This window comes from Pelodiscus sinensis, chromosome 17, assembly GCF_052426305.1.
Source record: "Pelodiscus sinensis isolate ZL-2025 chromosome 17, ASM5242630v1, whole genome shotgun sequence".
Taxonomy (NCBI): domain Eukaryota; kingdom Metazoa; phylum Chordata; order Testudines; family Trionychidae; genus Pelodiscus; species Pelodiscus sinensis.
This window is the reverse complement of record NC_143068.1, coordinates 28080202-28152290: the sequence shown is the minus strand read 5'-3', so window position 1 is coordinate 28152290 and position 72089 is coordinate 28080202. Positions and strand designations below refer to the sequence as shown.

Below are 72089 nucleotides of genomic sequence, written 5' to 3'. Positions count from 1 at the left end.
GTATTTTTGAAATGCTTAAATACTTTTACAAATCCAGGCCTAAGACCAAACCAATTGTGGCATCTAATGTGTAAAGGTGAAATGGTCTTTTTCCTCTCCTTCATCTTTTCTCTTAGGCTGTGTCTACACTGGGCCACTTATTCCGGAAAATCAGCCGCTTTTCCGGAATAAGCTGCGAGCTGTCTACACTGGCCCTTGAATTTCGGGAAAAGCAACGATGCTCTACTGTACAAAATCAGCCGCTATTCCGGAAAAACTATTCTGCTCCCGCTCGGGCATAAGTCCTTATTCCGGAACACTGTTCTGGAAAAGGGCCAGTGTAGACAGCCCAGTAGTCTTTTCCGGAAAAAAGCCCCGATAGCGAAAATGGCGATCGGGGCTCTTTTCCAGAAAAGCGCATCTACATTGGCCACAGACGCTTTTCCGGAAAAAGGGCTTTTCCGGAAAAGCAGCCTGCCAATGTAGATGCTCCTTTTCTGGAAAAACTGAAAACGGAATAGTATTCCGTTTTAAGCATTTCTGGAAATTCATGCCAGTGTAGACACAGCCTTAGTGTGAAACTGAATGGAATCAGGTTTCCCTCTCTTCCTGACCTCCACCCTCAATTCTCAGGAATATAAAATGGTGAGAAGCACCTACTCCTGCAAAGGCTCATGCTTGTGCTGAACTTCCTGCTATGGCAATAGTTTTGACCACATGCCTAGAAATCTGGGGAGAATCAAGGCCCAACCATGGAATAGTTCAGCCTGTTCTGAAAATGTATGCTGGATTGTAACTAGGGGGTCTGTATAAAAATCCCTTTCAATCTTAATAGAGTGTTGGCAGCCTGGTATGCCACACTTGGATACTAATGCAATAGACGAGAGAGATCAACTTCAGAGAGAGGCAGGAATTGGAATGTCATTGTCTGGGTTGTTTTAAATCAACCGGAGCTATTGCCCATAGTGTGTCAGCTCTGCTGCCTTATGAAGGCTTACAGAAAGTTTTACTTGACTTGACAGCTTGCAAAACAGGTTTTGGGGTTTAATTGTTCAGCTGGCAGATGTGAATCTGAAACAGCTGTAACCTGCCTTCAGAAGAGGGTGGAGACTTCTCCAAAATTCCCCAACCATAGAGGGCATCTCCTCCCCCTACACTCTACCAACAGAGAGCCTTTCTTTAAGAAAAAAATTTATTGCAAAACTACACAGCTGTGTCCTGTCTGCACATAGCAGTTTGTTGATATGCCAGGATCCAAAATTGCATTGTTGGGGCAGGTGGAGTGATGCTGTGAAAAAAGTCCTGGGTCCCAATCAATTAAGTCAGTGGCTGTTTTCCTCCTGATTTAAAAAGGAGGCAGGAGCGAATCCATCATTCTTTATGAAAAGTGTCACATTTCTTGAATGTAAAGTTTTGCAAAGGGCGATACTGCTGCAATTTTCCATCAGTGTCTTTGCAGATTACACAGATGTCATTGCAACATTGCTTTGTGTCTGTTTTCATAAAAGCTGGTGAAAATTTCCTTTGATTTGCGTTTGTACAAAATTGTACTGACAGCGTGTGTGTGTGTCTGCATGCTTGGGTGAAAAGGGCAGCAGTGTCATCTTTTTGCAAACCTCTAGGAAAAGCCAAACTTTCCCGGGGTTGCTGCTGGTGCAAAGTTATCACAGTTTCAACTCTGATACTTTGCCTGCTTCTGCCAGCTGTATAATTAGCTCCTATCACTTTCCAAAATGCAGCTTCTTCATGAGAGACACTGACTTACTTCTTCTGTCTGAGCTTAAGAGAGCAAGAAAGCGGTCTCATCAGGTTAGCCCTTTTAACGCCAATCTTAAAAGGAGACAGGTGGTCCTTCCCTACCCCTCCTTCTTTATCATACAATCTTTCCCAGACCTAGACAAAGTAGAACAGTTACAGGAGATTCATTGGTTGGTCTAAAGACAACCAAAATAAAAACAATCTTGATTATTTTTATATACTTCAGGTCCTCTCCTTCAGTGTCTGAACTGCATACACCACCCCATTCCTGGAACCTCTTCCTATAGCAGTGCCCATCTTGATCCACAATCAAACAGTTATCAGTTTCAGAGGGAGACTTAGGATATAGTGACACTCCTCCCATGAGTCTAAGGCTGCCAGAATTGTGTACACTGGCACCACTACAACAGAAACTAAGCTTTAGCCTAAAGCACTGTAACACCCAGATAAACAAGTCTGCCAGAAAGGGGCCTGGCTGAGGCTCTGAATTCAGAACACTCTGGGATTGGTTGATACAATTACTCGCAAGCAATAGATAGCTTGAAGCAAGGGTGTATCCAGGAAATTCAGATTTCTTCATGATATTACAGCCTGCATGGCAGCTATCCAGTCCATCCTCGTCCATTTACCCCACCCGCCACCCAAAGAGGTTTTCCAAAATAATTCAAAGCAAAGACATTGATGCTCATATCCATATAGATGCAGGGAGGTTGGCACCCCCAAAATAAAAGTTTGCCTCTTTGTCTATATTGATTTAATGTATTTAGCTGGAAGAAAAAACAATCTCACAAACAACATAGGGAAACACTGGCTTGTTCAAGAGACTCAGGTTAACATTAAGGTCGATCAGGCAAATTGGTTGCCAGTGAAACACCTAAACTCAACACATTCAGTCTCTAATGAGCATTAAAATGGGCATAGAGGAGCCCAGCAGACTAATCGTTTTGCTCTCTTTGCTGGCTCTGGTTTCCAGTAGAGGTGCCGGACTGTTGTAACAGAATCTTTTCATACAGTACTTCTGGACTGAGAAGTGACAAAATACTTCTGAAAAAAATCAAGTCAAGCAGCTTGTCCTCACTCCTGTTGGAGCCTTAAGAGTTTGGATACTCTTCTGAGGGAAAACTAACTGCATTGGTGGGTTGTCTCCTAAATTTGAACAAGCAGCCATCTGTGTGTGATTTGGAGAGGCCCTGATCCTTTTCTCCTGATTTATCTAGCTGTAAAACAAACAGGTTTGCTAAACTTGCCTGGGCACTCCTTAATGGATTTATAGTGGCCATTCTCTAGCAGAGTAATTTCAGGAATCAATTAGAGAGAGAAGAGAGAGAGACTGCGGAATTGATCTTCATATGCAAATTTGACACATTTACCTCGGGACCGAACAAAGATATTTCCTTCATGGGCCATTATGTTCAACACCCAAATGACATACTCTATTAGCTTCATTTAACACAGATGCTTGAATTGACAGGATTTATTCTCCCCCCCCCCCTTTAGCCCTCTTTTTCTGCTTTAAATTTGGGGGAGATGGAATGTGGTTGCTGGGGAGAGTTCTGACTGAGCCTGGGCCTGCCCTAATGGAAGACTAGGGGGAGGCAGGATTGTTACTGGCACAAATTTCTGTATCCCTTCCACACTGTAGGGACATCCACCCTTCTTACCCAATTCCTAGGGCCCAGGGCCGAATTTCCTGTGGGTTTTGCAGGATCTTTAGCCCCTGAAAGAGCCTTACACAGTAATATCCTTATTTCTATGTATTGACAATTCCCAAGCAAGCAGAATACACATGCTAAACACACAGCATCATGCTCACCAATTCTGATATAGGCAGATTTCCCCTGTTGGCCAGGTCTCTCTGAATCCTAGCTGCTGCATGTCATGATTCTGCAGGAGAATCCTGTCAGCTCTGGTCTTAGGCTGTGTCTTGTAGGTGAGTAGTTCTTCCAGGTCTTCCCCCTTCTTCTTGGTGTTCCTTTCTGTTCTTGTTTCCCTTTGGTCTTCTTTCTGACTGGTCTCCTTCTTGGACTCCAGTTTGTATAGTGAAACCTGAGTCCTGCTTAGCTATACCTTAACCAATTATTTTAGTATAATTTTACTAACCAATCATAACAAGATTACCTAACCAATCAGACCCCACCACCTTAATTGATTTACACCTAGCAAAATTAAGTATACAGTAGACAGAAACTATTACAAACCAGACAGAGATCACGCAAACAATAGGAAAGCGTAGTGACAATGATCATAGGATGAGGATTCCATAACATTCTCTATTGATAAGCAGTTTCTTGCCAGACAGAATGGTGTTGCTTAAGTTTTCTTTACCCATCTTGAGATCTGTTTCTTTATCTGGTGACAATGGGGGGAGGGGAGCCTATAAGGACAAAATCCCCTTCTCACAGCCTGGTGTGACACTATTTTAATTCAGTTTAGATGGAATGTGAGTATGTGACTCTAGGCCTTACATCTAATGGCTGCTACTCTTCAGTCTGGCTGCAGAAGAAGGCTTTGGCTACAGGCCTTCCAACATGGTTACAGAAAAACCATATTGTTACAGGATCAGATTGTGACACCTCCCTCTCAGGCAGACTGCTTGAGGTGAACATGCTGGGAGTCTCCTCCTCTTCTCCCCACCCCAACCTCTCCAGCCTGTGTGCTGCCTACTCAAGGACCTGTACATAGGGATTGCTTCCTCAGTGTGCCCACACAGGGACACAAGCAACCCAAAGGTAACAGGGAAGGGGCTGAATATGTCCCCACCACTTCCTCTACCCTGGCTTGTGGAGCAAGGAGGCCAGGCTGTGGGAAGCCGGCAGCACCGTCGTAAAGGTAGCATAGGTGGAAGCTTATGCCAGCCTGGTGCGCAACCCTTCTTTGAGCTGCTCATGGGGTTGTGCATGCGGAGCTGCCCTTGACTCAAGCCCGGGAGTGAATTGCACACACTAAACATTGCCTGCTACAGTTTAAGTGACTGCACGAGGTGTAACACAACGCAGAATCGGACACCCACGGTCTGATTCCTCACATCTCCAGCTAGAGCAGGGCTGGGCAAGATGCAGCCCGGGAGCCAGATCTGGCCCACCAAACACTTTGATCCAGCCCATGGACTGCATCTGGCCACTTTCTATTTATATTCTGCTGCCTGAGCCACTGAATTTCCAGGTGATGTAAATACCTATTTAAATACCACATGGCTGCTGGTCGTGGCACTACCCTGGCAGGGGTGGGAGCTGCGAGTCATTTAAATAGCTGCAGCAACCCTGGTCAGCTGCCAGGTAATCTGTTTTTAATTCAAAGCCTCCAGCCCCAGTCAGCTCTGGGAGGGAGAGGTTAGTCCCTAGCCCTGCCCCTTCCGCCACAGGCCCCACTTTTTCCAGGGGTGGAGCCAACCCAGAACCATGTACCAAATTTCATTAAGTGAAAAGTATTGCCCACCCCTGAACTAGATCTATATGGCTGAAATTGGCCCCCAATTTACTATGCTGTAGGGTAGGGATGAAAATAATCTTAAATTATCGACAAGATAAAAAATCTGGTTTAGATCTGGAAAAAGATCATTTGCACAGAAAGTGGCTCTTTAATAACCATTTACCTGAACAATTCAGGAGTCAGGCTACTTATGCTTGGCGGAGCCTATCCTGACTTAAAAGCATCAGCAAATAATTCTGATCAATGGAGCATTTAAAAGGATACCTTCAGACTTGCTCTGGAGGGGCAGGAGCAAGAGTCCCAGCCTACAATTCACAATAAGTGAGAGTGATGAATTCTATTATGTGTAGGATTACTCTTTATTGTATCATGGTAGCACCTTAGAGTCCCCAGTGTGTACACACACACACACACACACACACTGAACAGTTTGCAATCTGGATGGTTTGGGCAGCACAGTTTGCAATCTGGATGGTTTGGACAGGAAAGCTGGCGAGCTCACTGCTGACCAAAAGCTACCAGCAGTGCCAGAAGCCTATGGTCTGATGATAGTGCACTTTAGAAATGGACTAGACAACTCAAGTGATTACTCATTTCTTTTCAAACAGTTTGAAGTTTCCATTGCCAGGGATTTTCTGTCAGTTAGTCAGGAAGGGAAGAGAAATGCTGGATTGAGATTGGCGTAGGGCCAGACTGTCCCTATGTCTCCTCTGCGTGTTTTGAAGTCAATCCTATTAACTTTCCTATCCGTAGCTCTGTCTGAGGGGCGGGGAGAACATTGCGCGTTAGCTCAGAGACCTCCTCAAAGAGCTGGCAAGAGCAGTATCTGTGTCTCATGGTCTCAGTCACTGAGCCACTTCCTTTGCCTCTGAGATACAGCTGGTAAAATGAGGTGAGAGAAGGGGGGAGGGACAGGCAAAGACCTCCACCCGGCACCTTGCTAAGCACCCCTTGGGTTCAGTTCACAGCACCTCCCAGGACTGGGCCTGATCATTTCCCTCCTTTTGGCGTTGAACTGTTCTTGGCAAAAGATTAGTTAATTGACTGGCTTTCAACAAGTTTTATGAAGCAAAACAAGAGCATGCCAGCACAGACAGCACATTAAATGCATTCAGCAAGGAAGCCTGTTATACTTGTTGTGTGCACGCGTGCATGCGCACACATGGGCATGTGCATTGAGGGCTCGAAGGGAGCTGTTGGCTCAAATTGGTAAGCAGGAGGGAAAAGTTGCAATAAAAGCAACATGTGGCTTTTCGCTTACTGCTTTACCTCAACTGAACCTTCACTAAAGTTGCCCTAAGCCTGTTGATTCCACTTTAAAGATGATTGTTGTGCTTACCCATAGAAACATATGATTTAAAGATTAGAGAATTTAAGGAATCGTTCATATGTCTGTGGTTATTTTGCTCGAGGGTGTGTGTCTTTCCTGACCATATCTTCAGCGTTTGGGCACGCACACTCACCTAGTCACCTGTTCTGCCAAGCAGCTGACGTATCCACATGGACATATGGAATGCAACAAGAACAACAGAGTTTTTGTGATTTACAAGGGAATAATTCGACCAGGAGTGTTAGTGACATTAGAAACCACAAGAGCAGAGCGGGAGACTTGCTGAAGCAGAGTTCATTCTGTGTAACATGCTTTTGGTTGTGGTTTTAAAAACTACATAGATCCAGTGTTGGTGTAGATCTTTTGCATGAATTAACTATTTATTAAAAAGACAGTTATGTTAGCAGGGAATGAAACTACTGCAGTGTTACAGATTTCTTTGCATGCAGGTATAATGGAATTTCCCAGAATCCCCAAGCAACAGATCTTGGAACATTCTAAAAATGGACAGTCACAGTACATACTATAGCATGTCATAGTAGAGCCCTGATTCTCTAAAATGCAAAGCATCTCCCAGCTGGTCTCAAGTGCTCCTGATTGCCATAGACTCTACTGGAAACCGAAGGTGCTCAGTATCTCAGAGGACTGAGCTGACTGTCAGATGAAACCAGAAGGATTTACTGTCCAGTTACTGCCACTGTGTATAAATGCACCCTGATTAACTTCTGGCCCCAAGAATCTTGGTGTGAATCAATCACAGTAGCTCCACAGAATATAACAGAGAAGATTCTGTACTGTCTCTCAGAAGTGGATCGCTGATCTCGTAACCTAGGGGAGCTGGGCTAAGGTGCTTTAAGACACTTGTGCACCTACCCAATCCACATCTGCTTAGTGTCCCTATTATAATAGAGGGCCCCAGGAATATCTGTCTAATTATAGCAGCCTTCCATGGTTGCCTATGGGCTGCCAAGCTACCCAGGATCTTCACAATGCTGTAGAGTGTAGCCCCAAACTCTCCTGCACCGAGCCCCACCCAAACACACCCTTTACACCATGGTTTTTGATGACATACTTGAAAGGAAGACTCGTGGTTGCTTTCCTCAATTGCTGCACTTAAGGAATCCTCCCTCGGGTTGGATATAGGACTTTTAGGTCTGGATCCATAAAGGGGCTTAGCGGTTGCAACACTAAGCTTCACAACACCTAACTTTAGGCACCAAGAAAGCCAAAGGAACAACACTGGAATTCACAAAACCTGAGGTAGGCATCTAGGCACTCAATGCAATGATTGGGGAGAGGCACCATAAAATGGGATCTGCAAAAACCAGCATGCTAGGTGGGAAGCCACATAAGTTGCCAATGGGAGATACTGAAAGGCAGAGGTGTGTGTCCATGGAATTCAGCACCTTAGTCCAGGCAGCAGTGATGTGCCTAGCTTTCACCACCAGGAACCATCTCCTGGAGGCAGGCATCTAAGCCATTTCTTGCAAGAATGAGCTAGGGACCTGCCTAATGCCACACACAGAGACAGGGAAAGGGGGCAAAAGAGGTGGCAGAAACTGCCTTTATGATGGTAAGCCCCCCTCAGTGGAGCAGCCATGTGAGAGGTGGACCCCAATTCAGTTCCGCCCACTGACTGATTAGAAGGGATATGAACAGGGAGTTGCCACATGTCAGGTGCAGGGACTAGCCGCTGAAATGTAGAGTGAGTCTATTTTTGGTCCAATATTGAATTATTAAACTATTTAATTAAATTGAATGGTTTCAAAAGAGAGAGCAAGTGCATGAGTGGGTGCACATGAATTATATCAGAACATGCCATAGCCCCGTGGCTAGAGCACTCACCTGAGAGGTGAGACAAAACCCCAAATAAAAATCCATTCACTTAATCTGCTAGAACAGTGATTCTCATACTTTTTGGCCCGTGGCCCACCCCGCTCAATGCAAACCTTTCCACGGACCACCAGCCACCCACCCAGGCTGGCAAAATGGGAGCAGGTGAGGGTGAAGGGTCTGGATAGGCAGTAGGGTGCTGGAGCAGAGTGGGGGGGTCTGGGAGGGAGGGTGAAGCACCCGTCTTTCCCCAGCCAGAGGATTGTGCTGGGCCTTTGGCATAAGAAGCATTTGGACACCTACAGCAGTGGTCACTAGCCAGTAGATTGGGATCTACTAGTAAACCCTGGAAACTGTGATGGGTGATCCTGGAGGTTTGGCTGCCCCTCCCTCCACCCTGTACCCCATCTCCACAGAGCAGAGAGGGGAAGGGATGGAGAGATTTTGCTGGCAGTTTGGGAGTGGTGCAGGGCCAGAATAGGGGTGAGCCTACCTGAGCCTCCTGCATCACCTCCCAGAAGCCATCTGTGGTAAGCGGTGCCCAGCTGGAGCTTGCATTCTGAACCCTGGTCCCAGTCCTGAACCTCTCCTGCACTCCAATCCAGTCCTGATAAAAGCAAGTGAGAATGGAGGATGGAGTGAGCAGGAACAGGAAGAGGCGGGAAGGAGACGGGGCAAGGGTGTTTGGGTTTGAGGTAGATCCTGGATTGCACTTAAATTCAAAAAGTGATCTCATGCTGAAAAAGGTTGGAGACCTCTGACCTACAGGGAGAGAGCTGTGTGAATGCTCCTAGGCTGAAACAAGCACTGCCTCTAAGGGGCTGAGGACTTTTACTGCAAAACATGTAGGTGCTGAGGATAGGTACCTACAGGATTAAGCAGCAATCATGCACACGTTTTCTGCATTGCAGTGGTGCCTAAGACTGGAATTTAGCTGAACTCTGGGCACATAAGTCCATTTGTGGACCGGGCCCTTCGTGACCCTTTACACAGTTCCAGGCCTGTCATCCAGCATAAACAAGCTAGAGCAGGGGTGAGGATATAACCCGATGTGCTGATATTAGTGGCTGGTAGACTGTCAGTACAGGTATTAGTATGCATGTGTATTTCAGAACAGAGTTAAAATAAGATTATACCAGCGTTCCTGCTAGAAGCAAATATGCTCAGAAGGTTGGGGTTTGGGATTTTTTTTTAAGTTGACAAAATTTTCCTTGCCAGAACTTTGAAGGCTGAGCATTGTGTAGTAATAACCAGGGCTCGACAAATAATGCAATCTGCTCGCCCGTGGCGAGTAGATTGTAACCCGGAAGAGCTGGGTTCGGGCGATCTGCGCATGTGCAGATCACCGGACAGCGTGGCTGGCGAGCGGGGCTTGCTGCTGTGCGGAGAGCCCTGATAATAACAATGAACGAATGGTCACTATGAGATTGGTTTAGCCCAATAGGGACCTCCAGTCATGTCTGACATCTCCCCGGTGGCCAAATGGACAGTAAGGAATTAAGTCAGTAGTGTCACTCCAGGGATTGGTGGAGGTATGTCCTTGTCAATCAGCAGGCATTTTGGATGCTCATTGGCAGTGTCAGCAGACAGACCAGGATTTAAATGGGAATGGAAACTAAAAGGCTCTTTCTTCTAAAGTCGGTTGCACTAGAACAAGGTTCAGGAATATTAGTAGAGTGTCATGGAGCCCTGATGGGCAGGAGAGGGGCAACTGCATAGGGGACTGGTGTTTTTACAGAGGCCCGGAGCTCCTGGCAGCAGCGGCCAGAGCCCCGGCCCCTTTGAACTGCTGCAGGAGTGCCGTTCTGTGCAGCTTTGAGAGCTGGGGAGGGGGGCAGTCCAGGTGACACTAAGGGCTGACTGCTCTCGGTCCTACCCCTTCTGGGCATGCAGAGTTGAGCTCCCCTCCCACCTTGCCCCAGGGCCTGCAGTGGCTGTTGGCCCCACTGGCCCACTGAACTGTAAGGCCAGCACTAAGATTCCTCAGTGTGGCACCATGATCAGCATGTTTTAAGTGGAAGGGAGTCACCGATCCACACCTTGAACCACCCACACACATTCATCACCACACACACAGTAGCTAGAACATCTTTCTCCTCGCTGGAGTTCTGGGAGAACAGATGATCCATCTGCAAGATGTGTCTTGCTGGCTGAGACCCTGAACCTAGGCCTTTGTGGTACGTGGGGCAGAATGAATTAAGAGGAAAGCTTAATCAGACTCAGCCGTTGTATCAAACAAGGTACAGCTGGAAAAGACCTCTGCAGGTGCGCATTAAATGAGCAATGACTTTTGTATGTGCCCCACTTGGGTAGGTGCACAAACCCCTGGAGCTGGGCATGGACACCCTTACCTGAAAATTTGGACTTGGTGTTGCCTTTGCTTGAGCTTTAGGCTCTCGGTAGCCTCCATCCTCAGAAATGGAGGACACTTCCATGCACAAAGAGATGTTTGGGTCACTTGAATCCTGCTGGAAAGGTATAACAAGTGGGGTTCCACAGGGGTCTGTTTTGGGACCGGTTCTGTTCAATATCTTCATCAACGATTTACATATCAGCATAGAGAGTACGCTTATTATGATACCAAGCTGGGAGGGGTTGCAACTGCTTTGGAGGACAGGGTCATCATTCAAAATGATCTGGACAAATTGGAGAAATGGTCTGAGGTAAACAGGATGAAGTTTATTAAGGACAAATGCAGAATGCTCCATTTAGGACGGATTGATCCGTTTCACATATACAGAATGGGAAGTGACTGTCGAGGAAGGAGTACGGCAGAAAGGGATCTAGGGATTATAGTGGACCACAAGCTAAATATGAATCAACAGTGTGACGCTGTTGCAAAAAAAGCAAACATGATTCTAGGATGCATTAACAGGTGTGTTGTGAGCAAGACACGAGAGGTCATTCTTCCGCTCTACTCTGCGCTGATTAGGCCACAGTTGGAGTATTGTGTCCAGTTTTGGGCACCACATTTCAAGAAAGATGTGGAGAAATTGGAGAAGGTCCAGAGAAGAGCAACAAGAATGATTAAAGGTATAGAAAACATGACCTATAAAAGACGACTGAAAGATTTGGGCTTGTTTAGTTTGGAAAAGAGAAGATTGAGAGGGGACATGATAGCGGTTTTCAGTATCTTAAGGGGTACCACAAGGAGAAGGAAGAAAAATTGTTCTTTCTGGCATCCGAGGATAGAACAAGAAGCAATGGGCTTAAACTGCAGCAAGGGAGGTTTAGGTTGGACATTAGGAAAAAGTTCCTAACTGTCAGGGTGGTTAAACACTGGAATAAATTGCCCAGGGAGGTTGTGGAATCTCCATCTATGGAGATACTTAAGAGTAGATTAAATAAATGTCTATCAGGGACGGTCTAGACAGTATTTGGTCCTGCCATGAGGGCAGGTGACTGGACTCGATGACCTCTCGAGGTCCCTTCCAGTCCTACTATTCTATGATTTACACGGTGTGCCCCCTTGTGGCTAAATTTATGTAGAAACCTCTTTAGCTCCCCTGTTAACAGCCAACCAAGCCTGGCATGGCTTGCCTCTTCCCACAACTCAGACCTCCAACCAGTCACTTAGTCCCACCACTTCTGAAGTAATAATGTGTCCAATAAAGCAGATTCCAATGACTGTATCCCTGGCCTTCCATTCTCACTGGCATTGATAGTCCTTGCCCCATCACATCAGGGGCTTTTACATTCCCCTTCTTGGGGCCAAGGACCACTAAGGAAACCTCTACTGTAGGTTCCAGCCCAAAGATCCCTGTATTTAGCTGCTCAGATCTGCTTCTCAGACTTGATGCTCTTTCCCTGGGCTTCTTCCCGCCTTCATCTGCCTCTAGGAGTATGTCTAGACTGCATCCCTCTGTCAGAAGAGGGATGCAGATTAGGCAGGTTAACATTGCAAATCAGGCAGGGATTTAAATATCCCGTGCCTAATTTGCATAAAAATGGCCGCCGCATTTTGCCGACTCAGCACTTTGTCAGGAAAAAGCAGCAGTCTAGAGGGGGTCTGTCGACAAAGAAAGCCTTTTTTGACAGATCCTTTATGCCTCCTGCAAGGAGGTTTACAGGATCTGTCGAAAAAGGCTTTCTTTGTCAACAGATCCCCCTCTAGACTGCTGCTTTTTGCCAACAAAGTGTTAAGTCAGCAAAACGTGGTGGCCATTTTTATGCAAATTAGGCACGGGATATTTAAATCCCTGCCTCATTTGCAATGTCGACCTGCCTAATCTGCATCCCTTTGCCGACAGAGGGATGCAGTCTAGACATACTCTAGGATATTTCATGGAACAACTTTTTCAGGAGCATAGCTAAAATGGGCAGAAGAAGACTCTGGGAGCCCAATTAGCCAAGGCTGTTCTACCTTAGGTACCACAGGCTATGTATAGGTAGACAGGGATCTGAGGAGCAGGATTCAACCACAGGGTTGCTGGGGGAATCGTTCCCATCCCCTCCCCAGCTACTTCCTGCCTTCAGTGAGGACTGCTCTTGGCAGTGTCCAGTCTGCACCTGCTGTTCAAGTTTTGGCCCTTACAGCTCAGGCAAAACCTGAGCTACCACCATCACCACTCCCAGACTTGTGCTGTAGTTGTCAATTCAATAGGGAGGAGCTGACCCAGAAGAGTGTGGAGGGCTGTGGTGGGCTAGAAGTGCGGAGGGTACAGAATGTGAGGGCATGCTAAAGTCCAGTTTTATTGGTGCCAAGTGAGCCTGAGAGTAGGCTTGTGGGGGCAGAAATCAAAAGTCCAGGGGAGAGTTGCAAGAGGCAGATGGGAAGCAGGTCCTAGACCATAGGGAAGTAGAGGAAGCAGCCAAGGGAGAGTTGTCTAGAACAAACAGGAAGTGTCTCCTGATTATAATTAATCTTTTTACTCTAAGAAAGAGTTTCCTAACGGTGCTAGATTTTCAGTTGCTTCCTAGCTCCTTGTGACGGGGCAGGTGGACCACCCGCTCTACCCCGCACTGGGGCGGCCCCCGAGGAAGGGGGCATAAGCCCGGAGGGGGAATTAGGCGGCCGAGGGCGCGCCACCGAGAGCCGAACGGCGGTGCCGAATGACGGCGCGGCCGATAGTCTGCAGCCCGGTCCGGAGTCCCGGGGTGACGTTAGTGGGAGCGCCGGCTGGGACTCCAAGGAGGGCGGGGGCCCGGGCGCAGGGGTGACGTCAGCCCATAGCGCCGAGGGGCGGGAGGTTCAAAAGGACCGCCGCCGCGGCCAGAGGGAGGGGGGGTGTCCGGCCCGGAGAGGAACCCCTGGACCTGTCAAGGAGCCGAGACCCAGCGGAGGACAGATGGCCAGAAAGCCCCCGAGATAGAGGACGGAGGGTAAGCTTATCCCCACGCTGGGGGAACCAGTATAAGGGACCGACTGCGAAGAAGGGACCCAGGGCGGGGCCGCGAACCCAGCGAGTGGAGGGTTTGGGGGATCTTGACCCCCTCCACTGATAGGGGATGCACGTCCCCTTCTTAGGGCCCTGGGTCGGGGCTCGGAGAGAGGGAGGGCCCGAGCCCCCTTCCCGGTCCCCCTGGGATCCGCATAGGTTCGCATTGCTCCGGTGGTGCGGGCGCTACAATAAGGCCAGGAGGCCAGCTGTGGAGCGAAGCTCCCACATAAGACAGTGTTCCACCCGAACTCGGGGTGGCCTTTAAGGGGTCGGTTACACTCCTATACAACATTTTGGCAATCATAGAATCATAGAATAATAGGACTGGAAGGGACCTTAAGAGGTCATCGAGTCCAGCCCCCCCGCCCTCAAGGCAGGACCAAGCTCCGTCTACACCATCCCTGACAGATGTCTATCTAACCTGTTCTTAAATATCTCCAGAGAGGGAGATTCCACCACCTCCTTTGGCAATTTATTCCAATATTTGACCACCCTGACAGTTAGGAATTTTTTCCTAATGTCCAATCTAAACCTCCCCTGCTGCACTTTAAGCCCATTACTCCTTGTCCTGTCCTCAGTAACCAAGAGGAACACATTTTCTCCTTCCTCCTTGTGACACCCTTTTAGATATTTGAAAACCGCTATCATGTCCCCCCTTAATCTTCTTTTTTCCAAACTAAACAAGCCCAGTTCATGAAGCCTGGCTTCATAGGTCAAGTTCTCTAAACCTTTAATCATTCTTGTCGCTCTTCTCTGTACCCTTTCCAATTTCTCCACATCTTTCTTGAAATGTGGCGCCCAGAACTGGACACAGTACTCCAGCTGAGGCCTAACTAGTGCAGAGTAGACAATGGAAGACCATTGTCAGCCTGGTGTGATCAGCCACTTAAGTTAGGTTTATGGAGAGCACAGAAGTAACTGGAGCCTATCAGTGAATCTTGAGTTAGGATCAAACTATCCATATAGCATCTGTATCTTAGAACAGGTACTTAGAAGAGGTTATAGATTTGTGGTGATGGCTGGCTTGTTATCTAGGCCAGGTGCCCATTAGCCAATTAGCTACCATCTAAGCAGTTAATTACTGCCAGGGAGGAAGAGAAGGGCACATTCTTTTTGACAAAACATATCACAGGTTGTCTGGGATCTGACTCCCCTTTAAAGGCGCTAGCCACCCCATGTCAGTTTATGTTTGTTATTAATTTCTTTCATTCATAAAAGCTGCTTCCCAGGTGACATCTTCTGATCCACCCCACCTGGGAAAGCCTTTGACATTTATTGACAGCACCAAAAGACATTTTACAGGGGGGCTTGAGGTCCCCAGGAGAAATAAAAAGCATGCATAACTGTGTCTGCCTTTTCAGGCAAAAAAAACCAACAACATTTCTGGTAGCACTTTATAGACTAATAAAACATGTAGATGGTATCATGAGCTTTCGTGGGCACAGCCCACTTCTTCAGATGATCGGAGTTATGAGTTTAGGATATGCAGACCCAAAATAAATAGGAGAGGGCAGGGGGAGGAGAAAAAAGGGCGGATGGGAGACAGGGAGCTAGAGGGAATCAGTAAGAATCTGAAGATTGGGTAGTTAAAACAAAGCAGGTAAGAATCAAAGTCAGTTGATTTCAGGCAAAATTACCACAATGGGGTGATTGGACATACAGTGAACATTTGAGCCCAACTGTAAATAGCAGTTTGCAGTCACAATCAACCCACTAGGCCCAAGCAGTCTCAGTAACTGCAAGTGTAAATGCAGATACAGTTGCATGTGTCTGTTTGAGAATGCAGTCCCAGAAGCAACTGGTGTAGAGTAGCAGAAGAGAACAGCACTCTATGGCAGCTGTACAGCTAAGAGTCTACCTACAGATAGGCATTAAGAATGCATAGAAGGTGTCACTGCGGACTAAGCATAGTTGATATTTGTAAACTAGAGGCCCTGGGAATGAGATATAATCTTCCTGTTTACACACACACACACACATAAACACACCCCTTGGATGTGTCAGTGTTTCAGGGCACGTGATACCGTGACTGCATTCTCACCCTGGAAAGCAAAGTAAACATGTGCGAATTACAGATTTACATAAGCATTAACAGTTAAACTGACAGATTAAGTACAATTTACATAAACTGCATAATGTGATTCTAAATCTGTAGGTCACACCCATCTACCTGGGGTTTACCAACTAATAATATATTAAATCCAGGCAGTTTATATATATATATATATATATATATATATAATCTAGGTCAGTTTCATTTTTCTGTGTTGTGTGGCTGGTGTATCATATGGTACTTCCTATGCCTATTGAATCTTAGCCCAAAGAACTCAGAGCATCTTCCTGCACACCAATCTTGTAACACAGGGGTTCTCAAAGGGACTTGGAAATTCTCAAACCAGAGGACCATCTTGTCCAATATCTGGTCTCTAAAGAGTGTAAGACCCTTGAAACTTTCCTTACTTCCTGCTTCTCAATTACTTTCAGCAAGAGATTGGTTTATGCTCTCAATGGAAAAGCATAAATAAAGGGTGATCTGTTTTTCTAATATGTTGCTTACTAAGGGAAATATAGTTGTACTTTGGAATTCTACATATTTCCTGATAGGAGGAAATTCATTCCCTGCCCAAAGCCAAAGTAAATGGACTTTGTATGCGAACTATCTTGAGATAAGGGGGTAGGAATCAAAGCCTTAGAGCAAGGATAGGGTATGAAGCAATTTTCTGGGGTTGCGTGTCTACACAGCAGCCCTATTTTGGAATAACGTCATCTATTCTGAAATAATGTAGTACACGTGTACACAGCAAGCCTGTTATTTTGAAATACATTCAAAATAACAGTCTTCTGACTCCAACTTCTGTAAACCTCATTTCATGAGGAATAAGTGAAGTCGGGGGTAAAGCGCTCATTTTCAAAATAACTGCTGTGTAGACTGCGCCAAATGTCAACATAAGCTATTTCGACTTAAGTTACGCAATTACCATAGCCCAAGTTGCGGAGCTTATTTCGAGTTTAGCCTTGCTGTGTAGATGTGCCTTGGGTGTCCTATTCTATCCTTTGGATTGGGGGTATAGGGAACCAGTGGATCTTTGTGATCAGACACAAAACTAATTGTGGACCTAAGACAATTGACAGGGTTCTTTTAAAACACAAAGGGTGTGTCTACACTACAATGTTAGTTCGAACTAACGGACGTTAGTTCGAACTAACATTCATAGCCGCTACACTAGCGCTCCGCTAGTTCGAATTTGAATCGAACTAGCGGAGCGCTTAGTTCGAACTAGGAAAACCTCATTTTACGAGGATTAAGCCTAGTTCGAACTAGCTAGTTCGAATTAAGGGGTGTGTAGCCCCTTAATTCGAACTAGTGGGAGGCTAGCCCTCCCCAGGTTTCCCTGGTGGCCACTCTGGCCAACACCAGGGAAACTCTATGCCCCCCTCCCGGCCCCGGACCCCTTAAAGGGGCACGGGCTGGCTACGGTGCCCGTGCCAGGTGCAAGCCTGCCAGCACCCAGCCAGCAGACGCTGCACCTGGCACGGCACAGAGCCACCCACCCGATGTCCCCCAGCCCACCCCCTCTTCCCGGCACCAGGCTGGCGGCTCCCGGGAGCTTGCCCTGGACCGCAAGAGGTGGGCACCTTCCTGGGCTAGTGCGGACATCGTGGACCTCGTCCACGATCTCCGCACTAGGCACAGGAAAGTGGCCGTCTAGGGCAGGAGAGCTGCCAGCCTGGCCACCCAGGAGCAGGTGTGCATGAAAATCAAGAGGGTCCACTGAGACCCCCGACCCTGAGCCCTGAGCTTACAATGGCCATCCTGGGTCAGACCAAAGGTCCATCTACTCCAGTAGCCTGTCTGCCGACAGCGGCCAACCCTAGGGACCCTGGAGGGGATGGACCAAAGACAGTGACTCTTGGGCCATTTGTCTCGTGCCATCCCTCTCCAGCCTTCCACAAACTTTGGGCAGGGACACCACTCCTACCCCCTGGCTAAGACTACTCCATGGACCCAACCTCCATGGCTTGATCTCACTTCTCTTTAAACTCTGTTCTAGTTGTAGCCTTCACAGCCTCCTGCAGCAAGGAGTTCCACAGGTTAACTCTTTGCTTTGTCAAGAACAACAACTTTCTCTTACTAGTTTCAAGCCTGCTACCCATTCCTTTCCTTTGGTGTCCTCTAGTCCTTCTTTAGGGGAACTCAGGAAGAACTTTTCTGTGTGCACCCTCTCCACCCAACCCCTGCTTTTAGAGACCTCTATCCTGTCCCCGCTCCATCTCCTCTTTTCTAAGCTGAACAGTCCCAGTCTCTGTAGCCTCTCTTCATCTGGGACCTGTTCCCAACCCCTGATCATGTTAGTTGCCCTCCCCTCTCCCAGCCTTTCTCTTCCCCTCTCCCACCTCCTTTTCCCAGTCTCCCCCAGTTTTGTTCAATAAAGACAGATTCCATTTTTGAACACAATTGTCCTTTATTTTGTACATCAAGAAAAGGGGCTAGGGAAGGGTAAGTGGAAGGAGGTGAGGGAGGAATGGGGTACGAGCCCCCGATGGGGAGGACGGGGCTGTCTCTGCGGGCTTCTGGGGGTGGAAGCTCTCCTGCAGCCCCCCCGATTGCCCCCTCTCCCCAGATGGCAGCCTGCGGCAAGTGCAGCCAGGCTGATGGCCGAGTGGTGTGATGTGCCCAGTGTTGGTACTCCGGGCAATCCAAGCCAGGACTGCTTTGCAAGCGGGGCACCCCTTAGAACTATCTGTCCGGGGTGGGTGTCGGGTCCCTTTAAGCGCAGCCCTCGGCTAGCCTGAGACAGCATCTCCACGCTCTAAGTCCTCCTCTGATGCCCTGCCGGCACTGCTTCCGGCCATCCTTAAGCCCTGTTCAGAGTCCACTCAATGTGGACTTGCTAGTTCGAATTAGCAAAACGCTAATTCGAACTAGTTTTTAGTTCTAGACGCGTTAGTTCGAATTAGCTTAGTTCGAATCTAAGTTATTTCGAACTAGCACTGTAGTGTAGACATACCCAAAGAAAGGAAGAGAAGTTGCCTGCAGGCACACACTCCCCACAACCTGTCCCCTCCCCCAACATAGCATTCCTGCTCCTCCTTTCTCCCTGAATTGAGCTTATTTACTTCTTGACAGTGAATCAGAGCAGTGACTGTTTTCCCATTCTGCTGCCACACACTTTCATCTGAATTCTTTTGCCCTCTCACTTCAGTGCCACTGTGTGGCCCTGATTCCCCAATCTAGCTGGGCTGTAAAGAAAAGCTGACACTGAAGGTGTGTGGGTGTGTTTGTGCTGCAGGAGGAGAAGCAAAGTGGAGTAGGGACCGCAGGGCTGGCCACAGGGTTTGACGCACTCTGTGTAACATATCATCTGGGACCTTAGATAGCGCCCTCCTTATGACCAGTCATTTATTTTCTACAGAGACATGCACTAAGACTCTGCTGTTCAAACCTCATCATGCCAGATCTCATCATTAAATTTAAAATGGGATCAGACTGCTACATTGGACTGTAACAAACCGCTATGAATCTGCGCAGGAGCTCCTGAGGTTGACAGGAATGGCTAGCATGAATGGTTAGGTAGCAGCAGGCCTGCCAATGGTGGAGACAAAGAGGATACTTCAGAAGTGGCAGCACCCAGACCCCCGAGGTCTTTAAATCAGTACCAGAGCACTGGTTGACTCTAGGGTCTGGAAGGGGGGTGCCGTGCTCTGGGCTGCACTGAGGGCTGGGGAGGGGCTGGCCCTGGCCCTGCCCCTTCTCTTAAGGCCTCGCCCCTTTTGGGAGTGGGAAGCCAGGCCCCCTGCCCAGGGGCCCAGCTTGGCTGTCAGCTCCCCTGAGTAGCAGTGGCCCACAGGAGAGCAAGGTTATTCAGACACTTACTTGTATGGAGAAGGGTCCTCCAAAGTTACATACTGGAAGCCTTTTGAATTCTGGACCAATGATAGTCACTTTGGGTATGTCTACACTAGCTCGTTAATTTGAGCTAGGTAGGCAAATCAGGGAACCGGGATTGCAAATGAAGCCCGGGATTTAAATATCCCGGGCTTTATTTGTGTGTTCTCATCCGGCCGCCATTTTTAAATCCCCCTTAGTCCGAACGAACTGCCCGCAGCTACACACGGCAGTTTAAAGTTAATCCGAACTAAGGATTTAGTTCGGATTAACTTTAAACTGCCGCGTGTAGCTGTTACTCCTCATGGTCCCTTCTGTAATAATTACCTACATTTCTAATTGCGAGGAAGACATTGAAATGAAAGGGGCACCCTGTGGAGTTGTTATCATAACACTTGATCTTCATCTTCCTTGTTTGTTCCTATAGCTAGGAGGGCTACATTATATTTTCCAAGAAGAGAAATTCCTCCTGTACTCTAACAGCAATAAGAGCTCTGGAGTTTTGGAGGCTCAATGATATGGAATCTCTGTTCCTGCCAATGCTACAGGACACCAGTTGAGCTGCATTTTTGGCTCAACACCATGCTGTCTAGGAATCACTTAACATCAACAAAAAATAATCAGGAGTGTTATTGAAGAAGGCAAAATTATTATAGTGAAATACCATCTCCCATCCTGTGAAGCTGGCTCTCATTAAGCAGTACATAATATATATTTTCAAGGATGCCTTCAAAGACTGCAGCATGCACAAGTGTTGAATTTTGTACCTTCACATCTCACTGGGGCCATCTTCAATTGTGAAATATTTTTCCCCTTTGTTTCACTTCTGGTCTTTATCTTCTCCATGCAACTCAGTAGAGTCCAAATCTAAGCCCTGATGTTCATAGTGTGCACTCTTCTGATGGTGCCATCTTAGGGTGCATCCTAAACTTGAAATAAGCACCCGAAACTCAAAATAAGATACACAATTTGCACTAGGTAAATTGCATATCTTATTCCGATTCTATTTCAAAATAGCTTATTTTGAAATTTGGCGTGTCTACACAGCACCAAATTTTGAAATATGACATTATTTCGAGCCATCCCTTAACCCTCATGGAATGAGGGCTACAGGGATGCCAACACAGTGCACCTGTTATTTCGAAAAATATTTCACAATAACAAGCGACTTGTTAAGATATCCCGAAATAGCCGCGCAGTGTACAATAGTGAACAATAATGATCCAAACATCTATTTATATAAAACCATTATCAGTTTCCATGTAGCCACTCTTAAAACTTGGAGATCTATCAATAGCAGTAGTTCTTTATTGGTACCCATTTTGCTCTAACAGCCTGAATGCCTTTCTTTTAGGTTGACTCTTCCCGCTGCTCTTTCCCATCATCCAGTTTCTTTGTCATTTGGGGAAACGTATGTGTCACATACATGTACTTAGGACTCTAAACTTAAAAATAAATATACTCCCAACTTTGCATGAATTGGGATAAGAGCAGGTCTCATGGGTTCAAGAATTTAAAGCCTTCTTAGACAGGATTCCTCTCTCCAGCTCCTTCAGATTTATTCAGTTAGTTTGTTTACATGGAGACGCTCCAGAAACATAATCCAAATGACTAGAAGTGTGAATCTGAAGAGGATTCAACTTCTGTGTGGACACCCTCCTTTGGGAAAAAAAAGTGGCTTTAATTCATTTTGGCTTAATCCGCTTTCATGATGTCAGAAGTCATGGTTATTATGTCACCAGTTCTAAGGATTTATGAGTAGCCATGAGGGTCTGTGGATTGCTCCCCTGCAAGCCTCAGTGCTAAGCAGAAAAATCTGATGTTAGAAAAGTGGGACTAAGACATTTAAAACCAGCACTGGCAACATGCTAAGGGTATGTCTACACTACCCCGCTAGTTCGAACTAGGAGGGTAATGTAGGCATACCGCACTTGCAAATGAAGCCCGGGATTTGAATTTCCCGGGCTTCATTTGCATAAGCGGGGAGCCGCCATTTTTAAAACCCCGCTGGTTCGAACCCCGTGCCGCGCGGCTACACGGGGCACGAACTAGGTAGTTCGAACTAGGCTTCCTAATTCGAACTACCGTTACTCCTCGTGAGATGAGGAGCCTGCCATGGCAGCGGCGGCAGGGGTTACTCCCCCCTCACCACATGGGCTGTGTGAGCCGGTGTGGTCTAGAACCCTGCTACACCCCACCACATCGTCCTCTCCCAGCCCACTCCTCGGCGGTGGCCAGGAACAGAGTGCCCTGCCCTAGGATGTGCCAGTTCCTGCTGCCCATGGAGAAATGAGGCAGGGCAGAGCAGCCTGCTGGGCTGCTCCGGCTCCTGCTATGTAGGTGGCGAGTGGGGCTGGGAAACCCCTGCTGCCATGCCAGGCCTTCATAATTCCATGGGGCTTCTTTGCTCTGGAGAAGGGACAAGGGGGAGGGATGGAGACAGAGCAGGGGCAGGGCTTGGGGAAGGGATGGGATGGGGAGGGGAGGGCCTGTGATGGGAGTTGCCCTGGGGCCCACACCTGGGGCAATGGGGATGGGAGGGGGTTGTCCCAGGTCTGGCTTAGGATAGCCCCGATACCAGTAGATCCCTTAAGGTAGACACAGTGGCTACATCTAGACTACAAGCCTTTTTCGAAAGAGGCTTTTTTAAAAGATACTTTCGAAAAAGCCTCTTTTGAAAAAGAGTGTCTAGACTACAATCAGTACTTTTGAAAAAGCAAGCTGCTTTTTCGAAAGAGAGCACCCAGGCAGTCTAGATGCTCTCTTTCGAAAAAACACAGTTTGCATTCCATAGTGCCTTTTTTCAAAAGAGCACTTTCAAAAAAAGGCATTCTTTCTCGTAAAACAAGGTTTTCCACGGTCGAAAAAACTGCCACGTTCTTTTGATTTATTTTTGAAAGAATGTGGCAGCAGTCTAGATGCAGGTAAAGATTTTTCGAAAAAAAGACCACTAGACACACCAGCTGTGTCTAGACTGGCAAGTTTTTCCACAAAATCATCTGCTTTTGCGGAAAAACTTGCCAGCTGTCTACACTGGCCGCTTGAATTTCCGCAAAAGCACTGACGATCTCATGTAAGATTGTCAGTGCTTTTGCGGAAATACTATGCTGCTCCCGTTCGGGCAAAAGTCTTTTTCCGAAAAACTTTTGCGCAAAAGGGCCAGTGTAGACAGCAGAGATTTGTTTTGTGCAAAAAAACCCCGACCGTGAAAATGGCAATCAGGGCTTTTTTTGCGGAAAAGCGCGTCTAGATTGGCCACGGACGCTTTTCCGCAAAAAGTGCTTTTGCGGAAAAGCATCCTGCTGATCTAGACGCGCTTTTCTGAAAATGCTTTTAATGGAAAACTTTTCCGTTAAAAGCATTTCCGGAAAATCATGCCAGTGTAGACGTAGCCACCCAGTGTGTGCTTACAGAAGGAAATTTCTCTAGTGGCATAGTAACAGCACCTCCCCAAATTTCATTAACTTGACAGAAGTACTTGGTCAGCATAGTTGTGTTTACCTTGGGGGAATTGCTGGCACAATTGTGTTGGTTAGTTGTGTTTCCCCTTCTCCATACATACACCTTTGAGCATCATAACTGTCTCAGCAGATTCTGTAGAGTAGTAGTACTACTAGTACCAAAAGTTGTACTGGTATAGCTACTCATGATACCATCCATATGTTTTGTTAGTCTTTGAAGTACTGCAAGACTATTCGTTGCTTTTTAAGTTTTTACATTGGTAAAAACACCCCTCGTGACTGTTACACTGGTATAAACGTTGTGTTTAGACCAGACCTAACCTTCAATATTGATGTAATCCTGAATGGCTCTCCCATTCCTTAATACAGTTCCACCCAGTCTACTGAATTCCCAACTCAGGGAAGGAATTCAGTGTACAAACAAACAAACAAACAAACAAACAATGTCCCTCAAGCTGCAACGAGATCTTGAGAAGCTTTTTTTTTTTAATAGTGTCTCTGAACTTGGATTCTCCTAGGAAGAATTGCTTTGATCAAGTACCACAACATTCCTAGTGATCCTTAAACCTGTTAACTGAAAAATAGACATCTGCACTGCATTTCATGCTACTGGAATGGACATGTGAAAACTTCACCTTTTCAGATTGCATATGCTTAACCAAGGGCCTCTGTTCAGAGTTATCAGTTTGCAAGGGGATATATTTTGCTCTTTGACCTAGAATCACTGTGATATGAACCCAGGGATTATCAACAACTTCAATTACAAATCAGGTCCTGTTTGATTCATTAAGAGATGCTGGACTATCTCTATGCCTGTTCTGACTCATTAGCTTATTTGGCATCCTCTCCATTAACAAAGATAGCAATTTATTACTTTACTCTAGCTGAAGGACCTGGGGGTTAACTTGGTTTTCCCTTTTAAAATGACTTTTACAACCACAAGCAGCAGTTCAGTCTTCCGTGGCAACATATGATTCAGACTAAACCAGCCAACAACCTATGTCACTTATAAGCTGTTACAACCTCAAAAATATTTGCTCCTAAAATTATGGTTGGATAAATCTGAAGTGCCCAAACGGGGATTAAAGTAGATTGCTTCCACTGACTCCAATTCAAGATCAGTTCCCTTGTTATATAATGTCTGACATTACATCACTCTCTTGCAGTGGAATGTATAATCAAAAACCCAGAGGTTGACTTTCTCCAGAGGTTTTGGAAGAACCATTTTTTTCAGTGGGTAAGAATCTGAGCTATGACATTGTTTCTCCAGTCAAGCTTTAACTGAATCACGTTCAAATCAGCTCTCTCTCTTTATCTGACAAGCTACAACATTTGTCCACCAGGATACTCTTGCAATAGTCCCATGGCTTTTTTAACTCTTCGAACTCCACAAATGGATTAGTTTCATTTGAAGGGTTCTAAGTAAAGGAAACTCATGTCTCATCTATTTGTTGCTCCTGGTCCTGGTTCCCATTTCCTCCCAGCAAGGGAATTCAAGCCCTGCCTAGAACTTCCTCCACCAGTGCCTAATGTGCTCCATTTTTCGCACAGACAGAACGCCTCTGTCATCTGTTATTAAGAGCTTCTTGATCAGCCTGGAGCTACTTCCTGATTCCATGGCTCTGACAGGACACACTGCGAAGGTCCAGCTGCCCCCGGCTCCTTCTACAAAAGGTCAGAATGGACAACAGTAGCTCCCTTTAAGAGTCCTATATCCATTCCTGTTCCACCGGGTTAACAACCTCTGTTCCTCAGCAGAGTATCTTACCCGTTGCCATAAACACCTGGAAAACTGGGGAGGCTTGAAGGTGTAAAGCTCCTCGAGACTGAGCAGCATGCTAAAGGTTTATAATCACCAGTGGCCGGGAACTTCTTTTGAACCACGTTCCTCCAGAGAATGGCACCACCACCAATATCAGATAGCACCACCTACAGCCATGCTGGGGAGTTGATTTATTGCTCAATACTACTTCCTACAGCCCCTAGAAGTGAAGTTTGAGGTCCCCCATTAAAAATACTAAAGAACGTCTAAATAGATGAAAACAAAATCCTCCTAAAATCTTCTGCAGTCAAGGGAAGCCATAGCAGGAACCTAAGGAGAGGAGAGGAAGAAGGAAAGAGAAAAATCACATGGGTGGGAAGAGAGGAACATAGAGAACCAAGAGGAGAAGAAAATTAAGCGGCAATAAAATTATTTTTATTTTTATTTTTATTTTATTTTTATCTTTTTTACTATGAGACAGGGCCACAGGCAAAACCCAAGCAGATTGTTTTGCTCTCCCTGTGGAAACATTATGAAATCCAGATTGAGCAAGTGTTCTGATCCTTTTGTGGCTGGCATTTTTAACCGGATTGGCTTCACGATGGCAGCACATTACCGCACAGCTTAATAACTAACCATTGTGGAAAAATGCCATGTGCCAACAGCTATTTTCCACAATTTTGCTCAGAAAATCTGAAAGAAATGCAGAAAATTGATTTGCAGCCCTGGCAGGGATATGGAGAAACAGTAGCATGAGGCTTCAGGCCAGTAATTTATGTTTCAAATATCATTGAGTGCTTTGCCTATAATTTCAAGAGAGAATGATAATAATTAAAAGCACAAACTCACCAGACATTTCTTACAAGGGAAAATGCTGAATGTAGTAAGTGCAAGGATTTCTTTAAGTGCTTAACTTTTCCAAAGGAGTTTCAAAAATTAAATGCAATAATAATATTTTTCAACCAAGACTATCCCAAAGAATTTTCCAGTCCATATAGAGGAAATGCTTCACCCATCACTGAAGTGCAGCCACCTCTGGGCTGAAACATGGCAGCTAACATATACAGTGTTACACAGTGCTTTAGGACAAGAAGGGCAGCAAAATACCATGTTCAGTTTGAAACAACAGAGATTTTAGAAAGGCAATACGGCACACACAATGAAGACTGTTTTTTTCTAAAATAATTAGTTCTACTTCAAACAGGAAATCATTCAGGGACGTTTCATGTCCTGTGTTCTACAGATTGGACTAGGTACCGCTGTGGATCCTTCTAGCCTGGTAAATTGCTGAACTAGCCACAATGGAATCTAGCTAGGATTTTGGAGCAAATGTCTACTTCTTATTGAAAGTAGTAATTAAAGAACTCATGGCAGAAAGACCCAGGTCCTTGGTTTTATGCCTCATTCACAGTGGTCAGGCCCCGGTTTAATACCAGATTTTGTACTCTCATTGGGAAGAGCACTTTCTATTGAATAACACCCCACCACATTTACCACAGGACTTTTAATTCCACTATTTTGGGAAGGGCAAATTCTATGTAGCCAGTAGAGTTCTGTGTTCCCTGCCGCATCGTCTCCTTTGTGCACACCCCGGCCTACAGAATCTTGAGTTTCCTTAGATGCCTTCTATCTAAACACTGACCATGTCTAACTCTGCTCAGCCTGTAATATCTGATATGCTACATTTTTTTGTTTAAGGCACTGTATTTAATAGTTGAGACTGCTTTAAAGAATGTTACAGGACTGCTGCAGCACAATATTGAATTACATCGATCTTCTATTAGGCACAGATTTTCAGAAGAGCTCATTTCCCACTTAGACACTGAGGGTATGTCTACTAGGGATGCAAATGTAGCATACCAAAGTTGCTAATGAAGCACGGGATTTAAATATCCCATGCTTGATTAGCATAATCGCATCCAGTCACCATTTTAAAAATCCACTACTCCGAATTAACTCGCCGCGTGTAGACGTGGTATTCCGAAAGAAACTCCTTCCCTCGGATTAACTGTTACTCCTCGTGGAATGCAATGCAATGGCGACCAGACGCGACTATGCTAATAAAGCGTGGGATATTTAAATCCCGTGCTTCATTAGCAACTTTGGTATGCTACAGTTCGGACTAGGGAGCAAGTGTAGACATACCCTTAGTTAAGTGACCCGATATACAAGCTTCTGTTCTATACTTTCATGGGACTTCCTTGTTCCTTGTGGGGGGACTGCTTGTCTGACCTGCACATGAGCACATGTACAAAATGGATGGATGCATGTATCACTGGATAGGCCTGAAGAGAGAGGCCCCGCACTTACATCAGGGCTGATACTGAAGCATACCACACCCTGCTAGGTTCTCCATCTTTCTCCTAATCGCTTAGGACCCAAAGCTAGATTTTCTCTGGGCTTTCTCTTCCCTCTATTGCTCTGAAACCTTCCCCGGCCTAGGGAGCCTCTTTATTACATCTAGAAGAATCATAGAATTCCCTTTCTCCCCATAACCTCTGGTCCACCTTCCAGGTGCCCTAATTGAGCATGTGAGTTCCTGTTAACTCTATTAGAGCCAGGATGTGATATACACCACCATCACCAGAGATATTTGTGATGTTTGAAAACAATTCAACTTCACTAGTTCCTGGTGCATGTTGGGAAAGAGCTGAGACTGACCTCAACCTTTGCTGAAGACAATTTGTAGAATAATTGACTTAAATGTTTGATTGAGACCTGGCTTACCATTGCACAGGTGCAATTTGCATCTATACCTGAATCTACAGATTGCTAAGCACTTGGTAATTAGTATATTTATGTAGCTGACCGGAGTGGTCAGTGTGGAAGAGGTAGATACATTGGAGGGCAGGTATAGGGTCCAGAGTGACCTGGACAGATTAGAGAATTGAGCCAAAAGAAATCTGATGAGGTTCAACAAAGACAAGTGCAGAGTCCTGCACTTGGGACGGAAGAATCCCAAGCATTGGGGACCGACTGGCTAAGTAGCAGTTCTTCAGAAAAGGACCTGGGGATTACAGTGGATGAGAAGCTGGATATGAGTCAACTGTGTGCCCTTGTAGCCAAGGAGGCTAATGGCATATTAGGGTGCATTAAGAGGAGCATTGCCAGAAGATCCAGAGAAGTGATTATTCCCCTTTATTCGGCTCTGGTGAGGCCACCTCTGGAGTATTGTGTCCAGTTCTGGGCCCCCCACTATAGAAAGTAAGTGGATGCATTGGAGAGGGTCCAGCGGAGGACAACCAAAATGATTAGGGGGCTGGAGCACATGACCTATGAGGAGAGACTGAGAGATTTAGTTTTGTTAAGTCTGCAGAAGCGAAGAGTGAGGGGGGATTTGATAGCAGCCTTCAACTTCCTGAAGGGAGGTTCCAAAAAGGCTGGAGAAAGGCTGTTCTCAGTAGTGACGGATGGCAGAACAAGGAGCAATGGTCTCAAGTTACAATGGGAGAGGACTAGGTTGGATATTAGGAAAAACTATTTCCCTAGGAGGGTGGTGAAGCACTGGAATGGGTTCCCTACGGAGGTGATGGAATCTCCATCCCTAGAGTTGTTTAAGTCTCAGCTTGACAAAGCCCTGGCTGGGATGATTTAGTTGGGATTGGTCCTGCCTTGGGAAGGGAGCTGGACTTGATGACTTCCTGGGTCTCTTCCAGCTCTGTGATTCTATGTCTATTTGATATGTACATGCATTCTGGTAGTTACAAGTACAAAAAACTGCATTTACACCCACAGTCCAAAACTTTTGTGGATTCTGAGGACACTGTTGTTAGATAAGCAACCACAGTTAGAGTTAAGTTATGTCAGTGGGACAGAAGTGTGTGCATTGAGAAGTGAGCATTTTGTATGCTGTAAATAGGGATCATTTGCAAATGGCTTTAAACCACACAGTAAAATTATACTCTTACCTTCACACATCTAGAATCAAAGTCATGGGGATATTTTAAAGCATTTATTACATCCCCAGAGAGAAAAAAGCTCTACACAGTATTGGATACAGCTCAGTAATATTACTAAATGTTTATATTTTCATAGGTGATTGTAACTACAGAGCAAAACGTCGATGCTCTAGTTATAAAAACAAGAAAGGCAAGAAATGGGAATGGCAGCTAAGAAAAATCTCTGGGCTAAGAAAATGTTTTAGACTTACATTTTCAGCAACATGATTTGACCGGTGTATTATGACTCTATTTTATAATTATTTTCATACAAAATGCATCACAAAAATCTTTATTGAGATAGCTGAAGAGTTAAACAATAAGCATATATTGTCATCTGTTAAGAAAAATATTAACCAAGTTGTAGTTAAACTCAACATTTGCTCTGGATCACCATAGAGCATGATAACCACTGACACACAAGGTCAGTGTATGCTTTCTTGCACACATTCCCATCCTGTTCCGTAGAATTTCCTGGAGACTTCTCTGTTTGGCTGGGAATAGATCATGAATTGGGACAGCCTGCAGCAGGACAGTAAACTGGCACCTTTCCCAAGCTAACCCCCAAATCTGAGCATTTGTAACACAAAAGAAAAGCCAAGTAAGCCTACAGCTCTTGTAACTGAGAAAAAAAATCTTGAACATGTGAACCAAGTGTGAGGGAGGGAATGATGGCTGTCTGAGTTTGAAAGAGAAGCTCTGAGAGGCATGAAACTCCCCTTTCATCGCAGTGAGGAGTTAATTTAGTTATCAAATGACAATAATTTAAAATCACAATTCAGAGCCGCGGACAGTGGGGACAATATGGGTAATTGCACAGGGACCTGGTGATTCAAAGGGCCTGGGGCTCCTAGTTGTTGCTGCTGCAGTAGCAGTCCTGGGCCCTTTAAATTGCCACTGGAGTGTCGTGCCGTGTGCTCTAGGGCTGCCGGTGGGTCAGGGGAGGAGGAGGAACCACGCTTTAGGCAGTGTGGAGGGCTGGTTCCCATCCGTTCTGCCCAAGACTCTGCTCCTTCTTGGAGTGTGGAGTTGGGTTTTCCCACCACCACCTGGTGCAGGGGCCCATGCAGGCTGTACACTTCCCTGTCACCATTGATAACTATTTTACTGATCATCAAAGTATAAAAGAAAAGAGGGGGAAGATCACAGGATACTACACAAGCACATTGGAAAGAGTGGTGGTAGCCTTTCCAGCACTGCCAAGAAGTGTATCAGAGATTAGAAGACCATCTGAGTTTCACCAATAGAAACCAGTTCCAGGATTATCCATGGGTATTCAAAATTCATTCTCAGGGCGCAACCCCAAAGAGCTCTGTGGAGCCCAAAGGGCATGCATGATCAGATGTTGACCATCATCAGATGCTGCACTCTCTGCTTACAGCACCACCATATTTATGTATCTCGGGTGGGCAGATATATGTATCCTGGGACAGGAGCTTGGAAAAGCATCCACTATCTTTTCTTTTGAAACTACAATACTGAATGGCAATAAGAAGAAATTAGAGATAGATGAATATCTAGCTAGCTAGCTATCATGTTCCATGAAGGAAAGATTTCCCAGATATCAGTACAACCAGCAAAATGCATACTTCCTGATCACATTTCAATCTCATAACACTAATAAAAAATAGAGTGTTGTATGCATGACCAGCCTTCATGTAGATACTTAGTAGTAACCCTGGCTATCAGTTACACCAATGCAATATTAAGTATTTACCCAGGGTTAACAAAAGGCAGAATTTGGACCTTAGTTCTCACCAGCTCATTGCTATCCCAGAGTTCCTTGAACCATGAAGTGTAGATTCCCATTCTAGGATTGCTATTGTGCACAAAATAAATAACAGGCAATTATTAACATCAATTAATGAACGCAAATATTTGATTGTACTGTATAGACCTTCAAACGTGATTAATTCAACAGTACATAAAATATCCCAGTCCTTGTGGTTCTAGGGGCAGCTTTTGGAACACTTTGGCAACCTTGTAATGGCCTGTCATTAACAAGCATGGCCTAATGTGACATTCCACTTCAGCAACCTCTCCGAAAAGGTTTTTTCCCCCCCTTTGCAACAGGGGGGTGAAGACTAGGTTATACACAAAAAGCAGGTGTTACAGCGTTGCTCCCTGTGGAGGCCAGTGCAAAACCCAAACGTCATTAGTACTGAGATACAGTACATTGTAGTACAGTAAATGCGTCATACTGCACTGGCTTCCTCGGCACGCTAGTGCATCCTGTAATGTATCATTGTGGGCTGCTGTCAGCAAAGGTTGTTTGAAAGGGAGGGACTAGGCACCATAGGTAATAATAGTAGAAAACTATAGGGAAGAATGAAAGTCAGCGATTTTTCACTTACAGACCCTCTGCATCCCCTTCACAGGTTTAATCTTTACATATTCTAACTATTTTATGTCAAATTCAGACCTGGTTTAAGTGGAGGAAGTTGCCAATGAAAATCACTGGGCCAAAGTCAGCAGTGATGTAAATGGTAGCACAAGTGGCAAAGTACTACAATGTACACTGACTTGGATGCAATTTCTGTCAGTGTAAACTGATGTAGTTCCACTGAAGTCAATGGACCTCTGCTAGCTGACACCAGTGGAGAATATGGCCATTATTTTCCTTTGGCCTGTATCTTGGGAGGTCATTTCCACTAGTGCAAAGTATATGTAGAATGTGTTCCTGATTTTTTTAAATTCTTGGCACTCACGTTACACTCACTTTGCACTAATGTATATGAGGTTTGCAAGATGCTGGGCAAAGGAATCAAGTCCTTGATGCTCAAAGGATGTGCAAGGAGGCAGAGGAAGTGGTGTAGCCAGAAAAACAATTTACAGGAGGGTGCAGGATGGAAGGGGTGCGGGGAGATGGGACTGTATTATCTTGAAGACTAGTTACAAGCTTTTTTTAAAATTTCTTTCCCCCCTCCATGGTATGTAAATTACACTGATTTTGCATACCCCCAAATGCCAAATCCATTCACGTTGCACTTCACATGCCACATCGCTATTTATGTCCCCCAGGAATTAGTACCTTCAGGCCTGAATCTCCACTGCCTTGTGTAGCCATTCATACCACTGAACAGTACACGTAAAACACAATCACTGCTGTGAGTGGCAGAGTTTGATTTGATAGTCTTTTCCCTATACTTTGCACAGGATAAGGGCCCCATCCTCAAAGAGTTTTAGGCTCCTATCTCCCATTGAAATTAATGGATGTTAGAAATCGATATTCTGTTGAGGATCTGCAATTCAGTAACTGCACAAAAATGCCAGGCAGTGGATAATTCAACTCTCCAATGTTGGCCTGTTATTCAAGAGAGACAATAATTTCACCAACCCCCAATACGCTGAAATCTACTCCTCAGCAAAATGGAGGCCAATAGCAGGTAGTGCCGACTTTTAATTAAAAGATTAAGGGCCAGCTTCTGCTGTCAGATACACTGCTGTGATTTCAGAGCAACACAGACTTACTGTGGATTTGCACTCAAGTACCTAGGAGGAGTCTGAAATTACTCCATGTGATAGGGTATCAACCATATATAAGTGAACAAAGGTTCATAGGCGTGAGAGCTCAATTAACCCAACTAGCTGCACCTGGAGAGTGTCAGGCTGGAGTATTGTCAGACCCGGATGGATCTTCTTCATACTGGAGAGAAATGGAAGCTACTTGCCTGCAGGGAAGGTTAAGGAAGGTTGTGGTTCTTTCATTGCGAAAGGGAGCTGAGTGAAGCTGTAAAAGAGGAGATAACGGGGGAACAAAAAAGGCTCTAGAGAGGTGGTTCTGGTTGTTGGGCATTCTGGAACAGAGATCTGGGGAGAATCCAGCAGGGCTAAAAGTTGAAGTCTGGATGGGCAGAGGTTGCTTAACTGGGTTTGTTTCATGTGGAGTTTCCTACGCTGTGCTGGAGGATGTCACTCAGGAAACCTGTAAATGCTGAAGGATTGTGAAGAGATTAGGAATCTATTTTTATGGGGTGCTTATACCATGGAAGTGGTGAGACTTTAAAATGACCTGGCTGGAGGACTAAGCCATGAGAAAAAGCAAATAGCTGTAGGGCTCGCGTAGCGAATGGCTGATGAAGAGACCCTGCTACACAAGCCCTAGCCGTGAGTCATTCTTCTGTATTCCAATTTACATCAGTGGAGTAGAGCCTGGTTCTTTGTCAGGAAAATAGTTCATAGCTGATATAATGTGAGATGTTTGGAGTGCACACTGATTACTGGACATATCTGAACTGATTTAGCCGTCCCTTTATGAAATCCTTAATGACAGTTGGGAAAGGGTTCTATGCCCTTTGGCTGCATCTAGACTGGCAAGTTTTTCTGCAAAAGCAGGTGCTTTTGCGGAAAAACTTGCCAGCTGTCTACACTAGCCGCTTGAATTTCCGCAAGAACACTGACGATCTTATGTAAGATTGTCAGTGTTCTTGTGGAAATACTATGCTGCTCCCGTTCGGGCAAAAGCCCTCTTGCACAAATGCTTTTGCACAAGAGGGCCAGTGTAGACAACGCAGTATTGTTTTGCGCAAAAAAGCCCCGATCACGAAAATGGCGATCGGGGCTTTCTTGCGCAAAACCGCGTCTAGATTGGCATGGACGTTTTTCCGCAAAAAGTGCTTTTGCGGAAAAGCGTCCATGCCAATCTAGATGCTCTTTTCCGCAAATGCTTTTAATGGAAAAACTTTTCAGTTACAAATATTTGCGGAAAATCATGCCAGTCTAGACGTAGCCTTTGAGTCTGAGAAAGGTTTCATGTTCCTTAGCAAATTTTTCATAGTGAGAAGATAGGAAAAGATTGCAAGGCTGGTAGTATGAATTGAGTTGACTGCTAATAAAATAAAATAATATATATTCAAGTGTCCTGCAGGCCGTGCTTCTACCACCATTTTGGAGAGCCACACTTTTATTTCTGTTCTGGTCCTTTGCTTTCAGGGCTAATCGAAGCTCAGTGTGTTGCAGAGGTGTCAGTCTATAGCACTCACCAGTGACCATTCTGATTGAATAATGGGTCACATAGGTAGGTCCCAAAGGGAATGCAGCCCATCTCATCTGGATAGCACTGGGAGGGGGGAGAGACTGTTAGGGCTTTATTGAGGTCATAGGACTAGCTCTGGGGTTTAAAAAGGTAAATGACACACACCCCAGTGCCACAGCGAGTCAAGTAGTGGAGAATTCAGAAACATATTTGCTGGAAAAAGACTATATTTTTAAAACATGTGGCTCTCAATGAAACCACACTTATACAATTCCAAACAATGTATGTTTTGTGGCTGTTGGGACTGACTGCAATGCTCCTCATGGAGGCTTAAATCTTTTAGTATGAATGCAGAAGCCCTCTTTCTGCTTTGCTGAATTGAGAGACCTCCAAAAAGCCTGAATGTGAAAAGAATAGTAACAGCTGAAAATTCCAGCCAGCGGGTTCGAGTTTTCCAAGGTCTGTTTGCTTTGGCCTGCCTCTGCCATTCCTTTCTTTCTTTCTTTAGAAGTGTGAAACTGGTTGGTGGCTGGTGTTTGTTCTGTGGTCTGTGCTAACTGTTCCATCTGTGTAAACTGTACCTTGCCAGCCTGGGAGTTTAACAACACTTTCCCTTCAGCTGGCTCGAAGGAAAATGAAGGTCCTGTTAAGAGGGACTTTCAAACTTTATAAAACACTGCATGGAGTTTGAACACAGACCTGGCCTTAAAGCTTTTCAGCAGTCGTACCAGTAGCCTAAATATCTCTGGTCTCACTCTAGTTCTGAAGTAAGTCTGATCCCTCTTTTGGCCTGCCACATCAGCTGTGACCTTGGTTCAATTTCAGCTCTGGATTGCTAGATTAGTACTGACCTGGCAATCTAGAACCCAAATCGGTACCAACGTAGGCATACTATGGGTCTGGATTGCTGACATTGTGATTCTAGCTTTGGGGTGATGGCTGATCTGTGGACCGTGGTCTGAGACCTGCTGTGGAGTACAGGTTGAATGGTTCCATCCCTCGATCACAGGTTGGCTTTGTCCCACATCTGACAATAGCCCAGGATTGACTGGTCAATTCTGAGAGAGGTTTGAATCTGGGTGGATTGACTCTGACCCATATCTGGTGGCAGCTCCGGAGTGCTAAATAAGCTCTGATCTAGAGCAGAGTCTGGCTGAGTTCTTCTTTTAAAAAAGTCTATGGCTAGCTTTGCCTCAGTTAGAACTTTCTCAGGCTGTCATTGACATACAAATGGTGGCTCGTAACACAGCACGATTCACCACCACGGTGCCTCCTGCTGGTCACTTGGGAATTAGCTTCACCCTTTCCGACTGGTGTCTCACCCACTGTTATCTATTTAGCAGCTCTCCACCACCATCCATCAGGGCTCATGTCCCTCCAAGACCACAGAGTCCTTCCCTTGGGGTACAGCGCTGAGGCAGTACCCCCACACTCTGGGGTCCTCCCCCTCAGGGAACACCTAACCTCCTATACCCACCTTGTCTCAGGGACCCTACTGCCAGTCGTTATCTAGCCCCTTTCCCCAGGGCAAACTGCAGTCTGACATGGCCAATCATCACTGGCAAAAGGTGCAGAGGTGCTGCCTTCACCCTACCCTGGCTGCCTCCCTGCAGCCCTAATAGTCCTGAGGTTCTGTACCTAGTGCCTACACTAGCAGGCAGCTAAGTCCTTCTCCCTCCAGAGATGGAGTGAAATGGTGCTCAGCCTGGCCAGCCAACTCTTATAAAGCTCTCCTGGGTTCTGATTGGCTGCAGCAAGGCCTAACATGATTGGCACCTAGCTACAGCCCTCTCCCAGGGCTGTTTTAACCCTTTTAATGCCTACAGTAGGGTGACCACCCTGCGACATGGCCGAAATGCTATTTTGCCTCCTCTTTCTGCACTGTTCTTCTTCTGACTCATGTAGGACTTACCTTCTCGGGGTTTTTTATTATGTATTTAGAGAGGGCATACTTTTACAGCTATGCATGGGTTTGTGCTGCCAGATTCCCAGATACATAAAGCTGTGCTGTTAATATACAAGTAACACGCTGAAAATGTATTGTAAAATTTAGGCCCTGCTTATGTCACAGTGTGGGAAAGATAGATCTGCTCTGGGAAGCCAAGTGCTGCTCAGGAAGCAGCACTCATCGGATGCTACTAAAACAATGTTCATGAACATTTAAATTCCTAACAGCTGTTAAGTTTTATCATGTTTGCTTTTTAGTACAGCTGGTCCAAAAATGCCTATTTTTATGAGATCTCAATTTTTTTAACAAACTTGAAACTAACAACTGAGATTTTTTACTTTCAAAACTTTTTTTAAAAAGCAAAATGTTTTGGTTTTTAAACTTTTTTTGTTTTACATGTGTGTGTGATTTTTGACAAACTGGGAAACTTGGACCAACTTTCATTTTGCTTGACAAGTCCATGTTGGCTGGAAAACATTCCAACTAATCCTACTCTTTGAAGATTTGTCTGAAATTCTCCTAGAAAAAAGATAGTGGGGAGGAGAGAGGGGGAAGGTGTGCTTACATTTACCCCTTCCCACAAGCAGTGGTAGATGTTTATTCTGTGATGGAATGTCCATTCGTAATGAAGGCACCTTGTACTGTTGTATGCCCTGACACACAAGCTCCTACTGGCTACCACCCTTCTGCTTAAGAACAGCCAGTCGGGCATTTGCATGTCAAATATTTACATACATAGGGTATGTCTACACTACCACCCTAGTTCGAACTAGGGTGGTTAATGTAGGCAACCGAAGTTGCAAATGAAGCCCGGGATTTCAATTTCCCGGGTTTCATTTGCATCTTGCCGGGGACCGCCATTTTTAAGCCCCGCTAGTTCGGACTCCGTGCCTGCGGCTACACGCGGCACGGAGTAGGTAGTTCGGATTAGGCTTCCTATTCCGAACTACCGGTACACCTTGTTCCTTGAGGAGTAACGGTAGCTTGGAATAGGAAGCCTAATCTGAACTACCTACTCCGTGCCACGTGTAGCCGCGGGCACAGAGTCTGAACTAGCGGGGCTTTAAAAATGGCGGCGCATGGCAAGATGCAAATGAAGCCCGGGAAATTCAAATCCCAGGCTTCATTTGCAACTTCAGTTGCATACATTAACCACCCTAGTTCGAACTAGGGGGGTAGTGTAGACATACCCATATAGATAATAGGAATGTCTTCCCATTTTAACATTATACTGTAACAAAGTCTCGATGTAGGCAGATAATTGCATGCATCATTCTTTTATGGAGACATGAGATATGATGTCAAAGCCCTGGCTGGGTTGATTTAGTTGGGATTGGTCCTGCCTTGGGCAGGGGGCTGGACTCGATGACCTACTGAGGTATCTTCCAGCTCTATGATTCTATTATAGAACAGGCACCTCTTAGAATAATTACTCCTAACAGAGGCTCGGCCTAAACTACAGAGTTAGGTTGACATAGGTCAACATAAGTTGCTTTAACTATGGCTACACTACCCTATACACTATCTACACTATAGCCATTCTCCCATCTCCGTAAGTGCCCTACTACACTGATATAATAACTCCACCTCCAGTAGGGGCATATGGCTTGTGCTGGTACAGTTAGAGTGATGCAGTGTCTACCCTTACGTCAGCTGTGAAATTCATAAGAAAGGCCAGTACTTTTCCTGCTGCAAACTCTATGTCCAGGTCACATATGGGAGGTTGGGGTACCTCTGGCTGTGATCCTTGTGTGGCTGTCAGTGACCCATAATGCGCCATTTCTGTCAGTGCAAGTGCTCCTGGTAAGGACACACTCCAGCTAGGGTTGATAACAACAGCTGGCTGAACTTCTGTGGTGGCTGTAGGTCAACCTAAATTAAGTTGGCCTAATTTTGTAGTGTTAACAAGCCCTGAAGCTTAGTCTGTAATGAAATAAATGTTCATAGATCCTGCACAAGTGAAACTATCCCATTAAAGTCATTAGGACTTCAAGTAGGTGCATGTTTACACCTGAACTCATATAATTGCAGGATCAGGGACTGAATCATCACCTAAGCCCTGATCCTACATTGAGCTCTTTATGGGAGGATCCTTTAGCCTCTGCAGAACTCCGGTGAAGTGACATCGAGCTGGGATTCTCACATGAATGTAAGATCTGGAGCTGTAACAACCATCAAATGTCATGACTCATGGCATCACCAACGTTGGCAACATGCAAATCTGATTTTTTTTAACTTATCAAGCTCTTTAATTTTTTGCCCCCTCATATGTACCAATGCTTATAAATACAAATTATGGCATCTTAAAGTTGAATACTGGAAAGTCAAGTCAGGAATCCAGATCATATATTTTGATCCCCTCTTCACCCCCAGATAGACAAACACATCTCTTGCAAATGTGTTCAGGCTCATTCTTGAGAAAACAGTTCCATATAGCCCTGCAGTTGTAGTGATCTATTTCAAGCCAAAGAAATGGGAGGTTTTTGTAATGGTCACAATTAAAAACAACCAAACCTCAAGGGAAAGTATTTGCTTAGAATTCTGTCTGGTGAGGGGTGATGGGGAAGCTGGATCTGGATAATTAAAATTTATGAAAGAAAGTAGAACACTGACTTTTAAACATTTCAGCAGCCTGAATAAATCACTTTAAGTAAAACAACTCTTTTCACAAGGTCTGCAGTGAACCCGGGTTTTCTTTAAATGCCATTGTGAGGATTTGCATGATGCTTGGTTCTTCTACTAGGATAAGGCTCCCCTCTTTCCTGCTCCCACCCGACTTCTAGTTCAGACTACTAGATGTCACAAGATGATGGTGCTATAAATTCTGGTTACCTGAATGTTTAGCCAGGTGCTGTTGAAGAAATGCTTATTGTCAATTTTGACTGCAGTGCTTTTTCAATGCAGACCATAATGTAAGAAAAGCTACAGGTTCTTTATCTGAATCACTCCACCTTATTCCCTTAGGTTTTAGATGTAACTGTTGCTTATGGGCATTACTCACAAACGAGGCCATGGTCCAAGAATGTTGTAATATGAAATCCCACCATCACATTAAGCCTAGACAGAAGGTTACCGTGTGGGTCCACACAGGTGCTGGGAGATAGTCACAAGGTACCTGCTGTAGGACTGGGGCCTGCACATGTCTGCTAATCAATACCACATAGGAGCTCCCTGCTTAGCTCTTACCAGACTGTACAGGGTGGAATCATCGGGCCAGGCTGGCAACTGAAGACCCAGTTGGGAGACAAGGAATCAAAAACAGCTCCCGGGGGAAGCAAAAGGGGGCAATTACTGTAGTGTCGAGCCTGAGCTGGAGTTTTTCCTATTGTTTGTCTCTGTTAGTATACAGCCTTTGCTGTTTATTGTTACATGTGCATACAAGTGTCACGAATTGCAGGCTGATGGAAACAATGCTTGGTGTGACCTGGTCTGTTGGACTGACTGGCCTATTCCAATACTTCACACAAAGAAAGTCTCTTCCTATAAGGCAGAGTTTTCCCACAAATTCTTAAAGAGCTGGGTGCGATATGGGAAGGTTGGACTCAGTTCCATGGGTCTGGGAATGTGCAGGCCCTAGGAGTGTAATCAAAATGGCAAAATCTTCTTCTTGTCTCTTAGCATTTAACGGCTAAAAGTGGAGTTTGCAAATGGTCCAGTGGTTAGGGCACTTGCCTATAATTTGACAGTCCTAGGTCCAGTTGCCTTGGTTGCCACACGTTTCCTCTGTGTGGACAAGTCACTTAGCTTCTCTGTTCCTTGCTTCCCCTTCCATAAAACAGGGCAGATGTTATCTTCATCTCAAAAGGGCACTGTGAGAAGAAATACTTTAAAGATTGTGAAGTGCACTGAGATGTTCTGATGAATATAAGCACCACAGGGAAGCTGATCAGGTGATAGTTTGAAAGTGGGGGGAAGTTGGAAGGAGAAAGTGAACACCCGGTTTCTGCTTGTACTAGTGTGAATTGTAAATTCATCTATTTAAGTCAATGGAGAATTGGGCTTCATCTCTCCCGATGGATTTTGAGTCACAGCCACGGGTTGGATGAGCTACCTACTTTCTCTCACTTGCGTACAAGTGCAATCATAAGATGAAAGAACCTTACAAGCTAAAAATCAGTTGATTGGGGTTGGGCCTGCTAGACATTCCTGCACATACAACAAAATCTAAGTCTACAGCATTATGTGGTGGTTGAATATCCACTTCAGCATTCAGCAGAAGTTGATGAGTCTGTTGAGATAAAACCCTGAAAAATCTAATTGGCCAAAACTTTGGGGCATTAATTCCTTGCAAGTACTAACTGAAAATGTGTCACACATTTAAACAAAATCAATAGTGTATTTATTTTTATTGTTGTCTGATAATAGCAAAAATCTCAGTAGGGGATATTTTGGAGGACTAATGACCAGCTGAACCTCAGAAGTTCATCCCCTCCAAGTCAGTCATTAATCCCCATGAAAAACCCTGTGCCTTGATTGTTTACTGCTAAAGTCTAAAAGTAATTGGACCTAAATTAAATTTATGGAGATTGCCTATCTCCTAGTACTGGAAGTGACCTTGAAAGGTCATTGAGTCCAGTCCCCTGCCTTCATAGCAGGACCAAGTACCATCCCTGACAAATTTTTACCCCAAATGGCCTCTGCAAGGATTGAATTCACAACCCTGGGTTTAGCAGATCAATGCTCAAACCACTGAGCTATCGCTCCCCAATAACTTGTAATAAATTAGCTCTTATCTTCTGTCATCCCCAACCTGCCTTTCATTGAATGTAATAACATGAAATTTTATGCAGGTTTATTTCCTCTCTTCTGTATGCCATACTTGTAGGGGTTAATGTAGGGGAAAGTGCCAGCCCTCTTCCTCTGATATTAGCAGAGGGATAGCTAGCCTGATGTCTCGAGTTTAGAAGCTGAGCTCCCTTGAAGTTCCCCCTTCTGTTTCAATCCACTTGAATAAAAGCAATAGAAACGTGATTATCAGATTGGAGCCATGATTCCCTGCTTGCTTGCGTTCTTTTTCCAGTGAGGCCACTCCATGACCACTCTGGAGCCTGTCTTGATTTGCTGCAGTGCTCATAAGAGCAGAATCAGGCCCCGTAAACAGAGACAGAAATAACATGGACCTAACATTGTTAAAAGCAGCAGCTTTTTCACAGCAATGCTCGTAATTGTTAATGTATTTACTTTGTTTTGTAAGGCTTGACTGGGATTTTGAACTAAACAAGAAAAATTTGCACAAGGAGTTAAGAGCTGGAGCTTTTCATAGCGTACTTTCTCAACATATTCCTTGGTTCGCTATTGGGATGTTTTAGCTGGGGCCAGATACTTATCGGACAAATATCTCATAATACAAAGACATCAGCAAGTCACTTACTAAGCCCTGTAACAGAAGAGTAAAGAAAACTCAATGCAAAGTAAACTAACATCCTGCACAGGCAAACTATCTATTTGATACTGTTTCCTAGCCGGACAGCGTCTCCATTAAGATTCCAGTGACAGTGGATGGAAGACAGGAAGCTAGGAGGCCTCTAGGAAGGCTTCTTTGAGGCAGTGCTAACGTTGCTTTTAGCTGCAATTACAAACTCAATTAGAAAGTCATCTTGGCACTAATGACACAACAAATGGCCAATGGTTAATGGGCTTGGCAGGCCAGTCAGCCAGTACACAACACAGCCAAACAAATCAAAAGTCATGGGAGGTCAACAACAGTGTCAGTTCTGTTTTCTCATTCGGTGGGCACAAGTGTGAAATGAAGCCATTTAAAATGAGCAAATCTTCTCAGCCAAAGGCCTCTCTCTAGGAGCCAAACAAAAATGAGAAAGTCAGCTCTAGATCACTACCTGGATTGAACATGCCTGAAACAAAGTCTGGGGAAGTTCAGGTGTGGGATTGTGATTAAGTGCACCACAGTTTGAAATATGGGCCTGAGGTTTCACTTTATACCCATCTCCAGGTATGAATGCATTTGCCTTTTGGGAAATGAGGGTTAGGAAAGCAGAAAGTGTATTTTAAGTTATCTATACCAGAGAGAAGCCAATACATTAGCCTGCTGTCCGGCCCCCTCCCCTCTTTGGATTTAAGCTGTGTTAATATGTGGTGGAAGCCTGGTAGTGTATTTTGTCTACACAAGCTGAGTCCCAGATTAGATTAGAAATTCTCTCTTCTGTTTAAGGAGAATCCCTGGGGATTCAGTCTAAGTCATGTTGATGAGATAGGAAGAGGGGTGACTGGCTTCATTCAAAAGAAGGAAATCTCAGATTTCAATTGTGTGCCTAGAGTATTTTCCTTCAATGTGCAGTACAAAAGCATGTTGCCAGATTCACAGAGCTGTATGCTTTTGTCTGTTAACTCTCTAGTAGCCACTGAGACAGGAAACACCAAATCAAGCTGGGCCTCAGTGTGTGCTGCATAATGTACATTAAGATGGTCTTCTCCCTTACCATAATGCTCAAATATTTTGCATGTGAACACCATAGCTGTAGATGCAGAATGGGCTAAATAATATGCTTTATTATAGTCCAGCAAGATTTTGTTTACTTCTCTCCATAACTTTCCTAGACTTTTCCAATATTGCTAGTGAAACTCCATTAGGGTGCATCTATACAGCAGCATTATTTCGGAATAACGGCTGTTATTCCAAAATAACGATGCGAGTTTCTACAGAGCAATTATGTTATTTTGAAATAAATTTGAAATGATGGACAGCTTATTCCGACTTTTGTAAACCTCACTCCATGAGGAATAACACCTATTCCGAAACTGCTATTTTGCAATAGCTGTAGTGTGGACGCTCCACTGCTGCTATTTTGAAATGTTCCTCCCCAGGGCCATTCAAAGTAATTACTCCCCAGTGCCTCCTGGGATTCTAAATCAAGGTAGCACGTCCACATTAGGGGAGCCTGCCTCAGACTAATTTTGAGGCTTTACTGTAGTGTAGATGCCCTATTTTGAAATAAGCTATTTCTTCCAGAATAGCTTATTTCAAAATAGGCATGCAGTGTAGACATACCCTTAGATAGCAGCCCCTTTGACTGCCAAAATGAAAGCTTCAGGACTTCACTTTCTTTTCAATGTAAAATAACCAAAGCAGATCAAGATCAATTACACTGATGTAAATCCAGAGTAATTCCACTGAATATGATAAATTCAAGTTTCATTCATTATAAACCAGTGGTGCTGGTATAATTTCTCTATTACTCTGGTGCTTAGGGAGCAGTATCAGAGGTTAGAACCCCCTTATTATAGGCCTTGAATGAAAAAGACAACACTTTTTCTGAAGAGCTCAGACTATACACTTTAATCATCTTTAGTGACTTCAGACTGAGGCTGTCAAAGGGCTTTGTAAATATGAATTCAACACCTGTATTGCACAACATGTCTGCAAAATAGGTGAGTATTTTACTTATGGGGAAACTGAGGCACAAAGCTGTGGACTGGTTTACTGCATAATCTGTTCAGTGTCTGAGTTGGAAATAGAATGTAGAATCCTAGCAACACCTTCTGCGCTCTCAGACCACGCCCTCCTTCATTAGCACAGGGTAGCTTGCATGTTGGAACTCCAGTTCCATGTGACTAAAGATATAGCCTTTACATGTAAAGGCTTAGAATAGGGTTGCTAAAGCTAAGGTACAAAAGCCCTGAATATGGATAATAAAATACCTTCCTTACTCTTAGGCCACGTGATCCTGAATTTTTCATAACATGCTTGGCCTGTCTCCGGAGAGACTGCTGTAAAATGTGATTGCTGATCCCATCTCCAGCTCACTCCTGCTAATTAAACACCTTTGGTTCATCTCTCTTTAAAAAAAAAAAAACCATTTGGCTGGTTCCAAGAGGATATTATTTTTAGCTCCCGAGGGTTAAAGGGGAAGGGAATTGTGCCAGATTCAGGTTGTTAGGAGATGGGGATGAAGGAAGAAACTCAGAGGGGGATCTGTAATGATTAAAATTCCATTTAATAATAAGACTGAATCCCCGTGCATGGGCCTAGCCTAAATTAAGCTTCTGAATTGGGAGCTCTTTCCAAAACTCCTCTCTAGATGATTTAATTAGGTGACAGCTATTTCCGGGCCCACATGGCTCCACTCGACAATCAATAAAGGCTCAAGAATTCAGCCTAGAATCTGATGAAGAAAACAAAACAAAGATATTCAGCATGAGACAAAGTGGCGCGTTGCAGGACTGGACCAGCTCAGCGCTCAGCTGGCATGCTTTCTGCTGAGCCGCCTGACCCACGCCCAGCCATGATAATAAATGGCATACTAGCACAATCCCGATTAGGGGGCCAGCAGGTTAATCTCCAGGTCTCTGTCTGATAAAGTCCATATCCAGACACCCTACTGTGCAGTCTATTGATAATCTCAGAGCTTGCCATTATTTAGTGTCGGCGCTGGATTGAGGTGTACAGTCTGGTCCTGGCTCAAGCCATGCAATCAATCTAAGTCAGGTTTGCTCTTTTCTTATTCTGCTTCTCCCCATAGGCCCCTCCTCCCTCTCTGTTCCGGTGATTAAAGATGCAGGATCCCTCGCTGTTTACTGGCGATGCCGAACGCTGTCCGAGGCAAGGCGAGCCTGTCACGTTAGGCAGTCGGGAGGAGAGATGAGGGAGAACTCTCACTCCCACCAACCACTAAGCTCTTTAGTCTTAATTCACACTGAGCACAATGAGGCGGCTGCCTTTTATGGCACAGCTTCCTTTGGCGCTAATAGATCTGTCTCCTTCTTGCTCCACAGTGAAAAACAAAAGTTTGTGTTGCTATTGGCCCCATAGGGGTGGGGTGGGAGGGAAACTAAGCAATTTCATCTGATATCCTACACTGGTTTTATTTGGGCGCACTTGGTGGCGTGGCAGGGGCAGGAGGTGCAGAGATTATAGCTGCTTCAGACAGGAGGGAGTCAAATGTTTCAGGCAGGATCCCTCCCATCCCACTGCTTGCTCCCAGCTCCCCAGGATCTACGGTCCACTTCCCTGTCTCCAACCCATTAGCTCCCTTTCTCCCCCCCCCCCCCCCCCCAGCCCTTGAATAGAACGTTGAGAGGCTGCAGCGGTGTTAGGCTCTCTTGGATCATCCTATCTGGGTCACAAGGACATACTTTGTCATCCCCAGTGCTGGACAGTGGGTTTTCCAAAGGAGCTCCAGGGAGTGAGGGACCTTAACTGCTCTGAAATTCAGTGAGGTAATATGTTTAAATTCCTTAGGTGCCTTTCGACATCCCCACAAGAGGCGAAAAGAAAGGGTCCTCTAATATTTGGGTGTCATCTTGAGATAGATAGGGCTTGATTTGTTTCCAGAGATGGTGAGGAAACATGGACCCTAAAATCAGTGGACACTTTGAAAATGTTGGTCTAACTAAATAACCAGCTGATCAATAACACCCATGGGAAAGATCACTTACTTGTTACATATCTAGCCATTAATAGTGGCCAATAATCTGAGTTTATTACGAGGCAACATTATTGAGTGTTTAGAGCACGTCACCAGGAATCCTCAATTCCACAGCTGCTCTACTACTGATTTACTATTGACCTTGACCAAATCTCCTTGATCCATCAAGGCGCAAAGCCACGCCACTGAGTTCAATGGGGATGTGAGTGGTCAGCACTTCACAGCAGGCTTGAACCCATGTATGTTACACATTCCTTGTCTGTACGATGAGTATTTGGCCCTCCCATAAAGAAAATTGGTCTTCGTGTATTATTGTTTGTAAATAACTTGAAATAGTCAGGAGTATATATACTTATTAAATATATAATAATGATTCAATTGAATCTGATGAGAACCACCTAGTTATCACACTGATAATTAAATGTCATTTGAGTGTTTTAAAAATACTTAGAGGTCTTAGAGTGATATAGAATATAGAGCCATTATTACCCTCATATTTCATTTAGCAGTAGGTAAGCAGTTATTATTTGACAAAGACTTATTAACTAACTTATAATCAAGTCTATTAGAAGAAGTCACTGGAAGTAGCAAAAGTAGCAAAAGTCTAACTGCTGGACATTTTTAAATTGGACTGGCCAAAGCAAGGTAAAACAGTGCTCATTCCTTCTCACGGTAAATTCAATAGCACTTTGTCACTGACTTCCATGGAACAGCCTTGGCACCATTCTGTGCTGGCAGAGGATAAGCTAGATAGGATTGATCAAACTTCATTGCACTGTGACCCGCCCCCCCCCCCTTCTGATCACAAAAATACCCCCATGATCCTGGGATGAGGGACTGAAGGCCGAGCCCCGCTGCACTGGCAGGGAGCAAAACCCAAGCCCCACCTTCCTGAAGGGAGAGTCAAAACCAAAGCTTTTGGTCTTCAGCACTTGAACAGGTCAGGGGGCTTTAAGGTGAGCCCTGCTGCCCAAGGCTGAACCTCTTGTGTTTCTACTTCAGCGTGGGCGGTAGAGCTCACACATTGGCTTCAGGCCCGGGCCCCAGCAAATCTAATGCCAGCCCTAGTGATCCTATTAAACGGGGTTGTGATCCCTTCCAGTATTTCTCAATCTATGCTACTGTGAATTAAGCTGTGAATTTGAATACACAGAGTGACATTTTCAAAGTGACCATAACCTGCCCTCCCACGGGTCCCAAACTGGAGTGGTACAATTCTTACAGTAGCATTTACAGAGAGGTGAGGGTATGTCTACACTACAGCGCTAATTCGAACTAACTTAGTTCGAATTAGTTAATTCGAACTAAGCTAATTCGAACTAACGCATCCGGACTAAAAAACTAGTTCGAATTAGCATTTTGCTAATTCGAACTAGCATGTCCACATTAAGTGGACCCTGAACCAGGGTTAAGGATGGCCGGAAGCAGTGCCGGCAGGGCATCAGAGGAGGACTTAGAGCGTGGAGCTGCTGCCTCAGGCTAGCCGAGGGCTGTGCTTAAAGGGACCTGGCCCCCACCCCGGACAGACAGTTCTCAGGGGTGCCCCGCTTGCAAAGCAGTCCTGGCTTGGAGTGCCCGGAGTGCCCACACTGGGCACATCACAACACTCGGCCATCAGACCGCCTGCACTTGCCACAGGCTGCCATTTGGGGACAGGGGGCAATTGGGGGGCTGCAGGAGAGCTTCCACCCCCAGAGCCAGCCCAGTCCTCCCCATCGGGGGCTCATACCTCATTCCTCCCTCACCTCCTTCCACTTACCCTTCCCTAGCCCCCCTTCCTGATGTACAAGATAAAGAAAACGTGTGGTCAAAAATAGAATCTCTCTTTATTGAACAAAACTGAGGGAGACTGGGAAAAGGAGGTGGGAGAGGGGAAGAGAGAGGGTGGGAGAGGGGAGGGCAACTACAATGATCAGAGGTTTGGAAGAGGTCCCATATGAAAAGAGGCTAAAGAGACTGGGACTTTTCAGTTTAGAAAAGAGGAGACTGAGGGGGGATAGGATAGAGGTCTATAAAAACAAGAGTGGTGTGGAGAGGGTGCATAAAGAAAAGTTCTCCATTAGTTCCCATAATAGAAGGACTAGAGGACACCAAAGGAAAGGAATGGGTAGCAGGCTTCAAACTAGTAACAGAAAGTTGTTCTTCACAAAGCAAAGAGTCAACCTGTGGAACTCCTTGCTACAGGAGGCTGTGAAGGCTAGAACTAGAACAGAGTTTAAAGAGAAGTGAGATAAAGTGATGGAGGTTGGGTCCATGGAGTGGTATTAGCCAGGGGGTAGGAGTGGTGTCCCTGCCCAAAGTTTGTGGAAGGCTGGAGATGGGTGGCACGAGACAAATGGCTTGGTCACTGTCTTCGGTCCATCCCCTCCAGGATCCCTAGTGTTGGCCACTGTCGGCAGACAGGCTACTGGGCTAGATGGACCTTTGGTCTGACCTAGTATGGCCATTGTAAGCTCAGGGCTCAAGGTCCGTGGTCTCAGTGGACCACCTTGATTTTCATGCACACCTGCTGCTGGGTGGCCAGGCTGGCAGCTCTCCTGCCCTAGATGGCCACTTTCCTGTGCCTAGTGCGGAGGTCGTGGACGAGGTCCACGATGTCTGCACTAGACCAGGCGGGTGCCTGCCTCTTGCAGTCCCGGGCAAGCTCCCGGGAGCCGCCAGCCTGGTCCCGGGAAGAGGGGGAGGGCTGGCGGGCATCGGGTGCCTGGCTCGAGCCGTGCCAGGTGCAGGGTCTGCTAGCTGAGTGCTGGCAGGCATGCACCCAGCATGGGCATAATAGCCAGCCCGTGCCCCTTTAAGGGGGCCGGGGCCGGGAGGGGGGCAATAGAGTTTCCCTGGTGTTGGCCAGAGTGGCCACCAGGGAAAGCTGGGGAGGGCTAGCCTCCCACTAGTTCAAATTAAGCGGCTACACACCCCTTAATTCGAACTAGTAAGTTCGAACTAGGCTTAGTCCTCGTAGAGTGAGGTTTATCTAGTTCGAACTAAGCGCTCCACTAGTTCGAATTAAGTTCGAACTAGCGGAGCGCTAGTGTAGCGCCTATCAAAGTTAATTCGAACTAACGTCTGTTAGTTCGAATTAACTTTGTAGTGTAGACATACCCTGAGTGAGATAATGTCTTCTATTGGACCAACTTCTGTGCAGGAAAGACACAAGCGTTTGAGCCATTCACAGCTTTTCACCAATGGAAGTTGGTCCAACAAGAGATTTTGCTTTACCCAACTTGTATCTGTAACATCCTGGGACCAACATGACTACAGCCACACTGCATACACCCATACTCTTAGTTGTATAGATCAAGGCCTTCATGTTTCCTTCGTGGACAAGTTCATTAAAACATTAAAATATTTCTAATGAGTTATAAGTGAATAAAAAACACCCATCAGATTAAGGACTTGGGTTTTTTAGTGCTATTTGGAGCGGTTGCTGAATGGCAAAGGAGGAAAGCACCAGGAGTGAGACTGTGTTTAGTACTGTGATACATATTTTAAAATCACTGCCAGAAAAAAGAGGAGGGGAAGGGAGAGAGAGGAAAAAATAGTTCAGCTCTCACTTACCTGACTTACAGCTTCATTTCCCAGTGCTCACCATATGCATCACTCTTCATCCAAGTGCAGGGTTTCCCCTAGTGCTGCCAACCGGACAGCTAACTATGAAGACATGAAGGGGAAAAAAAAACAATGAATGCTGCCCATTAATTGCTGGGGTTTTTTTATTTGGTTTCTGCCTAGCACGACATCTTCCATCTGAGAAAGCTATTACTGCGGAGAAGACGGGCACTGAATAAGCATTTAGCTGGAAATGGGACGTGTTTGCTTTCTTTGGAAAGTGAGGGGCTGGAAGAAATAAAATTTGACAAAAGGGTGAAACTGCAAAAATAAAGCATGTGTTCCTCACCATAAAACCTTCTTCAGGATTTTCATGCATACTTACACCATACATCTAACAGCTGCCTCGAAATACCACACTCCAGGCATAATGTTATATGGGCCTAGCCTCTGAGGATTTTCCATATGCTTTTATCACATTTATACTGCTAAATTTGGATTTCATTAAAGTTATGCCTAATATAACTGTACAGATGATAGCGACCCAGACTGTACACAGGCAGGTGAGGTGCAATGTTGTCCATACAGCTCTCCCAAGCACGTCTTCAGTACCATCAATGCTATTGCAACACATTTTTGGCAGTACCCCTTTAGTCTGGCCCTGGAACATTGTGTTTAGACTAAGTACTGGGAAAAAACTGTCCCTTGTTCATATTCAAGTGATGTATGATTTGTGCTCATGCCCCTTTTTCATCATCACTGCAACCATTTTGCCAATCCATGTTCACTTGTGTGGGAGCTGGTGGGAACAAATCTTCAGGCTGTGCATGCACACAATTTAGTTTGACCTTAGCCATAGCCCTTGAGAAAGCAGTGGTATGGTTGCATCAATCCAGGAATGACCACGGATGACATTTTGCTTCAGACACCCTTTTGTGCACTCACTCCTCCCCTACTTCTTCCTTTGCATGTCAGGCAGGAATTTACTGGCCAATAGCAGCTAAGAAAACTGAGGTCAGGGGAGGACCCAAGACTCCAAACAATTCCTGCCAGCCTTCTCTTGTGTGCCTGGGCCTAAGGTCACGGTATCCTATATCAGATGTAAGGGAGGTTCTTGCTCCTTGTTTAATTCTGAGGCTCCTTTGAGAATCTAGCCCTTCCGGTCAAGCAATGAGAGAAAACAAAATATAAATTTATCACCCAACCAAGAAATTACAGTTGCCTAATTTTTGCATGAAGATGGTCCAAAGCTAAGCTATACAACTGTATAAAACTCCCTTGTCCTGTTTATCTAGCCTTCTCCCTGAGAGAGCCAAAGCCTCAGAAGTTTCTTCCATGCCTCTTCTGGATTACAAGGATACTATCTAATTACAGATCAGAAATTATACCATGTGATGTGCAAGCAGTTAATATCCAGGACAGACTGAATTCTAATTTTTGAATATTAAATCTGCACAGAGAACTGTCCATGATCAACCAGTACATATATTTTTTTTTTTTAAAAAAAGGGAAAAAAATCAGAGTGAATTTGAATAACTAATGCATTTGAGGAAAGTGCAATCAGCTAGAAGACCATTCTGAAAACAAACAGACTTAATTAATTGATTAAATTATTTGTGGCAAATGTTCTCATTTGGCTTTGATCATGTGTTCACTCCTGCAGTGGGACTCTCCACAGATCGAGCAGCACACCTCAAGCCTGACCTGCAATATTCTTTTCTTTTCCACTCTTTACCCAAAACACTCTGCTCAGTTAAATATCTTTGTTTATTGATAGGCAAACGAACATTGGGGAGTAGCCTGAGACTATATAAATCTTATTTTCACTTGCAAACAAAGTAGGATTTTCAGCAGCAATAGGCTAACATATTAACCCTCCGCCATCAACTAAATTTCTCCTGCCTGTCCTCCACCACGCACTATGGTTTCACTTAGTTGTTTTCAACATTACTGTTTTGCCTGTTTCGGAAGTACTAGTAAAACATTCTGATCTGCTAAGCTTAGCCCAGTATCTCCCAGATCCAGGGAGATTCTTGGGGGGAAATATGAAAAGGAAACTTCTCTCAGAACAAAAAAAAAGCATTCATTGTTGGTACTCACTGAGTCAAAGCCTGCTTTTTCAGGAATTTATCAATCGCTGCTTCTCAGACTGAAAGGTACCCACCACTCTGCTCACCAAGCTGATTGTATTGGCCAATGTAATCATCAGATTGATATGTGTTTGTTTGTTTCAGTACTGTACAATTCAACTAAAACCTCATGAGAAGCACTGAGAGAGGAGGACAGCATGTCCTACTCATCTGCCCTCCCTTACATTGCCACCACATCCCCTCTATTTTAGGGTTGCGCGGGAGAATCTTGTTCAGTGAAGAGAATTCGCTCCCGTGGGAGTGTGCTCGCTTCGCACGCGAGAGGCAGTGAGATTGGTGCCTCCAGTGGCAGGGGTGTCCCCTTTGTTTCTTTTTGGTCATGCTTTTAGCAGGGGGTTGGACTCAACGACTTCCTGAGATCTCTTCCAATCCTAGGCTTCTATGATTTTGTGAATTGCTGGAAAGCACTGGGGCCCATATTTGGCCATTCTGTCTGCCCCTCTTCACTGCAATCCAACTGGGAGAGGCTTGACAAGGGTTTTGGGAGCTCTCTCGTGCCTGCCTGCAGGATCTGTCAGCAAGTGCCTGGCAAGCCCAGCAGTTCACTTATTATGCAAACCGTTCCCAGGGCCTGATTCTGTGGTAGGAGTTTTGCCTGAGCAGGCATGTCAGGATTTAGTCCATAAACAGCAATGGCTTTCACATTATGTGGGTGTGTGCATGGTGAGGTAGGCAGGAGACTAAACTGAACAGAGAAAAAAGATAGGAAGAAAGTCTTCATTGGGAAAAACATTATGTTAGGACCAGTGCCCTCATCTCCTTTGTGCACAGGGCAGCAGAGATGCTGCTGGAAAAGCAAGCAGGACGTCAAGAACCGTTGTGCCTGCTGGAAGAGAAGCTGATCCCGAGATCTCCTTTTTCTATCTCCTCCTTGCTATTGGAGAGAGGAAAAGGGAGAACTCCAGAGCTTAATGAACAAGAACATGTTCAGTTCCTATATGTACCTTGCAATCTGCCTCATATGCTTCCTATCTACATCTCCGCAAGCCCTTCTGAGCAGAGAAAGGAACAATGACTCCCTCCTGGAACACACAGGGATGGTGTGATTTGGTTCACTGAGCTGCTGAGCCTCAGTGGGTAAATTACGGGCAGTTCTGTGTAAACCACTTCAGGTGAAGAAGGAGGCAGTTGTGATTGATGCCAAGAACTTACTGAGCGGAGGTGAAAACTGTTTGCATAACTCAGTGTGGTGTGACATATCAGCCCGTCCAGTTAGAAGGTGCTCGCTTGTACAACTCCAGCAGAAGGGCTGTTCTTTCATGGTGTTGACCTACACTATGAAGGTTTCAGCTTCACCTAGAATGTCTTGCCCAAAATTTGTACTTTATCCTCATACCCAGGCCTCTCTCCTCCAGCATACAATACAAAAATGTGGCAAAAGGCCAAATCCATCCAAGTAAACGACTCTGCAATGCAGACCTGGTTATGTGCAATAGCTGAATCATTGACAATGATTGGCTGAAGCCATCATTCTACAGCCATTTATGCACATGCTTAAGTTATGTTCATACATTGTCCCATTGAGTTTCAGGGCTGCATTCTTTAGTTCTTAGCTCTACATGTTGAATTGCCACCAGCAATAGATACAGGCAAAGATCGGTCAATCTTCAGATGGAGTTGGTTCTACAGCATGGGCCTGGATCTAGCGGTAGGCACCATCCACTGGGAATGGTGTTAACTAAGTTAAGAGAAAAGACATCACATGCAGACATTGAACCAGCCCTTTCCAACTCTGAAACCTGAAGAAACTATAATAAAAAACCATGTCTTTGTGATGTATCAGCGTAACAGCCAAAGCTGACACTGTGGCTATGTCTACACTGGCATGAATTTCCGGAAATGCTTAAAACAGAATAGTTTTCGTTATAAGTATTTCCAGAAAAAGAGCATCTACATTGGCAGGCTGCTTTTCCGGAAAAGCCCTTTTTCTGGAAAAGCGTCTGTGGCCAATGTAGACGCGCTTTTCCGGAAAAGAGCCCCGATCGTCATTTCCGCGATCGGGGCTTTTTTCTGGAAAAGACTACTGGGCTGTCTACACTGGCCCTTTTCCGGAACAGTGTTCCAGAATAAGGACTTATGCCTGAGCGGGAGCAGAATAGTTTTTCTGGAATAGCGGCTGATTTTGTACAGTTCAACGTCGTTGCTTTTCCGGAAATTCAAGGGCCAGTGTAGACAGCTCGCAGCTTATTCCGGAAAAGCGGCTGATTTTCTGGAATAAGTGGCCCAGTGTAGACACAGCCACAGTCTTTGAATACCCAGAATAAGGGGCAAAAGATATACATGCAAAGTAGGAATGGCTCAAAGGGACAGACCTCTGAGACACACCAGCCTTCAAATGGATGCTTGGGAAGAAAACCTAGCATTTCGGAACAAACAATTCTATAGCAAGAAAACTCAAACTGAAATGCAGAGAATTCAAGTCTGGAATACAAAAGGTTACAAGACAATACAAGAGATTACTTGCAGATTTTACTGAGAATAAAGATAATTCCTAACCAGAATTCCTGCAGTACTGATGTTTAAAAGCTGCCTTAGAAATCTATTGTAGTACACTCTAAAACATAATTCAGTTTGCAGATTTCTATTAAACAAAGTGATCAACAATCCTTTTAATTTCTTTAAGGCTAAGTCTGAGCAATGAAATTCAGATACTGAGTCAGAACAAGGCCTCAAATTCTCCAGATTTCCAGGGGTTTCCCTTTAGATCCATCCTATACAGATGTACCAGTGTAATATGGTTTGGATTTAGATCTGAAATGTTCTGGAGTTCAATAGGATTCTGATATATTCCTCTAGTTTGGGCACATCTCAACAAATTAATTAGGGGTGGAAATGATTGTGCTTGTTTTATACAAAAAAACTACCTCCGGTGTGACTAAAGATTTCCTTCTTCAAACTCTGTTTAGCTTTCATACGACACTGGTTTGTAAACCTTGCTCAGCTGTCTCCCTAATTCAGTGAACAGGTGTGAGTGACATACTGATAGAATCAGAACTGGAAGGGACCTCTAGGGTCTAGTTCCCTGCACTCATGGCAGCACCAGGGGTCAGTGACCTATGGCTCTTGAACCAAATATGGCTCAGTATGGAACCAAATATGGTCCTTTTGTCATTCCCAAAATACACGCAACTTTTTAAATTAAAATGAAAAATTAATTCAACATTTTTTAAATGTATAATTACTCATGTCAAGATGGGTTTCTTCCCCCCCCCCCTTTTTTTTGGTCTATTGCATCTTTAACTCCAAGTGAAAGTAAGGTGGTGTGCCCTGGTAAAAACCAGCTTCACTTTTCTCGTTTAAAGGGCCGGCTGAGGGCATGCAGTAGGGCAGTGGTCCCCAACCTTTTGGGGTTGCTGGGCACCTGAGGGCGGGGCCGCGCACGTGCCTCGGGGTGAGGCCACCCATACCCTGCATGCCTGGAGCTAGCGCCACCCATGTGCCACACTCCCGGGGCGGGGCTGCCACTGCCCATGTGCTGCATGCCCAGAGCCAGTGCCTGTGCCATGTGCCCAGGAGCCAGCAGCGCTCATGCACCGCTCACCTGGTGGCAGGGCCGCCCATGTGCTGCACGCCCGGGGCCAGTGCCACCCCTATGCAGTGTGCCTGGGTCAGCACCGCCCATACGCTGCAAGCCCGTGGCCAGCACAGCCCTCGCACTGCTCTCCTGGGGGATGGGGCTGCCCATGTATTGCGCGCCTGGGCTGGCACCACCCATACGCCACATGCCCGGGGCCAAGGCTGGCATACACCTAGCGCCGCGCATCCGGGAGTGGGGCAGCCTAACTGCTGCATGCCCAGGGCTGGGACTGACCATGTGCTGCGCGCCTGGGGCCAGCGCCGCCTCTGCGCCCCGCGCCTGTGGGTGTGGCCAGCCCCGATCACTCGGCGGGTGCACAGAAATGGCCTGGTGGGTGCCATGGTGCCCACGGGCACCGCGTGGGGGACCACTGCAGTAGGGGATGCATGCACGCACCCAGCCAGGATAGTGAGACAGGCTGGCAGTGGCAGATGCCTCCCTGTGGCCACATTGGCCCAACTCCAGGCCCCATCTAACGACCATGATCTGTCCTCAGCTGCCATGTTCCTGGGGCAGACCCTGTGACCCAGCCATGGCAGCTCTGCAACTGCTGCAACAGACCAGCCATGGCAGCCTGGTTTGGGCTCTGGCTACGGCACCCTGGCCAATAAGGCCCCAACCAGGGCCCAGCCTCCATCTGGCTGCAGCGTCCTGTCCTTGGCCCCAAGCCTGGGGCAGGCCCTGTGGCCTGGCTCCCATCTGGCAGCAGGAAGGGCTGGAGGTGGCCCCTCTCCCGCTGCAGCATGAGTAGGATGGGAGGTCACCGTCAGGCTGCAGTGATCCTGGCCCAGCCCCTCGTCCAGTAGCCCAGCCTTGGCCAGGTAAGGACCAAGGATCCAGCCTCAGGGCCCCCCACAAACTCTACTTCCTACCCCCAGTGCCCTGCCCTGCCTCCTGCACCTCCCACATACCCCAACCCCCTACCCTGAGCCCCTCATACACCTCGACCCTGACTCCTGCACCACAAACTGCATGCTCAGCAGCTGCAGAAATCCCATTAAATAAAGTCTGTGAGTACAATGTTTCATTTAAGCTATTATTAATCATCATGTCAATTATCAATAATATTAAGTTGTAGATTTGCAGTCATGCAAATGGGCATTTTTGTACTGACTCTTCGTTAACCACTTGTTCTGAATTTTGTGCTTTTTTGCAACTGTGTTACACTGTTGACTCATATTTAGTTTTTGTTCCACAATAAGCCCTAGATTCGTTTCCCCAAATACTCTTTCCTAGGCTGTCATTTCTCACTTTGTAACTGTGTAATGGATTGTTTCTTTCTACGTCGAGTACTTTGCATTTGTCCTTATTGAATTTCATTCTATTTACCTCAGATCATTTCTCCAGTTTTTCCAGATCATTTTGAATTTTCATCCTGTGCTCCAAAGCACCTACAACCAGTCCCACTTTCATATCACCTGCAGACTTTAAAAGCAAACTCTCTATGCCATTATCCAAATCACTGATGAAGATATTGAACAGAAGTAGTCCCAGAACTGATCCCTGTGGAACCCCACTCATTATGCCAATCCAGCAGGACTGTGAACCATTGATAACTACTCTCTTTGATCTGAGGAAGTGGGTCTGGCCCACGAAAGCTCATCATCTAATAAACCATCTTGTTAGACTTTAAAGTGCTACATTGTCCTGCATTTTGCTTCTCTGGGAATGGTTATCCAGCCAATTTTGTACTCAGTAGCTTCATCTAGGTTGTAATTCCCTAATTTCTTAATACAGGCCATGCAAGACTGTATTGCAAGCTTTACTAAAGTCTAGATATACCACCTATACCACTTCTCCCTATCCACAAGGATTGCTACCTACTCTATTGAAAAAAGTTATCAGATTGGTTTGACAAGATTTGGGAGCTCTGAGCCCACTAAAAACTTGAATGTGAGTCCATCTCTGTCCATCTTTTGAGCTTTATGTCCAAGGAAGGCAGCATGATTTAAGGGACATCCTTAGCTGTACCCTGAGTGCCTGCAGCAGTTACAGAAGAGGGTCGTGAGTGGTGGTTATGGTTATGCCACAAGGTGTCTGAGTGGTGCCTACTAATCTTGCAAATATTTCTGGAAAACTTCTTGCTTAGCATTTGCTCAGTGCTCATCCTTAGAGAACTGCTAGAAATGAGACTCTTCTTATTCACATTCTGTTAGTTACTCGGAATCTGGAATTCCTCAGTGCTTTACTATCAAATACTCTTTATAGGCGACAGTGGGTTTCCCTTCTTGTGTGCCTTTTTTCACGGGACTTAACACTACAAATGCTTCTGTTTGTCATCTCTTGGGACTGTCCCCTCTACGCAGCATCACCCAGTGGTTCACATTCTTGAGACACGGACTATGATACCAATACAAAGTACATTATTCTTAAGGTGGCTCCTAAAATAGTCTCTTATTACACATGTGATCTTGTATGGACAGGTTCCTGAACACAAGATCTTGCCTGTGAAGATCTCATTGGAGAACTAGGAACCTACTAAGGAGCCTGTTCGGCTATCTTGTGATGTTACTACATGAGAAAAAGAAATGTCCGGTGTGGTTGTTGTTTTGTTTTTAAACCTATCAAGTTTTCTATTGGCAGCTCCTCCATAAACGATAGATGAGCAAAATGATTAGTTACATTTACACTGTTACATTTACACTGTTATATTAGTTACATAGTTACATTTACACTGTTCAATCAGCATGTTTGCCATTCAGAAATGTGTCTCTATCTAAACCATTTCTACGATGACAATTGTTATTTTTAGGAAGGGAAGAGGAGGGGATATGTTCACTAACAAAATAAAGCAAAGGAGGGAAACAGAAGTGTTAACTCATTCAGGACATTTGATTCATACAAGCACTGATGAAAAAAAGTCAATTTTCAATTAAGTTTAATTTGTGAAATTAGAAATACAAATGTAAAGAAGCAATTACAGGAATTGAAACCCATAATCTATCAGCATTATACCTCCTCTTTCCTAAGGCAATTTGAGGTTAATTCATGTGAAAGACAAGATAAGGGAAGTATGAATGTAAATAAGTGGGAAAAAATTACAAAATTCATTCACATTCTTCTAGAAAAGCTATTCTACAATAACTATCTTTAAAAACTGTAAGGGTATTTCTCCAATGTGCAATTCTTGACCTACTTCAATAATCAATTATGCTCCAAGGTGAATGTGTCCAAAAATATCCAGTTACAAGGCCTTTTTGAACTAGTATATATCTGGAGTGTGATAGCTCCACTGAAATTAATAGTTACACTGACGTGGAATCAGAATCAGGCTCTGTGTAGGCTGACAAAATAATCAACATACAAATTGCTTTACAGAAAACTGAACTACCCCCCAGAAAAAAGACAACAATCGGAAAAATAATCCAGCATAGGTAACATGCTAAAAGAACTTTTCCCTGATATGCAATTTGGGGACTCTGAATACATAAATGTATGAATGGCCAGACAAGAACTCCTCAGACTAATAGGAGCTAGAGGTCATGTCACAAGTTACTGGGAAAGTAATTTCCCCTAGATTTGCAATATTGTCTTGAATTTGACCTCTGAGCTCCCATTTGTTACTATGACCTCGAGTGATCCAACTTCAGCTTCTCCTACACTATTAGGAGTTCAATGTCATACACTGCCTTTCCACATTTCCAAGGTCAAGTGTTAGATCAAATTATAGCTTATTCTGTAAAGCTACAGAAAATTACCTATTGAACAACATTGCTTGGCCATTAACTCACCATTGTTTAAACAACGAGGAGTCCTGTGGCACCTTAAAGACTAGCAGATTTATTTGGGCATAAGCTTTGGGTTTTTGCTCGAGAAAGCTTATGCCCAAATAGATCTGCTAGTCTTTAAGGTGTCAGATGATTCCTCATTGCTTTTGTGGATACAGCCTAACACGGCTACCCCTCTGAGGCTTGTCACAATTGATTGTGATGTCCGAGTAATCTCTAACAGCACTTCTCACATTGTGGCTTGGATCCCCAAAGTGGGTTGTGACCTCATTTTAATGGGGTCACCAGGGCTGGTGTTGGACTTGCTGGAGCCATGGCCCAAAGCCCAAATCCTATCACCCAGAACGAAAGCAAAAACCCAAAGGCTTTGACCCCTATTGGCAGAGTTTAGGGGATAGGCTTCAGTCCTTGGGCTTCAGCTTTGGCCCCGTCATATGGCACAGTACGGGCCCCATATGTAGTAATATTTGTTGTCCAAAGGGGATTATGCTGCCATGAAGTCCAAGAATCACTGATCTATAGGCAAACCTCCAGTGGTTTTGTTTGGCAGAGTTTATTGATTTATAGCAACAAAATGAATCAGCACAGTACACTTCAATAATTTCAGAAAATGTCTCATTTACTGGGTGTTAGAAAAGCTTCTTCTTCACAAGTCAGGGTCTAATTCATGAGGATGAGCCTCAGTTGTGATGTTTTGAGCTGCATGCAGATCTGTCTCTGAACTTGCATTTTAGTAAGGTTTCTGGGCAAGTGCATTACAGACATGGATCCTGGGTGCAAGGATCAGCACAAGGGGCCTGATCCAGATCTCACTGAAGTACCTGGGAATCTTTTTATTGGTTTTATGAACATTGCATCAGGTCCTGGATTTGAATCCCTCCTTTCTCAAAGTTCAAGGAGGGTTCAGGCATAGGACAAGCAAATCTGGGATTTTGTCTAGAGTGATAACAATTTTGGCCCAAAGTGCCTCTATCCTCAGTTACAAGACATCACATCTATTCAGCAATTGATTAATAAAGAAATTCTAGCCTCTTATCAGCAAATCTACATATAATTCCTCTGCACCATATTTCTTTCTGAAGCTTCAGGTATTTAAGCACTCGAGCTGCACTTAGCAAATTTGAATTTTAATTAATAAATCACTATAAGCTAGAGCAGTTAGATACGAAAGGGATTTTCAGGCTGTGGGTCTAAAGAGGCCTTGAAGTCAACTGAGTTGCATCTCCCTGTATCAAAGCTGAATATTGTCCACAGAGTGCATTAGGTAGTACACAACAGGGCCAGTTCTGGACTAAGCTATGCTGGTAAGAATCCAAAATAACTCTATTAAAGTCAATATGAGTGTCCCACCCACCAACCAGGATTAAAGTGCATTACAGGGATTAGCAGAAGCACATACTGACCATGATTTTTAAAAATGGCAATTGATTTTGAATGCCTCCATATCTGAGAGTGCAACTTGAGGAGCCTTAAAAGTGCTCTGGTTGTGGTTATGTGCTGAATAGTTTCTGAAAAATAGGCTCCCATATGATGTTTCAGATGAGGTCTCCAAAAATGGAGACATTCGAAATCACTAGTTACTTTTAAAAATCTCAACCATTATGCATATGTCATTCCCTTGAAAAAGAACAATAAATAAAGGAAAGAAAAAGGATGCAGATAGGGTTAACAACTTAAACTGCCCCTAGAAAAAAACCAACCTGACCTAAGAAAATGAAAATTACTCTCGTCTTCTTGTCCGGCAGATGTGGCTTTTCCAAGATTACACTTTCCTGAAAGAGCATTGCTGCATGGTAAAAATGCACGTGAGCAGCAAGTATTCTGTGTCTGTCCCTTCTTGTGACTAGTGACTAATGCTGAAGGGCAATAAAGAAAAGCACTTCTGCTTACAGATGTGAAAATAGCAGGGGAGGAGGATAAATGAGAGGCAGGCTCCAGTGCTGCATTTGTGGGCTGTGTTGCTTCATTGTTGCTCATGGGTCACCAACTGGTGACTCAGCATCATTAGGGGAAAGGATGATGCTGCAGTTCTAGCAAACTCTGACTGGCAGCCCTTCTTTCTCACATGAGATGCGAGTTTCTTTTTTTGCAGCTGTAGCCAGTTTGACGCCCAGCTGTGAAACTCTGTCATGGGGTGCTCCTGTCAATTGTTAGGATTTATTATCTGGATTGTGCAAGTGGCTGGAGAGGCCTCATTGTGCTGGGTGCTGCATAGACAAACACACACCAAGAGAGGTGAGCCCTGCCTAGAATGCTTTGCAATCTTAGACAAGATCCAGACATGTCCTCGGGGGCAATGAGATTGCCATCTGTTAGACTGTCTGCAGCAGGTAACCATAAAGTCAGTGTCACTAGACCGGGGGTGAGCCAGTCAGTATGAGGAAATGTTATGGTAGCATAGATCCATGACAGGGAGTACTGTACTACATCTTCTCTCCTCCCTGCCCCCTTTGCCAGAGGCTGGGATGGAGCGGGGGGCCGGGGAGTGCCCATAAACTTGCACTTAGGGTTAAGTGCAAATTCCTTACTGAATCAATCCCCAAGAAGGAGAAAATCTCATACAAGTTAGAGCTCTCCCCATTGGGCCATTCCTGGTGCAAGGTATGAAGTATTTAGCTGAGAATTATATCATGCACTGTACTTACAATTAGAGCCAGGTCTTGACATATCATATTGTCCTGTTGGCACAAGCCTCAAACAAAAGATCTCTGCAGTGACATCTGTAAGCGAGTCCGTTTAAGACAGGGCCACGAATGGAGCAGATGCACTACTTGGCTCTGTTCTACCAAACATCAGGAATAGAGGCCTCAGGCCACTAGTGTCCTGTCAACTCTTGTTTCCCTGCATAGATTCCCCCATAGCAAAGACAGCTTCTCTCTTTGTGCTCCCCTCCGTGCACTCGTCTTTCCCATGCCTATCCCTCTCACTCACTATTTGGACTCCCCGAAGGAGACAACTATCTCCAGGAGATAAATCCCTCTTGCGAGACTCATGTCCTCCCTCAAGCACACTGCCTCTGTGCACTGCCCTCCTCGTGAGGCATGGAGATGAGGTGGTGTGGCTGAAGAAAGGAAATTAGGCTGATCTCCCTACACAAAATGAAGAGAAGTGGAGGCTTCTCACAGCCTAATCCTTCCTCCTCCTTGCAGAAAAGTAATGGGAGAGGTCACTCTTCCAGCCTCTGAAGAGAAATATGAAGAAGCAGCCTCTCCCAATGTAGCCCTTATGCCCATGTCAATGTCAAGGTAAGATGACCATGAGAAACTATTATTTACTTTTTTTTTTGCTTTGTTTTTAGAGGGACTACTTTTCATGAATGGGTGGAAGAACATCAATGCAGAGAAGATCTCCAACTGTCACAGTGCAAACCCTCTAGCCAAGAGCACAACAGTAACCCAGACTTGACTACTGCAACACAAACATGATACACCGCTGTGAGGCAAGCAGGCTGGTTCCTGCCTGCAATAGCTGCCATCTTGCCAGCAGACCAGGGATTGAAATGGTGACCTCTAGAGGTGAAAGCGTGAGTCTCTGTTGCTTGAGCTAAAAGGCTGTTATTTGCTGCTTGAACAGACTCCCCTCCATTATGGATAGGACACAAAGGGAAGCACGCTTCCAAGGGGGTTACATGTGCATGGTGTGGGTTCCAGCTCCATAGACCCAGCTAAGAATGGAAATGAAGGTTTTACTACAGGATCATGAAAATGGGGAAGAAAGAGATGAGAGATTACCGGCAGAACCAATGCTTGCAAATTTGTATCAGTGATTAAAGAATCATACATTGTCTACAGGCTTCAGCAGATTTCACTGACAAAAGATTTCTTTCTTTCTTTCTTTCTTTCTTTCTTTCTTTCTTTCTTTCTTTCTTTCTTTCTTTCTTTCTTTCTTTCTTTCTTTCTTTCTTTCTTTCTTTCTCTCTCTCACACACACACACACACACACACACACACACACACACGAAACGAATGAAATAAGCCATTAAGAAATATTTCCGCATAATGCAATTATTACAGCTGTATAATTGAATGGGGAAACCATTGATCTGTAGTAGAAAGGAAATTGCTCTTTTCATTGTGTTCCTATGAATATGTGAACATTAATCTCAATCTATAATCAACGTTCATTTCAAATCTGATTGCGTGCCACTAAACACCCATAGCTATGCTAACATTATGTTAATACGGTTCAACATCATAGCTCCCAGCTTCACAGCACAAATATTTTTCTTTGGCAATCAATAGTAATTTCAGCTGAGTGGATGGAAGTCACGTTTTAATAGTAATCTTTCCTCCAAGCCTCCAAGTGGAAACTCAACTGGTGCCTTAACACGTCTGCAGTGCGTTGCATGTAATCAGATAAATTAACCTAAAAGAGAGAGAGAGAGAGAGTGAAAAAAACACAGATCAGAAATAAAAAGCAGCGCCAAGAAGCTCTACATTTTCCTGATAGATTAAAGTGCTCATTACCATGAGAGAGAGAGAGAGAGAGATATTGAGAGAGAGAGAGAGGATTTCAAGAGAAAGTTGAATTCCTTTGGCTTTCAGCCACAACTATACAGCAGGCAGGTCACACAGTGGGGAATGCAGCATACAGTAGGAAACTGAAAATTTCTGCAAGGAATAGAATGCCAGAAAAATGAGGCAGGTTTAATTATAATTCAATGGCCTAGGGGTGTGTTCGCTAAAAGCAAGGTCATCCCTGGGGTTTGGATTCTAGTCTGGGAGTCAAAAGACAAAGGTTCAGTCACCCACTCTGTCACAGCCTTTTGGTCTGACTTTGGGCACATCACTTAGTTTCTGTGCCTCAACTGGGCATTGCAAAGGGGCTGTCAAGCTAGTATAAAGCCAGGCTAGCTAGGGATTCTCCTTGCATGGGAGGAAGGGGGGAGCTAGTCTACACTAATGCCTTCTGGCAGTTCTGGTGTAAGAGAGATTTCCAGGTGAAATGGGAAACGGCTGGGTAGAGCAGGCAACAGAATTGCTGGGCCTCTGGGCAAGTTGGGTGGAGGGAATGACGCCATGCTCTCAAAAGGGGCGGAGCCTCAGGCAGAAGGGGCAGGGCTAGGGCAGCCAGCTCTCAGCACCACCTGAAATATGCACTGTCCCCCAAATCCTTAGTGTCACTTGGACTGTGCCACACCAAGCTCCAGCAGCGATTTAAAGGGCCTGGGGCGCCGGGCGCCACTACTACCACAGTAGCAGTGATGTTAGGCCCTTTTGAATCACTGGGCTCTGATGCAATTGCCCCCTTCCCTCCCTCCATTGGCAGACCTACAGTAGGGGAATCTTTAAAGCTTAACGGTTGGTGATATACAGGAGGTCAGGCTAGATGATTTAATGGCCCTTTTTGGGTTTAAAACTCTATGAAATGTATTAAACCTTTATCATTAGGTCATCCTTGGCTTCCAAAGCAATCCCTTCTGTCCATAGAAAGCCCGGTGTAACTTGGAGCAACCTCAACACTGCTCTAAATTATGCTGGGAGGTGAAGTAGCCCTTAGCTTTCCTCAGAATCAGGGATGTGCAAAGCTGGACAAAAGCCACCCTGCTCACTGTCACCTATTCAAATCCCATGCTCCATGTAGCTCAGATGAGATACACAATCTCACTCCTGACCACCTGCCCCTGAAAATATAGTCAGATGTACATATGACTTCAACATGATGCAAAACTGAAAGTGTAGTGGGTACACATTTAATACTTGCAGACTGCTCTCAGTGCATGTAAAAAGGGACAAGGGATTTCATTCTTCTGCGGCAGATGTCCCAGGATTTCTAGATAATGAGCTAGATCCCTCGCTGTTACATATTCACATAGTTCCTTTAGCTTCAGTGGAGCTACCTTGATTTAGAGCAGTTGAATCTTTAGCTACAGTCTTTCAGCACAAGTAAGATAATAAGATGCTGCATTATTACACAATTAAATACTTTCCTATTCTGAGTGTGATAATACACACCAATCCCTGGCCCTTGTGATCTGAGTAAAGTTGTCTCACGATTATGAGCCTCAGACGTTTATAGCACTTTTGACTGGATCAGAGGTTATAGCCTCTGCTTTTTAACACTCTGCTTTTATTTGCAGGCTATGAAGTGTAATAGTTCACCATTTTGGTTTAAGTATCACAATAAAAGTCAGTGAGGTGGAACAAGCAATAAGCAGCCGTTTTACATCACTGCTGCTGAGACAGAGTGCTTAAGTCTTCATTAACCTATGGAGGAAGGAGTTACAGAAAAGGCACTGGATGTAAAATGACAGGAATGGGGCTCAGAACTCTTCTGGAATTATGCTGGCAGGCACATTTGTGTGTGTGTGTGTGTGTGTGTGTGTGTGCGTGACCACATGTATGCTTGCATGGTTTTGTGCTGTCAGGCAAAAATGGTGGAAGGGCTGGAGAGCTCAGATTTAGAATAACCGGTGCACTAGAATCTGGCATCTTCTCTGAGGATGGAAATCAAATCGACATGAGTCTAGGTAGGTGAATATCATTTAGGCAATGACACACCATTTTAATATCCTGGGGACATTTCCTACGATGCATTGGCAAAAACTTTGTTCTTCACCAGGATTTTTATTATAGTTAGCCCAGTGATAGCTTTTCTCTTTCATCCTGTGACTGCCTTCTGATCTACGTGGTGGGCACGTACTGGCAGTTTATCTATCTGTTTTAGGAAGGGCAGTGAGAATATAAGTATGAGGATGAATTTCAGATTATTGGACTCCAGCACAGCCTCCAATAATGGTGATGTCAATTATACTAGTCACTTGTCTACTACTTCTGCTCTCACGAAACTTAACACCACCCACATGAGGGAACCAACTAATGTCATCCACAGTTTACAGGCCAGGAAGCCAACAGGAGAGGTTAGGCCATTTGTTGAAGGCTGCGTGTAGAGTTAGCAGCTGTACTCAGTGCTGACCTAACTCTGCTCTCACTGAAGTCAGTAGTAACGTTTCCAATAACTGCAGTGGGAACAGAGTTAGGCTGACAGTGAGTGCCTTTGAAAATCCCACTTGTGGGGAGTAGCACAGTCAGGAATAGAATGCACCGAACCTGAAACCCAGTCCTCTGTCCAGAGCACTGTAGACCCTTCCACTTTCACTTCATAAGCCAAGGCTCAAGAGCACCGTATAGGCCATTTTTTCAGAACCATACACAACTACACAGCTCCTGCACCTGCAAATGGATACATGCACTAATAATGTGCAGCGTGTGCCTAAGCCTCTTCAGGAGACAGAGATAAATCAGAGCCATCCTTCTAGGCGCTAGTTTATGCTGGGGATCATACCAGCCTGGAATCAGGAGAGTGAAAGGTTGGCTTAAAGACACCTTTGCTTGCCCCCCGCTGCGCTGTGGGTTCTAGTCTACACCAGCAGCCCAGGCTGAGATTTGTGCGGTGTTCTAGGCCATGGTGTTTCTGTTTGCTAAAGAGCTCAGTGAGATGGCTCCTGTTCATTTTCAGTGTAATGCAGATGGTTTCCCTTGCCTGGGGGGAAGCACAGAGCAGAAATGCTGAAGATTCATTGTTCTGGCTTACTGTTGAAAGCTTTTCTTGTCCAGAGAGCAGAGCTTGCTCACTCTGCAACCCTCATGCCTTCGTCTTCTGGTACTGGCCTAGGCCTGGATCTGGGTTTAGCAATGTTGTATCTTTTGAAGTCTGTGCAGGTTCTCTCTGCCTGTTGGTCTTCTGTTCATAATCCACTGCTAACAGTAAAAACTTCCCAAACGATATACTTTTGCTCCTCTTGTGACTGACCTTCCCCCCATTTCAGACCTAAATTGCTCAGGTTTTCTATGCCCTCCCTCCTGCATGCCAAGCAGAAAAACACAAAATATGTTTGCCTTCTGATAAAAATCTGGAATGAAATAATGGATGAGGAAAATACATCCCTTCAGGATACAAAGCACCACTCGCTTCCCCCAGTTCTGCTACAAAACAATACAAAGAGAAAGATACAGGGAGGGAGTTATGGAGGGAAGATCGTAACTTTTGAAGACCCATGTTGAATTCCCAGGTCTGCCTTATGCTTTTTGAGTAACCTTGGACAAGTCACTCTTTGTCTCTGGACCTCTCTTCTCCATCTGCAAAATGGGGATAAGAGCATGCTCTATTTCACAGGACCACCAAGAGCATAACTACATTAGATTCTCCAGTGCTCAGATACTATGGTGACCAGGGCAATATGTAGAGGAGAATAAACTTAGGTTAAAATAAATGTGAAAACAATAAAGCCTCAAACTAGATTAGAACCCAGTATTTCATTTTGCATTTGATTTGCCTACACAGCTGTAGACCTCAGAGGCAAACTCCACAGAGGCCACTCATTTAGGTCAAGGGAAAAGTTATTCACCATACCTTAGGGACCTTCAGCTAAGTATCCCTGATGTCACCCTACAGGCATATGCAACAATTAGGGACAACAACAGAACGTCCATGGCCTTGTAAAGGGCTTTTACTTTTATGATTAGAGAATACCCTCTCTTTTGCTCCGCAATCATTCAGGAGCCAAGATGTACAGTGCTTCTTGGCAGGCAGTGTGTTTGCATAGCACACACGCTTACATAGTGCAGAATTGCAAAAGCTGTGTCAAAATAACATTAAGGACAGTGTTGGACATTAGCCAGTGCTGAGTTCCAGCCATTGAAAAAAGAGCCACAGCGCCTCTCAGAATAAATGAAAATGGGTCCCTTTGCCACTAGCAGCTGAATCCCAGTTCTGGTTAAAGATCATGAGACCCCAAAAGGCAGGAAATTCCAATTCCAAGCTGAAACTCAATCTTCATTCCCTCCTGTTGTGCTTACTGTATATCTAATGGGGATGTGAGAGTAACACACAATCTCACTGTACTGTATGTACCATATGTGTTGAATTACAAAAGCAAGAATACAGTGGACAGAGCTTCACCCTTAACTCTGTACTTCCTGGTTTAGGTGGGTTTGTCTAAGTGATGCTCCCCTGAACTGTCTTATTGTTCTTTATGCTTGGATGTATTTCAGTTATGATTTTTTAATTATTAAAGGAATGAATAAAAAAGAAGAAAAAGACATTTTTCTCCCAAACCCAAAGTGTTTGAGCACTGACAGAGCAGATTTAAACACAGCCATTGCAGCTGTTGTGACCTATCACTGAAATATGAAGCAAGAGTATTTTGTTGAACTTTTTCAGTATTTTCTAAGGCTTTCGTGTCGGTGAGTGGTGCCAAGTTGACAGCCGGAGAATCGGAGGGTGCTATTTCTAGAATCACTGTGCGCTAGCCTAACTCTGCAGCCGCCGAAGTCAATGTTAAAGCTCTCACAAACATCAGAAGGAGCTGTTAGGCCAATGCTAATTTTAGGGGGAAAATTACACTCTAGAGATTTGTTTATCCTTAGCACAGGTACTGAGCTTTCCCAGACCAGCCTCGCTGCCAGCATGCCTTACTTACACCTCACACTCCAAGTGCATTGCGGCAGTGGGAGTGAATGGCAGCTTGTGTAGACTTATATGTGCTAGCTATACTCTAGCCAGCTCACTGAAAATAGAACTGAAGACACTGCTGCGGTGCAGGTTACACAAGCCTGCCTGACTTCTCTGGAGATGCACTTGTTTGGGGAGCCCATGCTGCGGCATCCTCGCGTCTGTTTTTAGTGAGCTAGCTAGAGTGGATACATCTACATGGGCTGCTATTCATAATCATGTTCAGTCTCCAGCTCAGGCAGGAAAGGGAGTGAGACCACTAATTGATTTCACATTGCTCTCTGGCAGCCAATCAGAAATTAAAACCTTTTGATCATTCTCTGCTAGCCCTGACTGAATTTGAACCCATTCCCCAATTGTATTCTATTGCCAACCACCTGAGCTATCCGATTTCTAGGCACTTTGTAAAAGGTGTATTACTTTTTTAAGGAACGGCAGAGCTCCACTTCTGAAACTGACTGAAAGTACTGTGCACTGTGTGTGTATTTAGCTGGGTATTGAAATTCACACGATACACTCACTGAATCATGAGTGTTCTCTCTTTTAAATATTTACATTAGACAATTTGGGCCTCTAAAATCACCCCTGTCTGTGACTGTTTCTGCATGCCAAACCCACCAGTCAGTACTTAGGCACTTCACTGATCTAAAGTTGTGCCTGAAATTATTTGTGTCTGCATATTTTTGAGCGCAAATAAGGAGGTAGCTTTTGAATATCTTGCTGCATAGGTGCTGGGCAAGTCTGAAATACTATTCAGATGAGGCCTTGATGACTATGTGTAAAACTGAAATGCATTTATTTTTAACCTCAGTCAAAAACCTGTGTCAGAAAGAGGTTTGGGGAAAGAGAGAGAAGTAATGTTTATTAGCCCTTCACAATAGAATCAAAATACAGGGGAAAAGCTATCAGAGGTCTGTGGACTCAGACGGCTTCTCCTCTTTTGCCCTGATTTATGTATTTCTCAGACAGCTATAAATCTCAGCACTCTTTCCCCACTCTCTGGCTCGATGCATGGTAAGTAAGTGAGCAGTGGCTAACCCAGACATCCCACCTCAGGGAGAGAGGAAAAAAGCTAAAATAATCCTTCCCTCCCCGACCCATTTACTCTCTCTCACCCTGCACATACACACTCATTTCCAAGACATGTCAGCACGTGCAGGGGATTTCTCAGCTGCTTTTTTACATTGCTGCTGCTTGCTTGCAGGACTTAAGCCAGTGAGAATTTTATAACCACATTCATTAGACATGTCCAGCCTCTCTGAGTTGGCCCATACAGCAAGTACTGTGACAGATTACCAGCTTCTAGGTTGACTTCACTTGCTTCTTGAGCTACAAGGCTGAATGACAAGCCTTCTTTGGAGATAGCAGGAGATGGAGAACATGGCTATTCCAAAAGCTTCAGAGAGGTGGCTGAATTAGTCTGTAACTGGAAAAACTTAAAAAAACAACAAATACTCTTGCAGCAGCTGAGAACATAAGAATGGCCAGACTGGGTCAGACCAAAGGTCCATCAACCCCAGTATCCTGTCTGCTGACAGTGGCCAGTGCCAGGTGCCCTAGAGGAGGTGGACTGAAGACAATGATCAAGCGATTTGTCTCCTGCCATCCTTCTCCAGCCTCTGACAAACAGAGGCCAGGGACACCATTCCTTAACCCCTGGCTAATAGCCTTTTATGGGCCTAACCTCCATGTATTTATCTAAACTCTTTTTAAAACTCTATTATAGTCCTAACCTTCACAACCTCCTCTGGCAAGGAGTTCCACTGGTTGACTATGTGATGTTTGAAGAAGAACTTTCTTTTATTAGTTTTAAACCTGCTACTCATTTGGTGTCCTCTAGTTCTTCTATTATGGGAACAAGTAAATAAGGGTATGTCTACACTACCCCGCTAGTTCTAGCGGGGTAATGTATGCATACCGCACTTGCTAATGAAGCCCGGGATTTGAATTTCCCGGGCTTCATTAGCATAAGCGGGGAGCCGCCATTTTTAAATCCCCGCTGCTTCGAACCCCGTGCAGTGCGGCTACACGGGGCTCGAACTAGGTAGTTCGGACTAGGTGCCTATTCCGAACTACCGTTACTCCTAGGCACCCTAGTCCGAACTACCTAGTTCGAGCCCCGTGTAGCCGCGCTACATGGGGTTCGAAGCAGCGGGGATTTAAAAATGGCGGCTCCCCGCTTATGCTAATGAAGCCCGGGAAATTCAAATCCCGGGCTTCATTAGCAAGTGCGGTATGCATACATTACCCCGCTAGTTCGAACTAGCGGGGTAGTGTAGACATACCCTTACTTTTCTTTATTCACCCTCTCCACACCACTCATGATTTTATATACCTCTATCATATCCCCCCTCAGTCTCCTCTTTTCTAAACTGGAAAGTCCCAGTATCTTTAAGCTTTCCTCATATAGGACCTGTTCCAAACCCCTAGTCATTTTAGTTGCCCTTTTCTGAACCTTTTCTAATCTAAAGAATTGGGTTGTGCCCACAAAAGTGCATGATACCATCTACATGTTTTGAATGGTTATACCAGTCTATGTGTGCAAAGGGCATTAGGCCACCTCTCTAGAAATTGGAGCAATTCCACCACTTTCCTGTTATCTATGGGTTGCATTTATCCCAGGGCAAATTTTCATTCCGCCCAATATTCACTATTTAGCAGAAATTCAACCTCATACAGAATGAAAAATCCTACAGGCTTGCTAAGAGGACAAGGGTATGGTAGTATTGGGTAAGGCAGCATGTTCACCTCCATCTCTTCAGTAATTCAGTCCCACAAGATCAATAGATATACATTCTTGTGTAACCTTTAATAACAGTAAGCAAACGTTAATGGCTCAGCTCCTCACATGGTGGGAATCCATGTAGCTCAATGGAAATCAGTGGAATTGTACAGATTCACTCCAGCTAAGGATCTGGCCCCGCATGTTTTTCTGTATTGTCAGAACTGTCAGATCTAAAAATCTGGGATGAATAGTCTCACAAGAATAGGCTCTCAGGAAGTCACTGGTATAACCTGCTTCTGATGGAAAAAAACAAACAAGGACAAATATTCTTGTGGTATTTCAGTACATCAGGGACCAGCAGCTAAAGATATCAGAGTCTTTTTTTGAACCTCAGAATTGATCACTTGGCTTGGAAGCTTTTTGTTGTGACAGGAGAGGACATTCGTAATTTCTCTGCACAGTTTGACTCTGATCATCTCTACTCCTCAGTTTGATATATTGCCATCAGGATTCAGGTAATATTCAGCATGGCAGTCCAAACAGAGTAATAAAGCCCCTGAATCTCAATACCATCCATAGTTGAATAATAGCTTGAGCCATCTCCCCTTCGCAAAGGACCCTCACTTTCACTATCTGCCTTCTTCTTGTCTGGTGTTTCCTCACATCCCCTAAGGCTGGCTCCTTTCTTGGTTTGTAGGGTTTCCTCATGCTCTACTTGCCGTGACCATAGTCCGGGTAAGTGCAGAGCCTTTTCTTCTTAAGGACACTTGCCTTGGACCAGAAGTGTCAGAGGCAGTACTTTTAGGCTGCTCGCCCTTTCATCCAGGGGCAGAGATAGCTGCCAGGTCCAATGGGTGCACTATGCTAAACTATCAAGAGGGCTCTGACTACTCACAGCAGTACCAGCACTGCAACTGCTAATCTTGGCTTGTTCGGAGGGGAATCCCAAAGGGGCTGGAGAGAGAGCACACACGCAGCCCATCAGGGTTGCGACTGTCCCATCGGGCTGGGCCTAGCTCCTTGCTCAGAGCACTGCGAGCTGCTGCATGGGGTCCTAGCACCGTCCTAATCTGGCCTAGGTGATACTTGGCTCTTGCTCAAATTTGGCTTGTCATGATGGAAGGGGCAGCCAGAGCACATCTGACATGGAAGCCATGTACAATTGCACCCAGTGAATCCTTGTTAATCTGGGCCTAATTTCCATAGGTGCTTTTGAACCCATGGATCCCCTTGCTCTAAATCCATTTTCCTCGTCTTGAGCATTGCTTGGAGTAATTGACCCAAGGAAGTCGATAAATCCAAATTATCTTAAATAAAGCCAGGTTTATTTAACACACGGTAGCAAATAGAAAATAGAAAGAAAATCCATATAAACACAATTTAAACAGAGCAGATGTGGCTGAGTCTAGAGATTATGCAAAAAGCATTTCTAGTTTGCCAGGCTAAAAATCTTCAATTTACAAGCAGTAAGTGAAACTTACAGTATGTCTGTAAAGACCCTCCTATTAGCCTCCCCCCCCCCCCCGATTTGCCTGTGATTAGGGTGTCATTATTGTTTAGTTATGAGCACCTTCCTTAGAGACATTCTCACAGACAGTCTAATAACCACAATACACTTATATGTTCTCCACCCTTCCTACATCATAGATGTCTAATCAGTTGAGCTGGTTAAAAGTAGGAATTCCTATTCTCCGCTAAATTTTTCCGTGTCAACAATTGTTTTCATTCAAAATAATTTCAAAGTATCCCATAAAACAAACAAACAAAAAAAATCAAAGGGGGAGGAATGATGTTCAATCAGAATGTTTTATTACAATTTTGACTTTTAAAAATATTAATTTGTTTC

The 72089-nt window shown here is 45.0% G+C and overlaps 2 long non-coding RNA genes across 2 annotated transcripts; one reads left to right on the top strand and one right to left on the bottom strand.

Annotated features, from left to right (window-relative positions):
- Positions 1-24777: 24777 nt before the first annotated feature.
- On the bottom strand, positions 24778-61178 carry LOC142818791 (uncharacterized). The gene is made up of 3 exons (XR_012896443.2): positions 60997-61178; positions 48620-48712; positions 24778-25150 (listed from the first exon to the last, which is right to left on the bottom strand). It is a non-coding gene; the product is annotated as an uncharacterized LOC142818791 (long non-coding RNA).
- Positions 60145-61851, top strand: LOC142818792 (uncharacterized). The gene is made up of 2 exons (XR_012896444.2): positions 60145-60300; positions 61364-61851. It is a non-coding gene; the product is annotated as an uncharacterized LOC142818792 (long non-coding RNA).
- The last annotated feature ends 10238 nt before the right edge of the window (positions 61852-72089 follow it).